The sequence below is a fragment of the Zosterops lateralis genome, assembly GCF_965231275.1.
Source record: "Zosterops lateralis genome assembly, chromosome: 29".
Lineage (NCBI taxonomy): Eukaryota > Metazoa > Chordata > Aves > Passeriformes > Zosteropidae > Zosterops > Zosterops lateralis.
In genome coordinates, this window is record NC_139789.1 from 4,103,576 (window position 1) to 4,173,606 (window position 70,031).

General features: G+C 50.8%; 4 protein-coding genes and 1 long non-coding RNA gene across 7 annotated transcripts in view; all 5 read right to left on the minus strand.

Annotated features, from left to right (window-relative positions):
- Positions 1-4,252: 4,252 nt before the first annotated feature.
- On the minus strand, positions 4,253-20,516 carry CILP2 (cartilage intermediate layer protein 2; the record flags this gene model as incomplete). The annotated part of the gene is made up of 9 exons (XM_083880195.1): positions 4,253-6,812; positions 8,113-8,261; positions 9,804-9,912; positions 12,021-12,284; positions 14,511-14,672; positions 16,136-16,312; positions 18,297-18,560; positions 19,278-19,361; positions 20,444-20,516. The coding sequence occupies 9 exons, from the start codon at positions 20,514-20,516 to the stop codon at positions 4,447-4,449; spliced, it is 3,648 nt and encodes a 1,215-aa protein (XP_083736321.1). The 3' UTR covers positions 4,253-4,446.
- Positions 20,517-26,184: 5,668 nt separating this feature from the next.
- On the minus strand, positions 26,185-38,007 carry YJEFN3 (YjeF N-terminal domain containing 3; the record flags this gene model as incomplete). The annotated part of the gene is made up of 6 exons (XM_083880196.1): positions 26,185-26,384; positions 28,160-28,325; positions 31,164-31,277; positions 32,285-32,395; positions 35,233-35,341; positions 37,961-38,007. 6 exons carry the CDS (start codon positions 38,005-38,007, stop codon positions 26,185-26,187), a joined length of 747 nt encoding a protein of 248 aa, XP_083736322.1.
- Positions 38,008-39,922: 1,915 nt separating this feature from the next.
- NDUFA13 (NADH:ubiquinone oxidoreductase subunit A13) lies at positions 39,923-42,808 on the minus strand. 2 transcript variants are annotated; one of them, XM_083879803.1, is made up of 5 exons: positions 42,699-42,808; positions 42,507-42,585; positions 41,821-41,892; positions 41,133-41,202; positions 39,923-40,198 (listed from the first exon to the last, which is right to left on the minus strand). In XM_083879803.1, the coding sequence occupies exons 1-5, from the start codon at positions 42,790-42,792 to the stop codon at positions 40,079-40,081; spliced, it is 435 nt and encodes a 144-aa protein (XP_083735929.1). In that variant the 5' UTR covers positions 42,793-42,808; the 3' UTR covers positions 39,923-40,078. The 2 variants fall into 2 exon arrangements, with proteins under 2 accessions (XP_083735929.1, XP_083735928.1); XM_083879802.1 differs by lacking the exon at positions 39,923-40,198 and adding an exon at positions 40,526-40,892.
- Positions 42,809-49,433: 6,625 nt separating this feature from the next.
- GATAD2A (GATA zinc finger domain containing 2A) overlaps positions 49,434-70,031 on the minus strand; it is a 58,322-nt gene continuing 37,724 nt past the window's right edge. The window contains exons 6-11 of one of the 2 annotated variants that reach the window (XM_083879852.1): positions 64,110-64,241; positions 62,920-63,087; positions 61,354-61,754; positions 60,235-60,524; positions 57,886-58,069; positions 49,434-52,936 (exon numbers count right to left, since the gene is read on the minus strand). In XM_083879852.1, the coding sequence (XP_083735978.1) occupies positions 52,675-52,936; positions 57,886-58,069; positions 60,235-60,524; positions 61,354-61,754; positions 62,920-63,087; positions 64,110-64,241 (1,437 nt within the window). In that variant the 3' untranslated portion in view covers positions 49,434-52,674. The remainder of the gene's footprint in view (positions 52,937-57,885; positions 58,070-60,234; positions 60,525-61,353; positions 61,755-62,919; positions 63,088-64,109; positions 64,242-70,031) is intronic. The other variant, XM_083879853.1, reaches the window with a different exon arrangement.
- Positions 58,165-60,221, minus strand: LOC310920110. Its single transcript, XR_014591914.1, has 2 exons — positions 59,970-60,221; positions 58,165-59,620 (listed from the first exon to the last, which is right to left on the minus strand). It is a non-coding gene; the product is annotated as an uncharacterized lncRNA (long non-coding RNA).

Here is a 70,031-nt window from a genome sequence, read left to right on the forward strand (position 1 = left end):
GGATAGGGAGCACCCAGGATAAAGAGAATCCAGGGAAAAACAACACCAGGATAGGGAGAATCCAGGACAAGGATCACCCAGGTAAAAACAACACCAGGGGAGGGAGAATCCAGTGTAAAAACAACACTCAGGATAAGGAAAATCCAGGGTAAAAACAACACCCAGGATAGGGAAAATCCAGGAGAGGGAACACCCAGGATAGTGAGAACCCAGGAAAAAAATAACACCCAGGATAAGGGAAAATCCAGGGAAAAATAAAACCCAGGATAGGGAGAATCTAGGGAAAAACAACACTCAGGAAAAGGAGCACCCAGGATGAGGAAAATCCAGGGAAAAATAACACCCAGGATAGGGAAAATCCAGATAAAAATAATACCCAGGATAGGGAGAATTCAGGACAGGGATCACCCAGGTAAAAACAACACCAGGGGAGGGAGAATCCAGGAAAAAGAGAATTCAGGGGAAAAACAACACCCAGGATAAGGAAAATCCAGGGAAAAATAACACCCAGGATAGGGAGAACCCAGGGAAAAATGACACCCAGGATAGGGAAAATCCATGAAAAGGAGAATCCAGGGAAAAACAACACCTGGGATAGGGAAAATCCAGGTAAAAACAACACCAGGAGAGGGAGAATCCAGGTAAAAACAACACTCAGGATAAGGAAAATCCAGGGAGAAATAACACCCAGGATAAAGAGAATCCAGGAAAAGGAGAATCCAGGGAAAAACAACACCTGAGATAGGGAGAACCCAGGAAAAAATAACACCCAGGACAGGGAGAATTCAGGACAGGGAGCACCCAGGTAAAAACAACACCAGGAGAGGGAGAATCCAGGAAAAAATAACACTAGGAGAGGGAAAATCCAGGATAGGGAGCATCCAGGATAAAGAGAATCCAGGGAAAAACAACACCAGGATAGGGAGAATCCAGGACAAGGATCACCCAGGTAAAAACAACACCAGGGGAGGGAGAATCCAGTGTAAAAACAACACTCAGGATAAGGAAAATCCAGGGTAAAAACAACACCCAGGATAGGGAAAATCCAGGAGAGGGAACACCCAGGATAGTGAGAACCCAGGAAAAAAATAACACCCAGGATAAGGGAAAATCCAGGGGAAAATAAAACCCAGGATAGGGAGAATCTAGGGAAAAACAACACTCAGGAAAAGGAGCACCCAGGATGAGGAAAAGGAGCACCCAGGATGAGGAAAATCCAGGGAAAAATAACACCCAGGATAGGGAAAATCCAGGGAGAAACAATACCCAGGATAGGGAGAATTCAGGACAGGGAGCACCCAGGGAAAAACAACACCCAGGATAGGGAGAACCCAGGAAAAAAATAACACCCAGGATAAGGGAAAATCCAGGAAAAGGAGAATCCAGGGAAAAACAACACCTGGGATAGGGAGAACCCAGGAAAAAACAACACCCAGGACAGGGAGAATTCAGGACAGGGAGCACCCAGGTAAAAACAACACCAGGATAGGGAGAATCCAGGAAAAGGAGAATCCAGGAAAAACAACACTCAGGATAAGGAAAATCCAGGGAGAAATAACACCCAGGATAGGGAAAATCCAGGATAGGGAGCACCCAGGATAAAGAGAATCCAGGAAAAAATAACACCCAGGACAGGCAGAATCCAGGACAGGGAACACCCAGGGCAAAATAAAACCCAGGATAGGGAGAATCCAGGACAGGGAACACCCAGGGCAAAATAAAACCCAGGATAGGGAGAATCCAGGGAAAAACAACACTCAGGAAAAGGAGCACCCAGGATGAGGAAAATCCAGATAAAAATAACACACAGGATAGGGAAAATCCAGGATAGGGAAAATCCAGGATAGGGAAAATCCAGGGAAAAGCAGGACCCAGGATAAAGAGAATCCAGGGAAAAACAACATCAGGATAGGGAGAATGCAGGAAAAGGAGAATCTGGGGAAAAACAACACTCAGGATAAGGAAAATCCAGGGAGAAACAACACCCAGGATAGAGAGAACCCAGGGAAAAATAACACCCAGGATAGGGAAAATCCAAGAAAAGGAGAATCCAGGGAAAAACAACACCTGGGATAGGGAGAACCCAGGAAAAAACAACACCCAGGACAGGGAGAATGCAGGACAGGGAGCACCCAGGTAAAAACAACACCAGGAGAGGGAGAATCCAGGAAAAAACAACACTCAGGATAAGGAAAATCCAGGAAAAAGAGAATTCAGGGGAAAAACAACACCCAGGATAAGAAAAATCCAGGGAAAAATAACACCCAGAATAGGGAGAACCCAGGGAAAAATAACACCCAGGATAGAGAAAATCCAGGATAGGGAGCACCCAGGATAAAGAGAATCCAGGGAAAAACAACATCAGGATAGGGAGAATGCAGGAAAAGGAGAATCCAGGAAAAACAACACTCAGGATAAGGAAAATCCAGGTAAAAACAACACCCAGGATAGGGAGAATTCAGGACAAGGATCACCCAGGTGAAAACAACACCAGGGGAGGGAGAATCCAGGAAAAAACAACACTCAGGATAAGGAAAATCCAGTACAAAAACAACACTCAGGACAGGAAAAAAAAAAAAAAAAAAAAAAAAAAACCAACACCCAGGCCGGGGAGAATCCAGGCCAAGGAGCAGCCAGCCACAGGCAGCAGCACCCAGACTTTTTGGGAAGGAGCGGCTGGAATGCCACCTCGCCACGGAATAAATGGAATTTCAACATTCCAGGTGCCTCCTCCCTCCTCTCCCCACCCGCGGGGGGATCAGATCCCGGAGGGACCGGGCAGGGACCAGGATTTGGCCAAGGAATTCCAACCCCCCCCCTGAGCTTTTCTTTGATCCCGAATCCAGAGAGGAAAAAAAGGGTGGAAAAAATATTAAAAATAATAACAACAACAACGAAAAAAAAAAAAAAAAAAAAAAAAAAAAAAAAAAAAAAAAAAAAAAAAAGAGGTGGAAAAATGCCGCTCCTGGGCCAGGGGCGGCTTTGGAGAAGGGAAATGTTGTCCCGGGTTTGGCCCCATAAAACGCCGCCTGTTCCATTACAGCATCCGCGGCTGCGACGGCGGCGAGGGAGGGGTGGCGGGTACCCAAAAAAAACCCAAAAAAAATTCCCTCTGGGGACACCCAGGTGGCAGCAGGACGGAGCCAGCCCGTCCTTGGAGTCACGCAGGGGGTGGGTTTGGCACACGGAGGTGATAAAAGGGAATTTTTTTGGGTTTTTCCTCCCCCGTCCCGTCTGCCACGTCCGCGGGGAGTTGGCACTGACACCCCCCGAGCGCTGCCAGCCCCGCTGAGCCCGGCCCAAAGCAAATAACACGGGCCGGGATGGGGCTACCGGCCTGGGACAGGGCTGGGGACAGCGGGGACACCGGGGACACCGGGGGACACCGGGGGACACCCAGGGGACACCAGGGGACACTCAGGGGACACCCAGAGATGAGTCCCCCCCAGGGGACACCCAGGGGACACCCAGAGGACACCCAGGGGACACCCAGGGGACACCCAAGGATGGTTCACCCCCAGGAGACACCCAGGGGACACCCAGGGATGGGTCCCCCCCAAGGGGACACCCAGGGATGAGTCCCCCCCCAGGGGACACCCAGGGGACACCCAGGGATGGGTCCCCCAAGGGACACTCAGGGGACACCCAGGGATGGGTCACCCCCCAGGGGACACCCAGGGGACACCCAGGGATGGATCCCCCCCAAGGGGACACCCAGGGGACACCCAGAGGACACCCAGGGGACACCCAGGGGACACCCAGGGATGGGTCCCCCAAGGGACACTCAGGGGACACCCAGGGATGGGTCACCCCCCAGGGGACACCCAGGGGACACCCAGGGATGGATCCCCCCCAAGGGGACACCCAGGGGACACCCAGAGGACACCCAGGGGACACCCAGGGATGTTTCCTCCCCAGGGGACACCCAGGGATGGCTCCCCCCAAGTCCCCGATAAGCCCAGCAGGCAGGAAGGTGTATAAGAACTGTATATTTTTGTAATAAATAATGTACAAATCCGCCCCAAATGTGGATTTAGCACCCCGAGGTGACGCAGGCGGTGACACCAACCCCCAAGTTGGGGGTGGCATGGCAGGGAGGGAGTTTTAACCCCAAAAAATCCGGTTTTTTTGGTGGGATGAAAGGAACGCCCCCCGCTCCTTCCCTGCTTTGCTCCCGCCGCCTCTTTTATTCCTTTTTATTATTATTATTATTATTATTTTCCATCCCCTCCGCGGGGCCTGAGCACCAAGAGGAGGCAGCGGCAGCACCCAAGGGGGGAATAGCGGGACCCCCTCCCCACTTTTCCCCACCGTCCCCCGCTCCGCCTCGTCCCCCCAAATTCTTTGGGCGTTATAAATGAGCGCGGCCAAAAAAAAAAGCAAAAAATATTAAAATAAAATAAAAAGGGAGAAGGGTGACAAAGCAGGAGGGGACACAGAGGGGACTCAGGGTTGTTGTCCCCGCTGTCTGCTGGGGCTCCGGCGGGTCGGACCAGGAGCTCCGGAGGCGAAATCCATCACTTCGGGAGGAGCTCGGCGTAGCTCGGATCTCCCCATCTCCCTTCGGATCTCATCCAACGCCTCGGCCGGAGCGTTGAGCAAACGCTGGAAGAAACTCTCCCTGCCCGGTGGCCTCTCCTGGCAGCTGAAGGTGACGGCGGTGCCTTCCCCTGCCCTCATCTCCCTGGAGAAACCATCCGAGGTGCCGGCGAAGCAGCGGCCGATGGCGATTTCCTTGGCCAACCGCGGGTTCTGGTCGGTGACGGTGTAAATGCCGTAATTGTGGCCCAGAGGGTCGAGCGGGGCCAGCATGGAGAAAGCCCCGGTGTGGTTGTTGTCGGCCAGGGGAGGGTGTCGGCTCAGGTAATCCCTGAGCAGGGTGTTGATGGCCGTGCGGCGGCAGCTGCCCTGGGGGATGATGGTGACCAGAGTTCTGTCCGCCAGGCTCTGGTCGAAGAGCATCCCACCACATTTGAACTCCACGCAGGCCCCCGAGGTGTCGCCCAGCTGAGGGTCCCGCACGCTCCGGCTGTCCCGCAGCCCGTAGAGCTGCCCCCGAGTCCTGGGGTGAGTCCCTCCCACGTTCCTCGACCTCACCATGTACTCCTGAGGCCCTTCCAGCTGCACCTTGATGAAACACGCCCGGAACTCCTGCGGGTTGGGCCACCACGACAGGTAGTCGCCGGTCCAGGTGGTGACGTCGCTCTCCTTGAAGGGCACCACGTTGTACTCGTACCTGTCCACCTCCACTCGGTAAAAACGCAGGTGGTTGGCGCTGACGGGCGCCTCCTCACACTCCCTCAAGCTCCTGTAGGAGTAGACGGGCCCGTTGTTCTCATCCACGTTGTTGGGGTCGGGTTTGGCCACGTTGATCTGGAACGCCGTCTTCTTCAGCGCCGCGTCCTCGTGGTCCGAGCGCCGGTAGCCCAGCTTGCCCAGGTAAGGCTGGGACACCCCGACGGCGTTGGGGTTCAGCTTGGGGCTGGAGGCCACGGCTTCCAGCTCCTCCCCGCCCAGCGTGGCCGTCACCAGCGCCGTGTAGGCGTCGGGGCGCCGCGCGTCGCAGAAGGCGGGCAGGCAGGCGCCGTTGGGGCCGGTGACCACGCTGTCGAAGCGGCCCCAAGCCCGGGGGTTGCTGGGGAAGCCGGGCTGAGGCTCCAGGTTGATGAGGTTGATGACCACCCCTTCCAGCTGCTCGTAAGGGTTGAACTTCTCGTTGCTGTAGGCCCTGACCTTGACGAAGCAGCGGCGATCCTCGGGCACGTCCAGGTTGAAGAGGCGGCGCTCGCGGATCTCCAGGTTGCCCACCAGGAAGGTCCTCTCCTCCCTCCTCTTCCTCTTCCTCCCGGCCGGCCTCAGCACTCCTTCCTCCTCCCACAGGCCGCTCTCGGGGTTCAAGGACCACAACTTCATCTTGCTCAGGTGCTCGGGCATCCACACCTGCCCGGCGTCCATCCTCACCTGCAGGGGCCCGGCCTGCAGCTCGCGGCCGCTGTCGCCCTCGCGGAAATCCACAGCGAACATCCCGTAGGTGCGCAGGGGCACGATCTCCCCGCGGGTGTCGGCGAAGCTCAGGTCGCTGGAGGCGGCGCTGGCCGTGCCCACATCCCTGGGGTCCACGAAGGTGACGCTGGCCTTGACGGTGCCGTTAAAAACCTCCCCGGATGGGCGCAGGAAAACTCCAGCCGGCAACACCAACTCGCCGACGGGTTCCCTGCCATCAGATTCTCCCAGAAGGATGGAGTTGTTCCGACCACCATCCAGCTCCACGGGCTCCTTCTTCCTCATCATCTTCACCTCCTGGTACACGGCCCCACCTCGCCGGTCAAAGGGCAGCACCTTGACGGCGTCCACCAAGCGCCGCTGGCCGTCCACGAATCGAGCGACCAAGCGCCGCGTGTCCGGCGGCACCTCGATGGTGAAGGAGCCCTGGTAGCTGGTAAAACCCACCTTCTTACCCCCGAGGAAGATGAGGCCGAAGCGCAGCGGCTCCCCCGTGTCCGCAGCCGTCACCCTGCCCTGCACCAACACCCGGGGCCGGGCGCAGGGCCCGCAGCCGCACTCGGCCACCACCATGACGGGCAGCGTGGAGTCGGCGCACGGCACCTGGCGCAGCTCCATCCTCTTCACCCCGCAGCAGGTCCCCGATTCTTCCCCGCAGCCCGAGGGTTGTGGGGAGCCCCCCGGGCACGGCGAGGCCGGGCAGCGACCCACGTCGTAGTAACGGGAGCCGGAGGAGTCCGGGGGGCAATCGCTGGGCAGCTCCACCAGGCTGGGCTCGGGCTGGGCCCGGCAGCTGGGCTGGCCCCGGGCTGGGGGGACAGAGTGGGGGGCATTAGAGGGGGTGGCATTAGAGGGGGTGGCGTTAGAGGGGGTGACATTAGACGGGATGGCATTAGAGGAGTGGCATTAGATGGGGTGGCATTCAACGGGTTGACGTTAGAGGGGGTGGCATTAAAAGGGGGCAGCATTAGCGGGGTTGACATTAAAAGGGGGTGGCATTAGAGGGGGTGACATTAGAGGGGGTGACATTAAAAGAGGGCGATATTAAAAGGGGGTGGCATTAGAGGGGGTGGCATTAAAAGGGGGGGCATTGGAGAGCGTTGCATTGGAGGGGGTGGCATTAGAGGGGTGACATTAGAGGGGTGACATTAGAGGGGGTGGCATTAGAAGGGTGGCATTAAAAGGGGATGGCGTTAGAGGGGGTGACATTAGAGTGGTTGGCATTAAAGGGAGTGACATTAGAGGGGGTGGCATTAAAGGGGAGTGGCATTAAAGGGGATGGCATTAAAGGGGATGGCATTAGAGGGGATGGCATTAGAGGGGGTGACATTAAAGGGGGTGGCATTAAAAAGGGCGGCATTAAAAGGGGGTGACATTAGAGGGAGTGACATTAGAGAGGGGTTACATTAGACAAGGTGGCATTAGAAGGGGTGGCATTAAAGGGAATGACATTAGAGGGGGTGGCATTAGAAGGGTCAGTGGGGGTCTGGTCAACCTGGATGAGTCCCCAGTTGTAGCAATGTATGTGTATAACATAATATATGCAATGTTTCTGTATAACATAATATAATATAATATGATATAATATGATATAATATAATATAATATAATATAATATAATATAATATAATATAAGTATTTTATGTATTTTATGTATTTTATGTATTTTATCTATTACATATAATAGATATTAAATATAATATAATATAATATAACATATAATATTATATATATTTATATATTCTATATATAATATAGGATATATAATAATGATGATAATATTATTATTATATATAATATATAATAATATATTATACATAATTATAATTATAATATATATTATATATATAACGTGTCTGTATAAAATAAACACATAATGTGTCTGAATAACATAAACACATAATGTGTCTGTATAACATAATCCCATCGGTTCAGTTATTCCCATTTCCCCCCATGAAGAAGCAGCTCAGCCAACCCAAGACCCCTACAAGGACAGCAAACCTAAAATCTCCATCTCCCACATAACATAACCAACAAACACCTTCTGCTGGAGCCACACCAATCCAATTATTCCCATTTCCCCCCTTTGCATCCCCCATTTCCTCTCACCCAGCACGGTGAGCTCCGCGGGCTCCGAGAGGATGGCCCCGGCCTCAGAGGTGGCTTTGCAGTGGTAGGTGCCAGCCTGCTCCTGTGCCACCCCCCTCAGCTCCAGGTGACTCTGGGCTGTCCCCTCCAGCAGTGTCCCGTTGTGGTACCTGCAGGGACAGGTGACAGGTGATCAGCTCAGTGAGGACACTCCTTCCGAGCTTGTTTTCCTGCCCAGCTCTGCTTTTCAGATACCACATAAAGTTTTTCCTTTGGGTCCAGATTTCAGACAGAGAAGTGACTTTGCTTGGAACAAGGAGCAGATTCACACCTGGTGTTACTTAGGAAGGTGTTTATTCAGGGCAAAGCCCAGGTGGTCGAAGAGTGAGAGTGTGAGTGAGTATTTTGGGTCTCCCCTGCTCTTATGAACTGATGGAAATGAGGGGGAGTGACAAAGGTAGAGGGGGCATTGACAAAAAAGGTGTGGAGATACCTGAAGCCTTGGCTGAGCTCTTATGAATTGATAGAAATGAGAGGGAGTGACAAAGGTAGAGGGGGGTTTGACATGGTCATTTTGGGGCAAAAGGGGTGTGGAGATACCTGAAACCTTGGCTGAACCACCTGGCTCAACCAGAGCCATCAAGCACCAGGGAATGTCTATGATAAGATACAACAGACTGGGACAGGGCTATTAAAGAAATAAAAAGGAGAGAGCCAGGCCGATTATATGAGTTAGTGACAGTGATTAAGGAAATCGGGGTGGGGGATAGGAATGAACTGTAGTAACATCCATGGACAGCTGGGACAAGGATCTTTGCAGAGCTGAGATATTCTAGAAACATGGCAGAGACAAGGAACTCTGCAGAGCTGAGATGTTCTAGAAAAACACAGCAGGGACAGGGAGCTCTGCAGAGCTGAGATATTCTAGAAAAACATGGCTTTGTTACAAGGGTTGTGGGTAAAGAGGGCTTTGCCTTCAGCCACCAGCCTGGGCTGGAGGGAAGCCCTAAAAAAGAGAGAAAGGGGAGAGAGAGTAGAAGAGAACTAAGGGGTAGAAACGGGGTAAGAGCAGGGGGAAGAGAGCAAGCAAGAGAGTCAGGGAAAAGAGGGTGGAAAAAGCACAGGGGGAAAAGCAGGAGCAAGAGAGAGCAAGCGAGGGCAGAAGGGAAAAGAGGGCAAGAGACAGAGGAGAAGCAAGAGAGCCATCACCTTGTTCCAATCCATTAAATCTCTTTTTGTGTTGAATATTCTAATTTACAGTGACCAACCCCTGCAAGATACAAAACCTACAAACTTTGCCTGCAGCCTATGAGAACTGCTATATCACCATGTCATTTTATATTCTAAACTCTAAAGACTGCTTTTCTTATCTGTTTTCTCCCTGATGCCTTTGGCAGGGTGGAAAGGCGACATTCCTGACTCCTTTTGTTTTCCTGTCCTTCAACCCATCTCCAGCTCATCACCATTTTCCTGCCTCCCATGATCACATCTCAAAGCTCAGCTTTCATTTCTATTTCACTCACAGCTTTTACACCTCCAGTATTTCTTACCATACAATCACATCCATAAATCCTTCCTGTCCCATCTTTTCCCAACAATGAACCATTAGAGAAACTTTAAAAAAATCATACAGAACTTTAGAAAACTCAAAAAATGCACACAGGAACGGGACATCACCACCACCACCACCCTGCCCAGCAGTGCCACCTCACCAGGAATAATTTCGGGGCTCGGGCACGCCCGAGGCTCGGCAGCAGAAGGTGACGTCCTGTCCAGCCTCCCTCACCTTGGCCACGGGGTGCAGCACCATGTAGGGCTTCTCTGCCAAGAGAGGGAGAAAAAAAACCCACAAATTTTCAGCCTTCTGATGTTGTTGTTTTTTTTTTTGTTTTTTTTTTTTTTTTTTTTTTTTTCACATTTCTACCAAAGAGAAATTTGTCCAATTTCTCACAGATTGTAAGATAGAGTGATGATTTGTGAAGAGATTCCATTCCAGGGGGGATGGACAAATTGATGTTGGGTTTGACCAGTGGGGTCTGAGAGGTGTCAACCTCATCCCTCCCAATCAAAGTCTGTCACTCTGAATTTATTTTGCTTTTGAGTCTTTGAGTCTTCATATCAAGGTTCTCACTCATCTTCATGAAAAAAAATGTATTTTTAGAATTTATCCCTCACCTTGGCCGTGGGGTGCAGAACCATGTAGGGCTTCTCTGCCAAGAGAGGGAGAAAAAAAACCCACAATTTTTCAGCCTTCTGATGTTTTATTTTTACATTTCTATCAAAGAGAAATTTGTCCAATTTCTCATGGATTGTAAGATAAAGAGTGATAATTTGTGAATAGATTCCATTCCAAAGGCGATGGACAAATTGATGTTGGGTTTGACCAGTGGGGTCTGGGAGGTGTCAACCTCATCCCTCCCAATCAAAGTCTGTCCCCCTGAATTTATTTTGCTTTTGAGTCTTTGAGTCTTCATATCAAGGTTCTCACTCATCTTCATGAAAAAAAATGTATTTTTAGAATTTATCCCTCACCTTGGCCACGGGGTGCAGCACCATGTAGGGCTTCTCTGCCAAGAGAGGGAGAAAAAAACACAAAATGGGGCAGCAAACCCTGATTTTTCAGCCTTCTGATCATTGTTTACATATTTTCTACTGGAGTTTCTCACCCATTTAACACAAACAAAAGTAGATTGTTTTTTCATCCTTCTCTGACAGACTTGGCTGGTTTGACCGTGGGGTCAGAGGGGTGTTCCCCTCGTCCACTTCTTTTTTCTTTTCTTTTTTATTTTTTCTTTTTTTCTTTTTTTTTTTTTCTTTTTTTTCTTTTTTCTTTTTTTCTTTTTTCTTTTTTTCTTTTTTCTTTTTTCTTTTCTCTTTTTTTTTTTCTTTTCTTTTTCCTCTTTTTTTTTTTTTTCTTTTCTCTTTTTCCTTTTTCCTTTTTTTCTTTTGTCTCCAATGCAAAACGGGTGAGACGTCACCCTGACTTTGAGCCTTCTGATGATCATTCACATATTTCCTACTGGAGTTTCTCACCCATTTAACATAAACAAAAGTAGATTTTTAAAAGTTGTTGTTTTCATCCCTCTCTATGACAGACTTGGCTGGTTTCACCACCAGGATCAGATGGACATTCCTCTCATCCCCTTCTTTTTTCTTTCTTTTATCTTTTTTTTTTTTTTCTTTTTTCATTTTTTTTCTTTTTTCTTCTTTTTCCTTTTCCCTTTTTTTCTTTTTTCATTTTTCTTTTTTTTTTCTTTTTCCTTTTTTTCTTTTCTTTCTTTTTTTTTTTTTTCTTTTTTCTTTTTTTTATTCTTTTTTCATTTTTCCTTTTTCTTTTAAAAAGGATGAGATGTCACTCTGATTTTCAGCCTTCTGATCACTGTTCACATATTTCCTACTGGAGTTTCTCACCCATTATCACACAAACAAAAGTAGATTGTTTTGATTTTTCTCTATGACAGACTTGGCTGGTTTCACCACCGGGATCAGACGGACATTCCCCTCATCCCCTTCTTTTTTCTTTCTTTTATCTCTTTTTTTTTTCTTCTTTTATTTCTTTTTTCTTTTTTTTTTTTTTTCTTTTTCCTTTTTTCTTTTTTTTTTTTTTCTTTTTTTTTTTCATTTTTCATTTTTCTTTTTTCATTTTTCTTTTAAAAAGGGTGAGATGTCACTCTGATTTTCAGTGTTCTGATTATCATTTATATATTGTCTACTGGCGTTTCTCACCCATTATAACACAAACAAAAGTAGATTGTTTTCATTTCTCTCTATGACGGACTTGGCTGGTTTCACCACCGGGATCAGACGGACATTCCTCTCACCCCCCAAACCCAATTTAACCCCCAAACCCAATTTAACCCCCAAACCACACTAAACTCTCCCTTTTTCCCTCCTCCCTCCACCCCGCCCCGAGCATCCTTCATCCTCACCGAGCCTCCTCAGCCTCAGGTGCGCCAGGGCCACCCCTGAGCCGTTGGTGACAATTGGTGACATCTCCGTGGCGAAGCCGTCGCGGTGGGCGCTGACGTTGGTGGCGGGGTCAGGACACAACCCCAAGGCCGTGAATCGTCCCTGGGCGTCACTTTGGGCCACCAGGACACGCCCAAGGTGACCCTCCAGGTAGACCCGGGCACCTGGCAGGGCCACCCCGCTGGTTGTCACCACGGTGCCCTGCAGGGTGTGGGTGGGACAGGCTGGGGGGAAAAGGAAATGGGGTTTGTGGGGGGATTTCTAAAGTTGGGCAGAAAAGTCGCGTCGAATGGATCCCAAAGATTACCCACAATTCTGGTAGAAAAGTCACGTCAAATGGATCCCAAAATTCCCCAAAATTCTGGCAGAAAAGTCATGTCAAATGGATCCGAAAAGTTGCCAAACCTGACAGAAAACTCACATCAAATGGATCCCAAAAATTCCCAAAAAACCTGACAGAAAACTGACATCAAATGGATCCCAAAACCTGGCAGGAAACTCACATCAAATGGATCCCAAAAATTCCCAAAATCCTGATAGAAAAGTTGCATCAAATGGATCCCAACAATTCCCCCCAAAAATGACAAAAAACTCAAGTCAAATGGATCTCAAAAATTCCCAAATCCTGACAAAATATGTCAAATAGAACGCAGAAATTCCCCAAAAAACCTGACAGAAAACTCACATCAAATGGATCCAAAAAAATCCCAAAGTCCTGACAGAAAAGTCACATCAAATGGATCCCAAAAGTTCCAAAATCCTGACAAAATACATCAAATCAAACCCAAAAATTCCCCCAAAAAACCTGAGAGAAAACCCGCATCAAATGGATCCCAAAAATTCCCCAAAAATCCTGACGGAAAACTCACGTCAAATGGATCCCAAAAATTCCCAAAAAATCCTGACAGAAAACTCACATCAAATGGATCCCAAAAATCCCCCAAAATATAAAAATATATTTATATACAAATATATAAATATATAAATATATACGTGTATAAATATATAAATATATAAATATGAAAATAGAACTATGAAAGGTGAATATATGGAAAATACAAATATGAAAACAGAGCTGTGAAAGGTGAATGTATGGAATATTAATTTATATTAATTTTATTTTATTATAATTTTAGATGATTGGCTTTAAGGCATCGACAGGATTGTGTGGCAAAAACTGACGGGCCAAAAATCACTTATAATGGATTGTAATTAAGAAATAATTTGGTTTCTGGTTGTGATGGTGAGAATTATAACACCTGGATTGTCTCACCCTTCACATGAGAGTGAAAATGGAATAAAATTCTTTAAAAAACCTCTGAGTTTCCCCATCTCTGGGTCAGAAAAGGGATAATTAATCCATCTCTGGCTCAGAAAAGGATATTTAACCCATCTCTGGGTCAGAAAAAGAGAATAATCCCACAGGTGACAACCCCATCACCCAGGCACCATCTCACCTTTCACACAAGACCAAAAATGGAATAAAATTCTTTTAAAACCCCTCTGAGTTGCCCCATCTCTGGGTCAGAAAAGGGACAATCCCACAGGTGACAACCCCATCACCCAGGGTAACACCTGTATTGTCTGACCTTTCACACCAGATCAAAAATGGAATAAAATTCTTTATAAACACCCCTGAGTTGCCCCATCTCTGGGTCAGAAATGGGATAATTAACCCATCTCTGGCTCAGAAAAAGAGAATAATCCCACAGGTGACAACCCCATCACCCAGAGTAACACCTGCACCATCTCACCCTTGACACAAGACTAAAAATGGAATAAAATTCTTTTAAAACCCTTCTGAATTGCCCCATCTCTGGCTCAGAAAATGATTAGATAATCTTTAACCCATCCCTGGGTCAGAAAAAGGGAACAATCCCACAGGTGACAACCCCAACACCCAGGGTAACACCTGTATTGTCTGACCCTTCACATGAGACTAAAAATTGAATAAAATTATTTAAAAACACCTCTCAGGAGCCCCATCTCTGGGTCAGAAAAGGATTAAATAATCTTTAACCCATGTCTGGGTAAGAAATGGGATATTTAACCCATCTCTGGGTCAGAAAAAGGGGATAATCCCACACCTGCCAACCCCATCACCCAGGGTAACACCTGCACCATCTCACCCTTCACACCAGACCAAAACAGAATAAAAATCTTTTAAAACACCTCTGAGCTTCCCCATCTCTGGGTCAGAAAAGGGACAGTTATCCCATCTCTGGGTCAGAAAAGGATTAGACATTTTTTAACCCATCTCTGGGTCAGAAAAGGGACAACTACCCCATCTCTGGGTCAGAAAAGGATTAGATATTTTTTAACCCATCTCTGGGTCAGAAATGGATAATTAACCCATCTCTGGGTCAGCAATGGATAACCCCACCCAGGAGGCGACACAGCTCAGGGGTGACACCGCACAGGGAACACCCAGGGGTGGGGATGTCCCTTACCTGGACAAGGTGCGCGGTGACATCTCTGCCCCTCGCTGGCCCGGCCGGGGCACGGCGGGTTCCCCCGGGCGGGTTGGCAGCTCCGCCGCCGGACGCGGGTCCCGGAGCCGCCGCAGCTGCGGGAACAGGGACCCCAAGCGCCCCATTCCGTCCAGGTGGGCTCTGAGGGGACATTCCCGGTGGGAATCATCGGGTCCCCCCATCCCTGAACCCTCAGATTGGGGTGGCGCTGTGAGGTCACCTCCCTCCCCAGGTCACAGCCTTGGCACTGGGTGGCATCAGGTGGCCCCAGGTGGCACCAGGTGGCTTTTCCCTCTTCTGGAGGGACTGGGATGGGGATTCAGGTACCTGGAGAGACCCCTGTGGCCTTTGTCACCTGCTGGTGACACCCCTGACCACCCTGTGGCCACCTCCGGGCAGAGCAGCCAGAGGTGGGTGGCACTGAGTGGCACCAGGTGGCACCAGGTGGCTTTCCCCTCTTGCTGGAGGGACTGAGATGGGGATTCAGGTCCCTGCCCTTGGCACCAGGTGGCACCAGGTGGCTTTTCCCTCTTCTGGAGGGACTGAGATGAGGATTCAGGACCCTGCCCTTGTCACCCGCTGGTGACACCCCAGTGACACCCCAGTGCCACCTCTGACCACCCCATGGTCACCCCCAAGCAGAGGAGTGGGTGGGTGGCCCCAGGTGGCACCAGGTGGCTTTTCCCTCTTGCTGGAGGGACTGAGATGGGAATTCAGGTCCCTGGAGAGACCCCTGTGGTCTTTGTCACCTGCTGGTGACACCCCTGACCACCCTGTGGCCACCTCCGGGCAGAGCAGCCAGAGGTGGGTGGCACTGGGTGGCACCTGGTGGCTTTTCCCACCTGGTCCTGCTGGAGGGACTGAGATGGGGATTCAGGTCCCTGCCCTTGGCACCAGGTGGCACCAGGTGGCTCTGCCCATCCTCATGTAGGGACTGAAATGAGGGTTCAGGGTCCCTGGAGAGACCCCTGTCCTTGTCACCGTGTGTGACCCCAGTGTGACCCCAGTGGCCCCAGTGTGACCCCAGTGTGACCCCAGTGTGACCCCAGTGCCACCACAGGGCCACCCCATGGGCACCTCCAGTGGCCACCCCGTGTCCCCTTCCCATGTCCCCTTCCCAGGGCCCAGGTGGGTGACACCCCGGGTTCAGGGTGCCATCCCCTCCCCATGTCACCTCCCCAGGGCACAAATGGGTGACACTGCAGGTTCAGGGTGCCACCCCCCTCCCCATGTCCCCTCCCCATGTCCCAGGTGTGTCGCGGCCTGTACCTGGCAGGGCCCAGGTGGGTGACACTGCAGGTTCAGGGTGTCACCCCCTCCCCATGTCCCCCCCACCAGGGCCCAGGTGGGTGACACTGCAGGTTCAGGGTGTCACCCCTTCCCCATGTCCCCTCCCCATGTCCCAGGTGTGCGGCCTGTACCTGGGCAGGTCCCAGGGCCCAGGTGGGTGACACTGCAGGTACAGGGTGCCACCCCCTCCCCATGTCCCAGGTGTGCGGCCTGTACCTGGGCAGGTCCCAGGGCCCAGGTGGGTGACACTGCAGGTTCAGGGTCCCACCCCCTCCCCGTGTCCCCTCCCCATGTCCCAGGTGTGCAGTCCGTACCTGGGCAGGGCCCGGCGCTGCAGGGCCGTCGCTCGGTGTCCTTGCCCCGGCAGCGCAGCCCCTTGTGCGGCCCGCGGGCGCTGCGGCAGCGCCGGGAGCGGCTCTGGGAGCCGCGGGTGCCGCAGGCGCTGCGGGAACACGGGCTCCAGGCCGACCAGTGAGACCAGTACACGTGCTCTGCGGGGACACCGGGGTCACTGGGGTCACTGGGGGTCACTGGGAGTCATTGGGAGTCATTGGGAGACACTGGGAGTCACTGGGAGACACTGGGGTCACTGGGGGCACTGGGGGCACTGGGAGGGCTGGTGGGTGTGACACAGGTGTGAGCAGGGGCTCCAGGCCGAGCAGTGGGACCAGTACACGTGCTCTGCGGGGACACCGGGGTCACTGGGGTCACTGGGGGTCACTGGGAGTTACTGGGAGTCATTGGAAGTCATTGGGAGCTACTGGGAAGGCTGGAAGGTAAAGGGTTAAAGGGGGAATAACACCCCCCGCAGCACAGGTGGGATATGGGTGGGGCACAGGTGTGACACAGGTGTGACACAGGTGTGAGCACAGGTGTGAGCAGGGGCTCCAGGCCGAGCAGTGGGACCAGTACACGTGCTCTGCGGGGACACTGGGGTCACTGGGGGTCACTGGGGTCACTGGGAGTCACTGGGGGTCACTGGGAGTCATTGGGAATCAATAGGAGTCACTGTGAGTCATTGGGAGACACTGGGGATCACCGGAAGTTACTGGGAGTTACTGGGAGACACTGGGGGTCACTGAGAGTCACTTGGGGTCCCTGGGAGCCATTGGGAGTCACTGGGAGTCATTGGGAGACACTGGGAGACACTGGGAGTTACTGGGAATCATTGGGAGTCACTGGGGGTCACTGGGAGTAACTGGGAGTCACTGGGAGCAGGGCAGGGCGTCATTGGGAGTCATTGGGAGACACTGTGAGTCACTGGGAATCACTGGGAGCCATTGGGAGGGCCGGCAGGTAGGGGGTTAAAGGAGGAAGAACGCCCCCCACAGCACAGGTGTGACACAGGTGTGACACAGGTGTGAGCAGGGGCTCCAGGCCGACCAGTGGGACCAGTACACGTGCTCTGCGGGGACACTGCGGTCACTGGGAGACACTGGGAGTCACTGGGAGTCATTGGGAGCAGGGCAGGGAGCTGGCAGGCAAGGGGTTAAAGGGGGAACAACACCACTGGCAGCACAGGTGGGACACAGGTGGGACACAGGTGTGACACAGGTGGGACACAGCTGGAGCACAGGTGGGGCACAGGTGTGACACAGGTGGGACACAGCTGGAGCACAGGTGGGGCACAGGTGGGGCACAGGTAGGGCACAGGTGGAACACAGGTGGGGCACAGGTGGGACACAGGTGTGACACAGGTAGGGCACAGGTGTGACACAGGTGGGGCACAGGTGGGGCACAGGTGTGACACAGGTGGGGCACAGGTGGGACACAGGTGGAACACAGGTGGGGCACAGGTGGGACACGGGATATGGGTGAGACACAGGTGGAGTGTGTGTGGGGTACAGGTGTGATACTGGTAAGACACAGGTGTGACACAGGTGGGGCACAGGTGTGACACAGCTGGAGCACAGGTGGGACACAGGTAGGGCACAGGTGGAACACAGGTGGGGCACAGGTATGACACAGGTGGGGCACAGGTAGGGCACAGGTGGGATATGGGTGAGACACAGGTGGGGTGTGGGTGGGGTACAGGTGTGATACAGGTAAGACACAGGTGGGACACAGGTGGGGTTAAGTGGAGATACAGGTGTGCCCCAGCTATTTCAGAGGTGGAATACAGGTGTGACAGGTGAGACACAGGTGAGATAGAGGTGCCCAGCTGGAACCCTGGTGGCCCAGGTGTCTCACCCAGAGGACACAGGAAATGCATGTGGTAGTTGGTGCAGGCTGTGCCCGCCGGCTGCTCACGGTGCAGGCAGCGGATACAGGTGTTACAGAGGTGAGATAGAGGTGGAACATAGGTGTTACAGAGGTGAGATAGAGGTGGAATACAGGTGTGACACAGGCGAGACAGAGATGTTACAAAGGTGGAACACAGGTGACACAGGTGAGACACAGGTGTGACAGGTGACACAGGTGAGACACAGGTGTGACACAGGTGACATACAGGTATGACAGGTACATGAGGCTCACCCAGGGGACACAGGAACCGCACGTGGTAGTTGGCACAGGCCGTCCCCGCCGGCTGCTCGCGGTGCAGGCAGCGCAGGCCGCGCTCGGGGCTGGCGTGCACCACCTGGCCCAGGTGTGCCTGCCCGGGGCTCCGCGCCTCCAGCGCCAGCGGCCGGGCGCACACCAGGTCCCCGAAGCGCCGCCGGATCTCCGCCAGGCTCTCGTGGTCGCCGTCACCGCCAGGGTGGTCGATGTTGAACCACGACGTCCACGCCGCGCCTTTGCCTGGCGGGGACCCGGGAGGGAGGGTGACACGGGGGGTGGGGATGGTTTGGGGACGGTTTGGGGACGGTTTGGGGACAGTTTGGGGTTGGGGACAGCTCGGGATTGGTTTGGGGACGGTTTGGGGTTGGTTTGGGGACAATTTGGGGTTAGTTTGGGTTTGGGGATGGTTTGATGATGGTTTGGGGTTGGAGACAACTCAGGGAGTTGGTTTGGGGACAGTTTGGGGTTGGTTTGGGGATGGTTTGATGATGGTTTGGGGTTGGGGACAACTCAGGGAGTTGGTTTGGGGACAGTTTGGGGTTGGTTTGGGGTTGGGGATGGCTTGGAGACAGTTTGGGATTCGTTCGTGGATGTTTTGGGGTCATTTTGGGGTTGGTTTGGGGACAGCTCAGGGATGGTTTGGGGTTGGTTTGGGGCCAGTTTAGGATTGGTTTGGGGACAGCTCAGGGATGGTTTGGGGATGGTTTGGGGACAGCTTGGGGACATTGAGGGAAGAGGGTGTGGGGACGGAGGGTCACCACTGAGGGTCTCGTGGGGTGGGGATGGCCAGTGGAGCAGTGGGAGGGACACGGGGTGGGAATGCCAGTGGTTACCATGGAGGTGACACAGGGTGGGAATTGTCCCTGGATTTATGGGAATGTCACAGTGCCACTACCGAGGGCCCATGGAGGTGACACTGCCTTGGGGACACCAGAGGGGACATCAGGGCGGCCATACCTGCCGTGGCCAGGTCCAGCTCCTCCAGGTTGCCTTTCCAGGGTTTCCCAGCCTTGCCCGGCTCCGAGTCGTTCTCCAGCGGCTCTGGGGACATAGAGGTGGCACTGCCACATGGGGGACACAGAGGTGGCACTGCCACACCCCCGGGGTCCCTCCCCAGCCCTGTCCCCATGCCCTGAGCCCCCCAGTCCCGGGGGACAGGATTGGTTGTGTCCCCAAGGCCAGGCTGGACGTGTCACCAAGGGTGGGTCGTGGTGTCCTGGTAACCAGGGGTGACCCAAGGGGTGACCAAAGGGGTGGACAAAGGGGTCTCTGTCCCCTGTCCCCTGTCCCCATCCCCGTCCCTGTCCCCATCCCTGTCCCTGTCCCCTGTCCCCTGTCCCTGTCCCTATCTCTGTCCCATCCCTGTCCCATCCCTGTCCTTGCAGTTTCCTGATCCCCGTCCACAGGTCCCCTTTGGCAGGTGCCAGCGGTCACAGCCCACCCCGTGCCACCACCCAGTGCCACCATCCCAAAGCCCGAAATCCTGATGGGAAAAAAACCCCAAACCCCCACAACCCCAAGGCCCAAACCCCAAAAACCCTAAAGCCCAAATTCAATCCCAGTGGGACAAAATCCCCAAAAGCCCCCAAAAAATCCAAAAACCCCAAATAAACCCCCTTTTACCCGCCGCCCTGGCCGCTGCCATCACCATCGCCAGCTGTGCCAGCTGTGCCAGCTGTGCCATGGCCGCTGCTCACCCTCACCCTGAATGTGCCCACAACTGGAACCCCAAAACCCAAAACCCCCAAACCCCCAAACTCAACCCCAAAAACCACCAATCCCCAAAACCCCAAACCCCAAAACCTCAAAACCCCCAAACTCAACCCCAAAAGCCCCAACCCCAAAAACCACCAATCCCAAACTCCCAATTCCCAAAACTCCAAAACCCCCAAAACTCCAAAATCCCCCAAACCCCCAAATCTAAACCCAAAGCCCCTAAAGCCGCAAACCCCAAAAACCTCAAACCACCAATTCCCCCAAACCACAAAAACCCAAATCCTCCGAATCCCAACACTCAAACCCCAAAACCCCCAAAACCCCAAAACCTCAAAACCCCAAAACCCCAAAACCCCAAAACTCAACCTCAAAACCCCCAAACCCCAAAAAACCCCAAATAAACCCACTTTTACCCGCCGCCCTGGCCGCTGCCATCACCATCGCCATCGCCAGCTGTGCCAGCTGTGCCAGCTGTGCCATGGCCGCTGCTCACCCTCACCCCGAATGTGCCCACAACTGGAACCCCAAAACCCAAACCTCTAAAACCCCAAACCCCCAAACTCAACCCCAAAAACCCCAAACCACCAATTCCCCCAAATCCCAACACTCAAACCCCCAAACCCCCAAAACCGCAAACCCCCAAATCCAAACCATCAAGCCTCAAAACCCCAAATCCCCAAAACTCCAAACCCCAAACCCCCAAACTCAACCCGAAAAAACCCAAAACCACAACCCTAAAAACCACCAATGCCAAAACCCCAAACCCCCAAAACCCCAAATCCAAACTCTCAGACCCCAAAACCCCCAAATAAATCCCCTTTTACCCGCCGCCCTGGCCGCTGCCATCACCACCACCAGCTGTGCCAGCTGTGCCAGCTGTGCCAGCTGTGCCATGGCCGCTGCTCACCCTCACCCGACTGTTCCCGCAGCTGGAACCGCTCGGGGTTTTTATAGGGCGGCGATTTCCCTCCTCTCTCCCTCCCCGTGTGTGTGTTTGGGTTTTTTTTTTTTTATTTTTTTAGGATTCCTGGAGCCGGTTCAGGGCCCGGGAGCGCGGCCCGAGGCTGCGGCCGCCGCGAGTTTTTTTGGGATTTTTTTGGGTTTTTTTTTTGTTGTTGCTAAAATTGGATGGAGCTCGGGGAATGCGGAGAGGAGGGAGGGAAAAACAAGTGAAAAAATTGGAAGTGTTGGAGAGAAAATAAAAAAAAAAGAGATGTGGGAAAAGGGAGGAGGGGGTGACGTCAGGCTGGAGGGAAAAATGAAAATAAAAGGGAAAAAAAAAGGAAAAGGGGAAAGGGAAAAGGGAAAAAAGGGAAAAGGGAAAAGGGGAAAAAAGGGGGAAGTGGAAAAAAAAAGGGGAAAGGGAAAAGGGAAAGGGGAAAAAAGGGGAAAGGGAAAAAAAGGGGAAAGGGGAAAAAAGGGGAAGGGGAAAAGGGAAAAGGGAAAAGGGGAAAGGGAAAAGGGAAAAGGGGAAAAAAGGGGAAAGGGGAAAGGGAAAAGGGAAAGGGGAAAAAAGGGGAAAGGGGAAAAGGGAAAAGGGAAAGGGGAAAGGGGAAAAAGGGGTAAGGGAAAAAGGGAAAAAGGGGGAAGTGGAAAAAAAAGAGGGAAAGGGAAAAAAAGGAAAGGGGAAAAAGAGGGAAAGGGAAAAAAAGGGGAAAGGGGAAAAGGGAAAAGGGAAAGGGAAAAGGGGAAAGGGGAAAGAGAAAAGGAAAAGGGAAAAGGGAAAAGGGAAAGAGAAAAGGAAAAGGGAAAAGGGAAAAGGGAAAAAGGAAAAGGAAAAGGGAAAAGGGAAAAAGGAAAAGGAAAAGGGAAAAGGGAAAAGGGAAAGAGAAAAGGAAAAAGGCAAAAGGGAAAAGGGAAAGAGAAAAGGAAAAGGGAAAAGGGAAAAGGGAAAAGGGAAAAAGGAAAAGGAAAAGGGAAAAGGGGAAAGGGAAAAAGGAAAAGGAAAAGGGAAAAGGGGAAAGGGAAAAGAGAGAAGGACTTGATGTTGTGCTGGAGGGAAAAATAAATAAATAAATTAAATAAAATAAATGAGGGAAAAGGGAAAAGGAGTTGGTGTCGTGCTGGAGGGAAAATTAATAATATTAATAATAATAATAATAATAATAATAATAATAATTTTAAAACGTGGGAAAAGGGAGAAGGAGTTGACGTCATGCTGGAGGGAAAAATAAAAAGTATATGGGAAAAGAGGAAAAGGGAAAAGGGAAAAGGAATTTATGGCTGCTGGAGGGGAAAAAATAAAAGTAAAATAAAAAATTAAATAAAAAGAAAAAAAACATGGGAAAAGGGAAAAGGAGTTGGTGCTGTGCTGGAGGGAAAAATAATAATTAGAATAATAAATACATGGGAAAAGGGAAAAGGAGTTGGTGTCATGCCAGAGGGAAAATAAAAATAATAATTAAAAAAATGTGGGGAAAAAGGAAAAGGAGTTGATGTCGTGCTGGAGGGAAAATAATAATAATAATAATAATAATAATAATAATAATAATAATAATAATAGTAGTGTTGTGAGAAAAGAGAAAAGGAGCTGCTGTCATTCTGGAGGGAAAATAAAAACAAAAATAAAAATTAAAATAAAAATAGTAATAATATGGGAAAAGGGAAAGGAGGAGTTGGTGGCCTCGGGGACATCACCGTGACCTGGGTTTGGTCACCGAGGTGACAAAGTGAGGGAAGTTTGGGAATGTCCCGAATTCTCCCAAATCCACCTCAAATTATTCCTGCCTCAAATCCCCCTTTTTTTTTGACCCAAATCCGGGGCTGGAACCTGGGAGTTCCCCCAGCTGGGGGCACTGGGGGCACTGGGAGGGGCTGGAGCAGATTTGGGATAAATGAGGAACCCCCGACACACAGCCAAGCCCCAAACAACCCAAAATCTCCCAAATTCATCCCAAAATTCCCTCTTGTCCCAATTCTATCACCAAAATCTGGGAATTCGCTCTGATTTGGAGGCACTGGGGGCACTGGGAAGGGCCGGAGCAGATTTGGGATGGATGAGGAAATCCTTACCCACAGCCAAATCCCCAAACAACCCAAACCCTCCCAAATTTGTCCCAAAATTCCCTCTCGTCCCAAATCCATCCTCAAAATCTGGGAATTTGCCCATGGGAAGGGGCACTGGGAGGGAGTGGGAGGGACTGGGAAGAACTGGAGGAGCTTTGGCATGAACGAGGAATCCCCGACCCACAGCCAAACCCCAAAGACACCCCCAAATTCCCCCTCACCCCCTTTTAATCCCAAATCCAGCCCAAAATCCGGGAATTGGCTCTGATTTGGGGGCACTGGGAGGGACTGGGGGCACTGGGAAGGGCCGGAGGAGCTTTGGGATGAACCAGGAACCCCAGACCCACAGCCAAACCCCAAATCTGCTCCCAAAATCCCTCTCATCCCCTTTTAACCCCAAATCCATCCCTGAAATCTGGGAATTGGCCCTCGGAAATGGGCACTGGGAGTGACTGGAAGGGACTGGGAAGAACTGGAGGAGCTTTGGCATGAACGAGGAATCCCCGACCCACAGCCAAACCCCGAAACAACCCCCAAATTCCCCCTCACCCCCTTTTAATCCCAAATCCAGCCCAAAATCCGGGAATTCTCTCTGATTCGGGGGCACTGGGAGGGACTGGGATGGACTGGGAGGCACTGGGGGCACTGGGAAGGGCTGGAGGAGCTTTGGGATGAACCAAGAGCCCCCAACCTGTGTCTAAATCCCAAATCTGCCCCCAAATTCCCTCTCATCCCCTTTTAATCCCAAATCCAGCCTGATATCAGGAAATTTGCCCTGATTTGGAAGAAACTGGGGGGCACTGGGGGGCTCTGGGGGGCACTGGGAGGCTCTGGGGGGCTCTGGGAGGCTCTGGGGGGCACTGGGGGGCTCTGGGGGGCTCTGGGGGGCACTGGGAGGCTCTGGGGGCACAGGGAAGGGCGCTGGGAGCAGCTCTGGGATGCACCAGGAGGAGTTTCGGGCGGAAATCCCGGCGCATTCCCGGCATTCCGGCAGCTCCCGAGGCCCCAGGCCGGGATTGGGGTCACGGCCACCGCTGCTTCATTTCGGGGTCACCGCGGGGTCATTTGGGGTCACCGGGGGCTCATTTGGGGTCCTGGGGCTGCCAGAGGTTCATTTCGGGTCACCAGGGGGGTCATTTGAGGTCACCAAGGGTCCATTTGGGGTCACAGGGATACCAGAGGTTCATTTGGGGTCACAGGGACACCAGGGGTTCATTTGGGGTCACCAGGGGTTCATTTGGGGTCCCAAGGCCACCAACACTTTGTTTTGGGGTCACCGGGGACACCAGAGGTTCATTTGGGGTCACCACCACTACATTTGGGGTCCCGGGGCCACCAACGCTTTCTTTGGGGTGTCACAGGGCTCCCAGCATGTTTTTGGGGGTCACAGGACCACCAGGGGTTCATTTGGAGTCCCAGGGTCACCAACACTTTATTTTGGTGTCCCAGTGTCACCACAGATTTATTTGGGGTCACAGGGCCACCAGGGACACATTTTGGGGTCACAGTGCCACCAGCACTTTATTTCGGGTGTCCCAGTGCCACCAGCACTACATTTGGGGTCACAGGGCCACCAACATTTTATTCTGTGGTCCCAGGGCCACCAGGGGTGTATTTTGGTGTCACAATGCCACCACCACTACATTTGGGGTCCCAATGCCACCACCGCTTTATTTGGGGGTTATAGGGCCACCACCACTTTATTTTGGGGTCACAGTGCCACCAGGGGTGTATTTTGTTGTCACAGGGCCATCGGGGTATATTTTGAGGTCCCAGTGTCACCAGCATTTTATTTCGGGTGTCCCAGTGCCACCAGGGGTGTATTTTGGGGTCACAGTGTCACTGGCAGTACATTTTGGTGTCCCAGTGCCACCAGCACTTTATTTCAGGAGTCACAGGGCCCCCACTGCTTTATTTTGGGTGTCCCAGTGCCACCAGCACTACATTTGGTGTCACAGTGCCACCAGGAGTGTATTTTGGGGTCCCAGTGTCACCAGCGGTACATTTTGGTGTCACAGGGCCACCAGGGATGTATTCTGTTATCCCAGGGCCACACTCTGTTGTCACAGGGCCACCAGGGACACATTTTGGGGTCACAGGTCCATCAGCATTTTATTTCGGGTGTCCCAGTGCCACCAGGAGTGTATTTTGGGGTCACAGTGTCACTGGCAGTACATTTTGGTGTCCCAGTGCCACCAGCACTTTATTTAGGGGTGTCCCAGTGCCCCCAGGGCCACATTTTGGTGTCTCAGTGCCACCAGCACTTTATTTCAGGAGTCACAGTGCCACCACTGCTTTATTTAGGGTGTCCCAGGGCCACCAGGGACACATTTTGGTGTCCCAGTGCCACTACGGCTTTATTTTGGGGTCACAGGGCCACCAGGGGTTCATTTAGGGTCACAGTGCTACCACTGCTATATCTGGGGTGTCCCAGTGCCACCAGGACACATTTTGAGGTCCCAGTGCCACCAGAGCTACATTTCGGGTGTCCCAGTGTCATCAGCACTTTATTTCGGGAGGTCACAGGGCCACCACCATTTTATTTAGGGTGTCCCAGTGCCACCAGGGGTGTATTTTGGTGTCCCGGTGCCACCAGGGCTTTATTTTGAGGTCACAGGGTCACCAGGGACAGATTTTGGGGGTCACAGGACCACCACCACTGCTATATTTTGGGTGTAATAGGGCCACCACCACTTTATTTCGGATGTCCCAGTGCCACCAGCACTACATTTGGTGTCACAGTGCCACCACCACTTTATTTTGGTGTGCCAGTGCCACCAGGACTGTATTTTGTTGTCCATCCCAGGGCCACCAGGGGTTGTCCCAGGGCCACCAGGGACACATTTTGGGGTTCCAGGGCCCCCAGGGATACATTCTGTTGTCACAGGGCCACCAGGGACACATTTTGGGGTCCCAGGGCCACCAGGGACACACTCTGTTGTCCCAGGGCCACCAGGGACACATTTAGGGGTTCCAGGGCCACCAGGGACACATTCTGTTGTCACAGGGCCACCAGGGGTTGTCTCAGGGCCACCAGGGACACGTTCTGTTGTCACAGGGCCACCAGGGACACACTCTGTTGTCCCAGGGCCACCAGGGACACATTTAGGGGTCCCAGGGCCACCAGGGACACATTGTGTTGTCACAGGGCCACCAGGCAGTCGCTGCCCGCGTAGGGGGGGCCACAGATCCCGAATTTCCTGCGCAGCTCCTCGGGCAGGAACCGCCCGGCCAGGAAATGCCACCGGCCCTGGAAACGCCGCGACACCTCCTTGGGGGCCGCCAGGGACACCAGCACGGCCGGGCGGATGTCACCCGTGTCACCCGGGCCCGAGCGCCACCCTGGGGGGGGGACACCGTCAGTGACAGCGGGGGCAGGGACGGGGACACAGCGACAGTGGGGACAGGGACAGTGGGGACAGGGACAGGGACACAGTGACAGTGGGGACAGGGATGGGGACAGCGGGGACAGGGATAGTGGGAACATGGGGACAGCGACAGGGGGGACATGGAGACAGAGTCAGGGACCGGGACAGGGGACAGAGACAGGGGACAGAGACAGGGACAGAGACAGGGACAGAAGGGACATGGAGACAGGGACGGGGACAGGGACAGGGACAGTGGGGACACGGTCAGCGACAGCGGGGACAGGGACAGCGGGGACATGGGGACAGAGGCAAAGACAGGGGACAGGGACAGGGGACAGACAGGGACAGCGGGGACATGGGGACAGGGAGGACATGGGGACAGGGGGACATGGGACAGGGACAGCAGGGACACAGGACAGGCTGTGGGGACAGGAAAAGGGGACAAGGGGGACACGGGACAGGGACACCAGGGACAGGCTGTGGCGACAGGGAGAGGGACAGTGGGGACACGGGACAGGCTGTGGGGACAGGGACAAGGAACATGTGGGACACCCGGGGATGGGGGGACCCTAAGGGACACATCACACCCTGTGGGGACAGGGACAGGGGACAGTGGGGACAGGGGACATCATATGGGGACAGGGACAGCAGGGACAGGCTGTGGGGACAGGGCACACAGGGGACATGGAGAAGGACAGGGGTGACCCCAGGGGACATTGAACAGCCACACAGAGTGGCTCGGGGGTGACCCACAGGTCCCGCTGATGCCGTGGAGGGGACAGGGAGGGGACAGAGGGGACAGGGAGGGGACAGAGGGGACAGCGAGGGCACAAGGAGGACACACAGAGGTGGCACCGGGCGCTGTTTGTCCCCGCGGGATCCAGGCCGGGGGAGGTGACACTGCCAGGCCGGGGGAGGTGACAAGGCGGGGTCACAACAAACCCAGGCCAGGGGTGGGGACACTGCCAGCCCTGGGGTGGGGACACAGGGGGCGGTGACATTGCCAGGCCAGGGGTGAGGACACGGGCACGGGGTGATGACAATCCCAGCCCCGGGGTGGGGACACTGCCAGGCCAGGGGAGGTGACACTGGCAGGGGAGGGAGGTGACAGTGACAACCCCGGGGTGGGGACACGGGGGGTGATGACAATCCCAGGCCCGGCCAGGAGACACGCGCGTGGCGGTCCGGGAATGACACATCTGGCGGTGACACATCTGGCAGTGGCACATCTGGCGGTGACACATCTGGCAGTGGCAGCTGGCGGTGACGTCATGTCTCGGGCCGGGCACTTTGTTATTTCCCGCGGATCCTCGCGGGGGGGCGGGACTGTCCCCACCCCTGGCGGGGATGTCCCCAAAGGGCCGGGGATGTCCCCAAAAGGCCGGGGTCACCCTGGGGATGTCCCCAACCGGCCGGGGATGTCCCCAGCCTGCCAGGAGGGTCACAGAGGGGTCCCCAGGGATGTCCCCAACCAGCCGGGGACACCGAGGGGACACGGGAACACTCGAGGGGACACGGGGGGACACGGGGGGACACTGGGAGCATCTAAGGGGACACCGGGGGGACATGAGGGGACACAGGGGACACTGGGAGCACCCGAGGGGACACTGGGGCCACCTGAGAGGACACAAGGGGACACGGAGGGACACTGGGAGCACCCAAGGGGACACCGGGGTAACCCGAGGGGACACCAGAGGACACGAGGGGACACAGGGGACACAGGGGACACTGGGGGGACACAGGTGTCACCTGAGGGCACATCCAGGCTGACGATGGGGATGCGGAGGAGGCGGAGCGTGGTCAGGATGGCGGCGTAGGGCTCTGTCCCCTCTGCTGTCCCCTCTGTCCCCTCGGTCCCCTCTGTCCCCAGCACCGCGTCCACCACCGCGTTATAGGCGTCATTGATCAGCTGCACCTGCCGCAGTGACACCGTGTCACCCCGCAGGGGACAGTGTCACCCCCCAGGGACAGGGACAGTGTCACCGTGTCACCTCCAGGGACAGTGTCACCCCCAGGGACAGTGTCACCCCCAGGGACAGGGACAGTGTCACCGTGTCACCCCCAGGGACAGTGTCACCCCCAGGGACAGGGACAGTGTCACCGTGTCACCCCCAGGGACAGTGTCACCCCCCAGGGACAGTGTCACCGTGTCACCCCCCCCCAGGGACAGGGACAGTGTCACCGTGTCACCCCCCGGGACAGTGTCACCCCCAGGGACAGGGACAGTGTCACCCCCCCAGGGACAGGGACAGTGTCACCGTGTCACCTCCAGGGACAGGGACAGTGTCACCCCCAGGGACAGGGACAGTGTCACCCCCCGGGACAGGGACAGTGTCACCGTGTCACCCCCAGGGACAGGGACAGTGTCACCCCCCGGGACAGGGACAGTGTCACCCCCAGGGACAGGGACAGTGTCACCCCCGGGGACAGTGTCACCGTGTCACCCCCCGGGGACAGGGTCACCGTGTCACCCCCAGGGACACGGACAGTGTCACTGTGGGGAGGGGGTTTTTCCTGATGGGGTGACAAAAAAAAAAGGGGAAAAAAGGGGGGAAAAGGGGGAAAAAGGGAAAAAGGCAGGGGAGGGAAAAAAGGAAAAAAAGGAGGGGGGGAAAGGAAAAAAACAGGGGGAAAAAGGGGAGAAAAAAGGGGGGGAAAAGGGGAGGGGGGAAGGGAAAAAAAGGGGGAAAAAAAGCCAAAAAAAAAAAAGCCAAAAAAAAAAAAAAAAAAAGGAAAAAAGGGGAGGAAGGGAGAAAAAGGAAAAAAAATAGTAAAAGGAGCAAAAATAAATCAAAGAAGCAAAAGAAAAGCAAAAAAAGAGGAAAAAAAAAAAGAGCAAAAATAAGGCCCCAAAAAAAAACAAAACAAAACAAAAAAAAACCAAAGAAAGACAAAAAAGGCAAAAAAGGAAAAAAGAAGCAAAAATAAAGGAAAAAAAAAAGCCAAAAAACAGCTAAAGAAAAGGAAAGAAAAAAAAAAAACAAACGCGAAAAAGGGGAAAAAAGAGAAAAAAGGGAAAAAGAACAAAAAGGCCAAAAAAAAAAAGAAAAAAAAGGACCAAAAAAAGCCAAAAAGCAAATTTTAAAAAAGCAAAAAAAAAAGTCCAAAAAAGCCCCAAAAAAGCGAAGCAAAAAAAAAAAAAAAATTCCAAAAAAAGTAAAAAAAAAAAAAAAAAAAAAAAAAAAAAAAAAAAAAAAGGCAAAAAAAAAAAAAAAAAAATCCCCCAAAAAGGCCGAAAAAAAAGCCGAAAAAAAGCTTTAAAAAAAGCAAAAAAAAAGGCCAAAAAACCCAAAATAAAAAATCAAAAAGAAGCAAGAAACTCCCCCGGAGCCGAGCCCGGCACGCCGAGAATTTTTTTGGGTCAAATTCCTCCATTCCCAGCGCCGGGAGAGGCCAAAAATAACAAAAAATAATAAAAAAATAACAGAAAATAACAGAAAATACCAAAGTCGGTGGCTGGAGGCGGCGGCCGCCGGAGCCCCTGGAATCCCCGGGATAACGGGACGGGGAAAAAAGGGGAAAAATCGGATTTTTTGGGGGATTTTGGGGGGTTTTGTGGGGATTTGGGGGTTCGGGGAGGGGAAAAAAGGGATAAAATCTGATTTTTTGGGAGGTTTTGGGGGAGGTTTTGGGGATTTGGGGGTTCGGGGAGGGGAAAAAGGGGAGAAAATCGGATTTTGGGGGTTTTTGGGGGGTTTGGAGTTCAGGGAGGGGAAAAAGGGAGGGAAAAAAGGTATAAAATCTGATTTTTGGGGGATTTTAGGGGGATTTGGGGTTCGGGGAGGGGAAAAAAGGGAGGGAAAGGGGGAAAAATCGGATTTTTGGGGGGATTTGGGGTTCAGGGAAGGGAAAAAAGGAATAAAATCTGATTTTTTGGGGGGATTTGGGGGGGATTTGGGGTGAGAGGAGGGGAAAAAGGGAGAGAAAGGGGGAAAATTGGATTTTTGGGGGGGATTTGAGGGGTTTTGGGGAGTTTTGGGGTTCAGGGAGGGAAAAAAGGGAGAGAAAGGGGGAAAAATCGGATTTTTGGGGGGTTTGGGGCATTTGGGAGAGTAAAAAAAAAGGGAAAGGAGGGAAATCTGATTTTGGGGGGTTTTGGGGGTTCAGGGGGGGTAAAAAAGGGAAGGAAAATAGGGGTAAAGAGGAGATTTGGGGGTAAAAAAAGGGAAGGGAAAGGGATAAATGGGGATTTTGGGGTTCAGGAGAGTAAAAAGGGGGACAAATGGGGGATTTGGGGTTCGGGAAGGGTAAAAAGGGAAGGAAAAATGGGACAAACGGGGGGATTTGGGGGATTTTGGGATTTCAGGGTTCAGGGAAGGTAAAAAAGGAAGGAAAAGGGGGGCAAATGGGGGATTTGGGGTTCAGGAGGGTAAAAAGGGACAAACAGGTGATTTTGGGTTTGGAATTTCAGGATTTTGGGGTTCAGGGAGAGTAAAAAGGGGAACAAATGGGGGATTTGGGATTATGGGGATTTTGGGGAGGGAAAACAGGGAAGGAAAAGGGGGACAAATGGGGGATTTGGGTGTTCGGGAAGGGTAAAAAGGGAAGGGAAAATGGGACAAATGGGATTTTGGGTTTGGGATTTCAGGATTTTGGGGGTTCAGGAGGGTTAAAAGGGGGACAAATGGGGATTTGGGGTTCAGGGAGGGTAAAAAGGGGAACAAACAGGTGATTTTGGGTTTGGGATTTCAGGATTTTGGGGTTCAGGAGACTAAAAAAGGGGACAAACAGGGGGTTTGGGTTTTGGGGTCACCTCTGCGGGCAGGTAGGACAGGAAGGGGATGTCCATCTTCTCACACTGGGTGGTGAAGTCGCGGTGCAGCGAGTCCGGGGAGCGCCGCGGGTAGAAAATGGTGGGTTCGTAATCCTGCAGAGAGAGGGGAATGGGGATCGGGGAGGAGGAGGAGGAGGAGGATGGAGGAGTTGAGGAGGATGAGGAGGATGAAGGAGGGCTTGGAGGGTGAGGAGGATGAGGAGGAAGAGGATGGAGGAGGATGGAGGAGTTGAGGAGGATGAAGAGGATGAAGAGGATGAAGAGGATGAGGATGAGGAGGAAGGTGAGGAGGGTGAGGAGGAGGACAGTGAGGAGGAGGATGAAGAGGATGAAGAGGATGAGGATGAGGAGGGTGAGGAGGCCTCTGAGGGCTCAGAGGGTGAGGAGGATGAGGAGGGTGAGGAAGGAGAGGAGGATGAGGAGGGCTCAGAGGTCTCAGAGGTGAGGAGGATGAAGAGGATGAAGAGGATGAAGAGGATGAGGAGGGTGCAGAAGATGAAGATGAGGAAGATGAGGAGGGCGAGGAGGATGAGGAGGAAGAGGAGGATGAGGAGGGCTCAGGGGTCTCAGAGGATGAGGATGATGATGATGATGATGATGAGGAGGAGGAGGAGGAGGAGGATGATGATGAGGATGATGATGATGAGGATGATGAGGATGATGAGGATGATGAGGAGGAGGATGATGATGATGATGAGGAGGAGGAGGAGGATGATGATGATGAGGAGGAGGATGATGAGGAGGGCTCAGGGGTCTCAGAGGATGATGATGAGGATGATGATGATGAGGGCTCAGGGGTCTCAGAGGATGAGGATGATGATGATGATGATGATGAGGAGGAGGAGGAGGAGGATGATGATGATGATGATGATGATGAGGGTGAGGATGAGGATGATGAGGATGATGAGGATGATGATGAGGATGATGATGAGGATGAGGATGAGGAGGATGAGGATGATGAGGGCTCAGGGGTCTCAGAGGATGAGGAAGAGGAGGATGAGGATGATGATGATGAAGATGATGATGAGGATGATGATGATGATGATGATGAGGATGATGATGAGGATGATGATGAGGATGAGGAGGGCTCGGGTACCCACGAAGCAGCGCAGGTGACGGGCACACACCAGCCCCACGGCCCCGATCTGCTCCGGCCCGCACAGAACCAGCACCGTGGGCTGACGGCGGGGCAGCGACACCAGCGGGAACGCCTGGGGACAGGGACAGCCGTGTCACACCCGGGGGTGGCACTGTCACACACAGAGGGACAGTCGTGTCACATCCAGGGGTGGCACTGTCACACATGGGGACACGCAGAGGGAATGCCTGCGGGACACAAGGGACAGCAGTGTCACACTCGGGGACAACCGACGGCAGTGTCACACACGGGGATGGTATTGTCACACCCAGGGGTGGCAGTGTCACACCCGGGGACACAGTGGGTGTGGCAGTGTCACACTAAGAGGTGGCATTGTCACACTCAGGGGTGTCAGTGTCACACCCAGGGGTGGCATTGTCACATCCAGGGGTGGCAGTGTCATACACAGGGGTGGCACTGTCACACCTGGGGACATACAGGTGGCATTGTCACACACATGGCATGGCAGTGTCACATACAGGGGTGGCAGTGTCACACCTGGGGACACGGCAGGAGTGGCACTGTTATACCCAGGGACATGGCAGGGACAAGGACACGCAGTGGGGTGGCATTGTCACATCCAGGGGTGGCACTGTCACACACGGGGACATGGCAGGGGTGGCATTGTTACACCCAGGGACATGGCAGGGACAGGGCAAGGACAGGGGGACACAGTTGGGTGGCAGTGTCACACTAAGAGGTGGCATTGTCACACCCAGGGACACGCTCAGGGACAGGGGGACACGGTGGTGGTGGCACTGTCACACCCGGGGAGACAGCAGTGGTGGCACTGTCACACGGCTCCCAGGGTGGGATGGGATCCATGGGATGGGATTTATGGGATCCATGGGATGGGATCCATGGGATTTATGGGATTTATGGGATCCACAGCAGGACTCGTGTGGCCCCCAGCGTGGGATGGAACAGGGGCCAGGCTGGGATCAGGATGGTGCCAGTGCTGGGATGAGGACCATCCCTGTGCTGGAATTCCAAGGTGGGATCAGGGACATGCCTCAGGTGGGCTCAGGACGATATCCCAGGTGGGATCAGGATCATGTCTTGGGTGGGATCAGGATCCTGCCCATCCCAGCACCAGGGAGATGTCCTGGGTGGGACCAGAATAATACCCCAGGTGGGATCAGGATGATGTCCCAAATGGGCTCAGGATGAAGCCCCAGGTGGGATCGGGGTTCTGCCCACCCCGGGACCAGGGAGAAGGCCCGGGTAGGATCAGGACGATGTCCTGGGTTGGATGGGGAAGATGTCCCGGGTGGGCTCAGGGATTTGCCCCAGGTGGGCTCAGGATGATGTCCCGAATGGGATCAGGATGATGTCCTGGGTGAGATTGGGATCCTGCCCACTCCAGCACCAGGGAGATGTCCCAGGGTGGGGCCAGAATAATGCCCCAGGTGGGATCAGGATCCTGCCCACCCCAGGACCAGGGAGATGTCCTGGGTAAGATCAGGATGAAGCCCCAGGTGGGATCAGGATCCTGCCCACCCCAGGACCAGGGAGATGTCCTGGGTGGGATCAGGATGATGTCCTGGGTGGGATGGGGATCCTGCCCACCCCGGGACCAGGGAGATGCCCCAGGGTGGGACCAGAATAATGCCCCAGGTAGGATCAGGATGATGTCCTGGGTAGGATCAGGATGAAGCCCCAGGTGGGATCAGGATCCTGCCCACCCCGGGACCAGGGAGATCCCCTGGGTAGGATCAGGATGATGCCCCTAATGGGATTGGGATCCTGCCCACCCCAGCACCAGGGAGATGTCCTGGGTAGGATCAGGATGATGCCCTGGGTGGGATGGGGATCCTGCCCACCCCGGGACCAGGGAGATGTCCCGGCCCCCCCATCCCGCGGGGAGGCGGCGGCACATTCCGGGATCCCGCTCGGGGAGGGAGGAATGGAGTGAACGGAGTGAACGGAGCCTCTGTTTATCCTCTGACGGGATTTTTCCTGCTCACGGCTCCTGCCTGGCCCCGGGACACGGCCCCGCTCACCCGGGCCTGGCCCTGGGGGAGGAGGAGGAGGAGGAGCAGCCCCAGGTGGGCCCGGGGATGGTGCAGCAGCTCCAGCCCAGGAATGTTGCGGCTCCCCGGGCAGGGAAGGGCCGATGGAAAAGCTGAGACGGGCCCGAGGCACAAAGATGCCCTTGATGCTGCTGCTGCTCCTCCTCCTGCTCCTCCTGCTCCTCCTGCTCCTCCTGCTCCTCCTCTGGGGACACCCCGGGAGGGGCCGGGAATCCCCCCCCCCACCGTGGGGACCCCAACCCCGGTGCGGTGTCCCCAAAACTGCCGTGGTGTCCCCAACCCCTGTGAGATGTCCCCAGTCCTGTCCCCAGCCCCAGTGCAGTGTCCCCAGCCCTGATGGGATGTCCCCAACCCCTCTTAGGTGTCTCCAACCCCTCTGGGATGTCCCCAGTCCCCATGAGGTGTCCCCAGCCCTCTGGAGTGTCCCCAGGCTCACCTTGGTGACAGCCACGGCACAGGCATGTCCCCAGCCCCTCTGGGATGTCCCCAGCCCTTCTCAGGTGTCCCCCAACCCCTCTGGGGTGTCCCCAGCCCCTCTGGGGTGTCCCCAGGCTGACCTTGGTGACAGCCACGGCACAGGCGTGTCCCCAGCCCCTTTGGGATGTCCCCAGCCCCTCTGGGATGTCCCCAATCCCTCCCAGGTGTCCCCAGCCCTCTGGGATGTCCCCAACCTCTCTCAGGTGTCCTCAACCCCTCCGAGGTGTCCCCCAGCCCCTCTCAGATGTCCCCAGCCCCAGTGCAGTGTCCCCAACCCTGACAGGATGTCCCCAGCCCCTCTGGGGTGTCCCCAATCCCTCCCAGGTGTCCCCAGCCCCTCTGGGGTGTCCCCAATCCCTCCCAGGTGTCCCCAGCCCCCCTGGGGTGTCCCCAGGCTGACCTTGGTGACAGCCACGGCACAGGCGTGTCCCCAGATCTCGATGAGCTGCTGCCGCCCGAACCGATAATCCTCGAGCAGCTCCCGCTCCATGGCCGCGGCCTCCGCCCGGCTGGGGACAGGACAGGGGACAGGGGACAGGGGACAGGGGACAGGGGACAGGGGTGTCTCCAAATCCCAGACAGGACAGGGGACAGGACAGGGTCAGGACAGGGGACAGCGGTGTCACCAAACCCCAGACAGGACCAAACTCAGGACGGGGCCATCCCAAAATCTCATTCCAATCCCATGGATCCCATCCCAATCCCTATTCCCAAATCTTTTGGTGCCCTCTAGTGAATCCCATCCCAAAATCCACCCCAAAATCTCATCCCATCCCATCATCCCATCCCATTATCCCATATTCCCATCCCATCCCATCCCATGGATCCCATCCCAAAATCCCTGTCCCCCAATCCCTCTAGTGAATCCCATCCCAAAATCCACCCCAAAATCTCATCCCATCTCATTATCCCATCCCATTATCCCATTATCCCATCCCATGGATCCCATGCCAATCCTTGTCCCCCATCCTTTGGTGCCTCTAGTGAATCCCATCCCAAAATCCATCCAAAAATCCCATCCCATGGATCCCATTCCACCCCTTATTCCCATCCCAATCCCTGTCCCCAACCCTTTAGTGCCCTCTAGTGAATCCCATCCCATATTCCCATCCCACCCCATCCCATCCAATATTCCCACCCCATCCCATCCCATCCCACCCCATCCCATCCCATCCCATCCCACCCCATCCCATGGATCCCACCTCAATCCCTGTCCCCCATCCTTTGGTGCCCTCTAGTGAATCCCATCCCAAAATCCATCCAAAAATCCCATCCCATGGATCCCATTCCACCCTTTATTCCCATGCCATCCCAATATGCCATCCCAATCCCATGGATCCCATCCCAATCCCTGTCCCCAAGCCTTTGGTGCCCTCCAGTGAATCCCATTACATCCTATCCCAAAATCCCATCCCATTATCCCATCCCTTCCCATATTCCCATCCCATCCCAATCCCTGTCCCCAATCCTTTGATGTCTTCTAGTGAATCCCATATTCCCATCCCAATCCCATGGATCCCATCCCAGTCCCTGTCCCCAAGCCTTTGGTGCCCTCTAGTGAATCCCATCCCATTATCCCATATTCCCATCCCATATTCCCATTCCAACCCATCCCAATCCCATCCCATCCCCACGGGGACACCCCGGGGTAAAACCCTCTGGGAAAGGGCCCGGGAGGGGAGGGGGCGGTTCCCGGAGCCCCTCCCGAGCCCAGCGGGGGCGGCCGGGCCCAGCTGTGTTGTCCCTGTCCCCAGAGCCAGGATTGTGTTCCCGGAGCGCTTTGTCCCCAGGGCTGCTGGCGGGGACAGCCCTGGCAGGGACATTGGCAGGGACATTGGCAGGGACATTGGCAGGGACATTGGCAGGGACACTCCTGGCAGGGAAATCTCTGGCAGGGACATTCCTGGCAGCGGCCCTGGGGAGGGGACATGGCCCGGGGGGGTCTCCGAGAGCTGAGGGACATCCCAGACTTGGGACATCCCACCCCGGACACATCCCGGCCCTGGGGACACATCCCACCCCTGGGGACACATCCCACCCTGGGGACACATCCCACCCTGGGGACACATCCCAGCCACCCCTGGGGACACATCCCACCCTTGGGGACACATCCCGCCCTTGGGGACACATCTCACCCCTGGGGACACATCTCACCCCTGGGGACACATCCCACCCCTGGGGACACATCCCAGCCACCCCTGGGGACACATCCCACCCCTGGGGACACATCCCGCCCTTGGGGACACATCTCACCCCTGGGGACACATCTCACCCCTGGGGACACATCCCACCCCTGGGGACACATCCCACCCCCGGACACACCGTGGGGCTGCTGAGCGGCCCCACAGCCTCGATCCGTCCCAGTCCCTCGTCCCAGTCCCACAGCCTCGATCCCAGTCCCACATACACGAGCCACATCCCAGTTTCACATCCCAGCTCCACATCCCAGTTCTATTTCCAAGTTCCACGATCCACATCCCAGCCCCACATCCCAGCCCCACATCCCAGCCCCACATCCTGGTCCCGTATCCCAGTTCCCCATCCCAGTTCCCAGTTCCCGACACTTTATCCCGGCTCCGTGTCCCTTTTCCTCATCCCAGTTTCACATCCCGGTCCCGTTCCCTGTTCCCGTTCTGCCGCTCTCTCCAGGCACAGCCCGGCCGCTGTCCCCCTGTCCCCCTGTCCCCAGTGTCCCCTCTGTCCCCTTTCTGTCCCTTTTCTGTCCCGGTGTCCCCATCCCGGCTCCTCTCCCGCCCCACCAATGGAGTCCCCGGGCTGCGGTTGCTCCGGCAACGGCGGTTCCCGGGTACCGAACCCGGGGGATCCCGCGGGGACCGGGACTGGACCGAACCCCTCCGGCCCTGGGGGAGCCCCGAGGGTACCGAACCCCCCCAGGCAGCCCCAGGAGCCCCGCGGGTACCGGACCCCCCCAGGCAGCCCCAGGAGCCCCGCGGGTACCGGACCCCCCCAGGCAGCCCCAGGAGCCCCGCGGGTACCGGACCCCCCCAGGCAGCCCCAGGAGCCCCGCGGGTACCGGACCCGACCCGGGCAGGTCCCGTTCCCCCCCCGCGGGGTCCCGGTACCGGAGAACGGGCCCCGCCCGGAGCTGCCGGTTCTGCCGGGCTCACCTGAGGTACCGGGGCGGCTCCCGGGACGGGCAGGGCGGGGAGCTCATGGCGGGGCCGGAACCGAACCCTCGGCTGGAGCGGGTCCCGTGGGGAGAGCGGGGATGCTCCGGTGGGAGCGGATCCCTGGAAATGCCGAGGATGCTCCAACCAGACCGGATCCCTGGGAATGCCGGGGATGCTCCGGCAGGAGCGGATCCTCTGGAATGCCGGGGATGCTCCAACCAGACCGGATTCCTTGGAATGCCGAGGATGCTCCGGCAGGAGCGGATCCTCTGGAATGCCGAGGATCCGAACCGGGACCGGCTCCCCCGGGAATGCCGAGGATCCGAACCGGGACCGGCTCCCCCGGGAATGCCGGGGATGCTCCGGCGGGACCGGCTCCCCCGGGAATGCCGGGGATGCTCCGGCGGGACCGGCTCCCCCGGGAATGCCGAGGATCCGAACCGAGGCGGCTCCGGTGCCCCCGCCCCGCCCCCGGCAATTCCCGCCCCCCGGGAATTCCAAACCCCGCAGGAATTCTGGGGTTGACCCGCCCCAAACCGGGGCTTTTCCAGCGGGATCCGCACCCCGGGATGGGGGACAAGGACACGGCCCCGCCCTCCAGCCCGGAACACCCCAATTCCCGGGAAATCCCCGGGAAATCCCCGGGAAACCCCCGGGAAATCCCCGGGAACCGCAGAATTCCCAGGGAGAGAGAGGGGGGTGAGCAGGAGCTCAAAGGGGGATCCCAATCCCAAAGGGGGACCCCAAATTCCTGAAGGGGGGATCCCCAATGCCAAAGGGGGGATCCCAATCCCAAAGGTGGGGCTCCCAATTCCAAAGGGGAACCCAAATTCCCAAAAGGGGATCCCCAATCCCAAAGTGGGGGGGTTTCCCAATTCCTAAAGAGGATCCCAGTCCCAAGAGGGAACCCCAATTCCCAAAGAGAGGATCCCAAATTCCCAAAGGGGGGGATCTCAATCCCAAAGGGAGAATCCCAATCCCAAAGAGGGAATCCCAAATTCCCAAAGAGGGGATCCTAATCTCCAAAGGAAGATCCCAAATTCCCGAAGGGGGGATCCCCAATTCACAGAGGGGAGTTCCCAATCCTAAAGGAGAGAAATCCCTATTCCCAAAAAGGGACCCAAATTCTCAAAGTGGGGGATCCCAATCCCAAAGGGGGATCCCAATCCCAGCGGGGAACCCCAATTCCCAGAGGGTTCTCAATCCCAAAGGGGATCCCTATTCCCAAAGAGGGAACCCCAATTCCCAAAAGCGAATCCCAATCCCAAGGGGGATCCCCAATCCCAAAGGAGGATCCCAAATTCCTGAAGTGGGGGCCCCCAATCTCAAAGAGAGATCCCAATTCCAAAGGGGAATCTCAGTCCCAAACGGGAATCCCAGAGGGGATCCCAGTTCCAAAGAGGAATCCCAATTCCCAAACAGGGAATTCCCAATCCCGAAGGGGGATCCCAAATTCCTGAAGGGGGGATCCCCAATGCCAAAGAAGGATCCCAATTCCCCAAAGGGGAGTTCCCAAATTCCCAGAGGGGGGATCCCAAAGAGAGATCCCATTCCCAAAGGAGGGAACCCCAATTCCCAAAGAGGGGAATCCCAATCCCCAAAGGAGAGATCCCAATACCAAAGAGGGATCCCAAATTCCCAAAGGGGGATCCCAATCCCAGCAGGGAACCCCAATTCCCAGAGGGAGATCCCAATTCCCAAAGGGGGGGATCCCCAATCCCAAAGGGGGATCCCAATTCCTGAAAGTGAATTCCAATCCCAAGGGGGAATCTCAATTCCCAAAGGGGGATCCCAGATTCCCAAAGGGCGATCCCCAATCCAAAAGAAGGGGATCCCAATCCCAAAGGGAGATCCCAAATTCCCCAATCCCAAAGGGGGAACCCCAATTCCCACAGAGAGGAATCCCAATCCCCAAAGGGAAATCCCAATTCCCAGGTGCGACTCCCAATCGCAAACAAATTTATTTAATTTCTTAATCACATATTTATTAATCATTAATGACCGAGGGCCGGAACAAGCTCGGGGTGGGGGGAACACCCCAGGAAACGCCAGGAAAAGGGGGGAAAATTTGGGAAAAAGCCGGAAAAAGTCGGGATTTGGGGTATTTTTGGGGTTTCAGACGTAGTTCTGCAGCCCAAACTTCTCTCGGTCCAGCTCGGCCGGGGGGCGCAGGAAATAGAGCTCCTCGGGAGTGGGGGGCACCCAGCGGTCCGTGTGGAATCGGGACTCCCCCACCTGGAAACCGGAATACTGGGATTAAACTGGGAATACTGGGATTAAACTGGGAATACTGGGAGCAATGGGAATGGGGCACCCAGCGGTGTGTGTGGAATCGGGACTCCCCCACCTGGAAAAATGGGAATACTGGGATTAAACTGGAAATACTGGGAATGGGGCACCCAGTGATCCGTGTGGAAACGAGACGCCCCCACCTGGAAACGGGAATGGACTGGGAATGCTGGGAATGTGGCACACAGTGATCCAAGTGGAAATGGGATTTTCCCACCTGGAAAAATGGGATTAAACTGGGAACACTGGGGATGGGGCACCCAGTGGTCTGTGTGGAAACGGGACTCTCCCCCATCTGGAAATGGGAATAAACTGGGAATACTGGGAGCACTGGAAATACTGGGAATACTGCAAATGGACACTGGGGGAACTGGGAATCGTAACTGGGGGAACTGGGAATGGGAACTGGGAATACTGGGAATGGACATTGGGGGAACTGGGAATGGGGACTGGGGGAACTGGGAATGGACTGGGAACACTGGGAATGGGGCACTCAGTGATCCACGTGGAAATGGGACTCCCCCACCTGGAAACGGGAATAAACTGGGAATACTGGAAGCACTGGGAATACTGAGATTGGGAACTGGGGGAACTGGGAATGGGGCACCCAGAGATCTGTGTGGAAACGGGACTCCCCCACCTGGAAATAGGAATAAACTGGGAATACTGGGAATGGGAACTGGGAATATTGGGAATGGGGCACCCAGCAATATGAGCGCAAACAGGACTCCCCCACCTGGAAATGGGAACTGGGAATAGACACTGGGGGAACTGGGAATGGACACTGGGAATGGAAACTGGGAACACTGGAAATACTGGGAATGGACACTGGGGGAAGTGGGAATGGGGCACCCAGTGATTCGTGTGGAAATTCCAAAACCTTCCAGCCGGGGACGCCCCGCATGATCTTGGCCTCCTCCTCCAGGTTCTCCCGCAGCATCCGCAGAGTTCTGTGGGATGGGGGGCTGGAGAGGGGACCCCACCCCAAAAAGGGGATCCCAACCCCAAAGGGGATTCCCAGTCCCACAGGGCAGTTCCCAGTCCCAAAGGACAATCCCAATTCCAAAGGGAAGTTCCCAATCCCAAACAGGGATCCCAGTCCCAAAGAAGGATCCCAAACCGAAAGAGAAATTCCCAATTCCAAGAGAAGTTCCTAATCCCAACAGGAAATTCGCAGTCCCAAGGAATGTTCCCAATCCCAAGGAAATTCCTGATCCCAAAAAGGGCAATTCCCAATCCCAAACAAGTTCCCAATTCCCAATGGATGTTCCAAATCCCAAGGGAATTCCCAATCCCAAGGAAATTCCTAATCTCAAGGGCAGTTACTGATCCCAAGGGAATTCCCAATTCCAATTGAAATTCCTAATCTCAAGGACATTCCCAATCCCATAAAGGACAGTCCCAATCCCATAAAGGGCAGTTCCCAATCCCATAAAGGACAATCCCAATCCCATACAGGCCAATCGCAATCCCATAAAAGCCAATCCCAATCCTATAAAGGACAATCCCATAAAGGCCAATCCCAATCCCATAAAGCCAATCCCAATCCCACAGGGCCAGCCCCACACCTCCTGTCAGACTCGGCCTGCAGCAGCGGCATCAGCGCGATCCGAGCCTCCAACTCCTCGATCAGCAACCGCCTGAGGAGAGGGACACTGGGGATAATGGGGGGACTGGGGGGACTGGGGGGACACTGGGGGGACTGAGAAGGACTGAGGATACTGGGAATGGGGGAACTGGGAATGGGCACAGGGGAAATTGGGAATGGGAGATGAGTGTGGGGCACCCGGTGATCTGTGTGGAAAATGGGATTGGACTGGGCAAACTGGGAATGGACACTGGGGGGACTGGGAATGGGCACTGAGAATAGGGACTGGGGAACTGGGAATGGGGCATCCATTCCACCCTGTGGAAACAGGATTCCCTCACCTGGAAAACGGGATTGGACTGGGAGTAGGAATGGGAACTGGGAATGGGGACTGGGAATGGGAACTGGGGGAACTGGGAAGGGACGGGAAAGGTCCTGGAAGGATTTGGGATCACTGAGGGGTCCTGAGGGCACTGAGGGGTCACTGAGGGGTCTGGGGGGGCACTGAGGGGTCGTGAGGTCACTAAGGGGTGATGAGGGCCCCTGACGAGTCCCGGGGGTCACTGAGGGGTCTGGGGGGGGGACGACACTGAGGGGTCCTGAGGGCACTGAGAAGCCCCGGAACCCCTGCAGACCCCCGGCACTGTGGGCTGCCCGGAGCATCACCTGCGCTCACGGTTCCACTTGACCAGGGTGTAGTAGCCCACCAGGAGGCTCCCGATGCCGAGCGCGAACAGGCTGTACCCTGAGGGCGGCCAGGGCGGCGGTGAGCGGAGCGGGGCGGGCGGCGCTCGGGGACAGCCCCGCTCCTTCCCCCGCCGCTCCTTCCCCCGCCGCTCCTTTCCCCGCCGCGCTCACCCGAGAGGCCGCGGCGCGGGAGGTGCCGCTTGTAGTCGATGGGGCCGTACCCGCCCGGCGGGGCCATGTCCTGCTTCACCTTCGGCGGCGCCATCGCGGCGCGGAGTGGTGACGTCACAGCGCCGCGCCTCCCCTCCCGACCAGTTCCCGCGCGCGGGAAACTCACGTGGCGCAGTGACGTAAGCGGTGAGACCGCCGCTTAAAGGGGCAACGCGCGCTTAAAAGGACAACGATTTGGTGGGCCCGCTCTTTAAAGGGGCAACGCACTTTTAAAGGGCAATGGCACAGGTGCGGTCCTCACTTAAAGGGGCAACAGGCCCTTAAAAGGGCAATGTCACACGTGGGGACACCGTTTAATGGGGTAATGCGCTCTTAAAGGGGCAATGCGCCTTCTTAAAAGGGCAATGCCACAGGTGATGCTGCAGTTTGGGGAGTCATTGGGGTCACCTGAGCCCTCCAGGTGCCCCCGAGCTCATCTGGGGGGGCTCAGAGAGCCCTGGGACCCCTCCCAAGGAATCAGAGCCTCCCATGGCTAATGGGGATTTTGGGGAGGTGAAGGGTGGGGGGACCTCAGTGTGACCCCCATTCCCATCCCAATCCTTGGCTGGGTTGATTCCCAATCCCAGGAATTCCCAGGAATCCTGACAGCTCCTCCCTCAAGCCTGAGGATCCCAGCAGGAGCAGGAAAAGGATCCCCAGGAACATTCCCAACCCTCCCATCCCATCCCTTCCCCCAGGAATGTTTTCCAGATCGAGGTCGCAGTGTCCCAGCTCTGATCCCGCCCTAATCCAGCGGCTCTGCCGGGATTTAGGGATTTTAATGGATGGGGAGATTTCCAACACCAAACCAGAGTTATTCCCTGTCTTTGGGGATTTTGGGAATTCTCAGAGGGATGGATCAACAGCTGGGAGTCAGGTGGGATCCATCAATTCCTTGGGATCTTCCTCATGACCAACAGGATCCATCATTTTTCTGGGATCATCCTCATCCATTGGGATCCATCAATTCCTTGGGATCTTCCTTCCAGCCAATGGGATCCATCAATTCCTCGGGATCATCTTCCCACCCAGCAGGATCTACCACTTTTCTGGGATCATCCTCATCCAATGGGATCCATCATTTCCTTGGGATCACCTCCCGGCCAATAGGATCCATCAATTCCTCGGGATCATCTTCAAACCCAAGAGGATCCATCATTTTCTGGGCTCATCCTCCCATCTGAAATGATCCATCACTTCCTTGGGATCTTCCCAACTTCACAGGGTCCCTTAATTCCTTGGGATCATCATCTCGCCCCAAAGGATCCAGAAAATTTCTTCAGGATCATCCTCCCACCCAACGGGATCTCTGAATTCTTTGGGATCATCTTCCCATCCAACAGGATCCATCGATTCCTTGGGGTCATCATCCCATCCACTGGGATCCATCATTTTGTGGGATCATCTTCCCACCCAAGGTGATCCTTTAATTCCTTGGGATAATCCTCTGATCCAAAAGGATCCATCACTTTTCTGGGATCATCCTCTGCTCCAAGGAGATCCTTTAATTCCTTGGGATCATCTTCCCACCCAATGGGATCCTCTGATTCCTTGGGATCACCTTCCCCTCAGATAAAATCCATCAATTCCTTGAGATCATCTTCCAATCCAAAAGGGATCCATCATTTTTCTGGGATCATCCTCTGATCCAAAGGGATCCTTTGATTCCTTGGGATCATCTTCCCATCCAACGAGATCCAGCTTTTCTTTGGGATCTTCTTCCCATCCAATGGGATCCATCAATTCCTTGGGGTCATCTTCAAACCCAACCAGGTCCATCAATTCCTTGGGATCATCTTCCAACAGGATCCATTAATTCCTTGGAATTTTCTTCCAATCCAATGGGATCCATCACTTTTCTGGGATCCTCTTCAAACCCAACCAGATCCATCAAATCTTTGGGATCATCTCCCTTCCAACGGGATCCATTCCCAAGATTTCCCATAATCCCACAGGAGCCACACATGGAAAAGAGGCTGGAAAACACGGAATATCCTGGATTTTCCCATTCCCTCCAAGCTGAGCTTCACCTGGAGCAGGATCCATTCCCTGATTCCTTCTTTTCCCAATCCCACGGCTCCGGTGACTGGGAATTCCAGACAATTCCAGTCCAGAGAATCCCAAGGGAATTCCAGACAATTCCATGGGAATTCCACATAATTCTGTGGGAATTCCACATCATTCTATGGGAATTCCAGACAACTCCATGGGAATTCCAGTCGAGACAATCCCAAGGGAATTCCAGACAATTTCATGAGAATTCTAAATAATTCCATGGGAATTCTGGATAATTCCATGGGAATTCCAAACAATTCAATGGGAATTCCAGTCCAGACAATTCCATGAGAATTCCGCATAATTTCATGGGAATTCCAGACAATTCCATGGGAATTCTGGATATTTCCATGCGAATTCTGGATAATTCCATGGGAATTCCAGTCCAGACAATTCCATAGAAATTCCAGACAATTCCACAGGAACTCCAAATAACTCTGTGAGAATTCCAGATAATTTCATGGGAATTCCAGACAATTCCATGGGAATTCCGGATAATTCCATGGAAATTTTGGTCATGGCTCTTCCCAGGCTGCTGAAGATGCTCCAAGAACTCGGGTTTTATCTGGAATTGCAGGAAAAATAATCCTGGGAATGTCCTTGGCCTGTTTCCTCCCGGAGGGAAATGATCCAACGGCTCCGGGAGTTTTCCCGGAATGTTCAGGTGAAATCCAAAGGTGGTGGAGCAGCAATTCCAGGTGGGAATGAAGGAAAGTCTGGATTGATGGATTTGCTCTCTCTGAATCCCAGGATTTGCCTCTGGAGATGCTCCATCCATGAAATTCCATGGAAAATCCACAAAATTCCCGGATTTTTGTCGCCTTTTTTTTCATCTTCCCGTTTTTTTTTTTTTGGGATAAACCTCAGCAGAGGAAGGAGCAGATCCAGCTTTGTCTGGGTGATCCATGAGATGAATCCTGATCCCCAAAATCCTGGGAATATGAGGCAGATCCAGGAATTTCTCAGTTTATTGTCATTTCAATTCCAACCTCCCAATTAATTATTGATTAATTATTAATTATTGGTTAATTATCAATTCTGGATCTTTCCACTGGCAGGATTAGCAGGAATTATTAAATTTGAGATTTATTTCAGAATATTTTGAGTCACAATAAATCCAAGGAAAAAAAAAAAAAAATCCCACCCCGTTCTCTCTCATTCCCAAAGGAAAGGGGAAAACGAACCAAATTTGGAGATTTTTCCCCAAAATTTCCTCCATTTCTCCCCCTTCTGCAGCCTAAATTCCCAATTTTCCATCTGGGATTGAAATTTGGGAATTCAATTCCAATTCTCTCTAAAAAAAAATTGGGATAATTGGCTGGGAGAATCCAGAGGTAAAGGAATAATTCCTGAATTAAGGATAGAAATAAAACTCAATCCTGAATCCGCTGGAATTTTGGTTTTCCAAAGTTTTCCTCAGGAATGGCAGGTGCAGGAATCCCTGGAATATAAAAAATTTGGGGAAATCACATTTTTTTTTTTATTTCAAGCTGGGAACGCTGAAGAAGAAAAACCTTGGACAGAAAAAAAATAATTCCAACCCCTTTTTCTTTTTTCCCATCGACAAAAATCCAAGGGAAAAAAAAAAAAAACACCACGAGGCTCCCGAATTCCACCACAGGAATTTTTTTCCCCTGAAAATCCGTGAATATATATATATATTTTTCTTTTTATTATTATTAATTTTAATTATTATTATTATTTTTCACAAGTTGCTAAAATCTAAAGTACGACGGCGCTTCCTCCGTTTATCCGCGGTGTGTCCTAAATTAAAAAAAAAAAAAATCCCAAAATTTTATGGCTTTAGGGACCCCCCCCTGAACAGCTCGTGCAGCAAAGCTCGGGAAGAGCAGGAAAAGGGATCCCGGGATCCCGAGGGATTTGTGGGAATTGAAGGGTTGGGTTGGTTTTCCCACTGATCCAAGAGATCTTTTGGGATTTGGGAATGTCAAAGGGGCTTCGGGGATTCTGGAATTCCAAAAGTCTCAAGGATTTGGGAAGGCCTAAGGGGGATCCAAGAGATCTCAGGGATTTGGGAATCCCAAAGATTTCGGAATTCAGAAACCCCAAAGTGTGGAATCCCAAAAAGGATCCAAGAGATCTTTGGGATTTGGGAATATCCCAAATCTTTGGGATTTGGGAATGTAAAATTCAGGGGTTTCGGGGATTCTGGAATTCCAAAAGTCTCAAGGATTTGGGAAGGCCTAAGGTGGATCCAAGAGATCTCAGGGATTTTTTTAAAAGATTTCGGAATTCAGAAACCCCAAAGGGTTTGGGAATCCCAAAATGGATCCAAGAGATTTTTGGGATCTGGGAATATCCCAAATCTTTGGGATATCCCATATCTTTGGGATATGGGAATGTCAAATTCAGGGGTTTCGGGGATTCTGGAATTCCAAAAGTCTCAAGGATTTGCGAAGGCCTGAGGGGGATCCAAGAGATCTCAGGGATTTGGGAATCCCAAAGGGGATCCAAGAGATCTCAGGCATTTTTTCAATGATTTTGGAATTCAGAAACCCCAAAGTGTGGAATCCCAAAAAGGATCCAAGAGATCTTTGGGATTTGGGAATACCCCAAATCTTTGGGATATGGGAATGTCAAATTCAGGGGTTTCGGGGATTCTGGAATTCCAAAAGTCTCAAGGATTTGGGAAGGCCTGAGGGGGATCCAAGAGATCTCAGGGATTTGGGAATCCCAAAGGGGATCCAAGAGATCTCAGGGATTCCAGAATTCCAAAAGCCTCAAGGAATGGGTTTGGAAATCCCAAAAAGGATCCAAGAGATCCCTGGGATTTGGGAATCCCAAAGGGGATTCAAGAGACCTCAGGGATTTTTTCAAAGATTTTGGAATTTGGAAACCCCAAAGGGTTTGGGAATCCCAAAATGGATCCAAGAGATCTTTGGGATTTGGGAATATCCCAAATCTTTGGGATACGGGAATGTCAAATTCAGGGGCCTCAGGGATTCTGGAATTCCAAAAGTCTCAAGGATTTGGGAATTCCAAAGGGGATCCAAGAGATCTCAGGGATTCCAGAATTCCAAAAGCCTCAAGGAATGGGTTTGGAAATCCCGAAAAGGATCCAAGAGATCTCTGGGATTTGGGAATCCCAAAGGGGATTCAAGAGACCTCAGGAATTTGGGAATCTCAAAGATTTTGGAATTCAGAAACCCTAAAGGTTTTAGGAATCTCAAAAAAGGATCCAAGAGATCTTTGGGATGTGGGAATGTCAAAGGGGATTCAGGGGCCTTGGGGATTCCGGAATTCCAATAAGCCCCAAGGATTTGGGAATCCCAAAGATTTTGGGATTTGGGAATCCCTATGGAGATTCAAGGATTTGGGAACTCCAAAGATTTTGGGATTCAGGAGCTCCAAAGGGTTTGGGAATCCCAATCCAAGAGATCTCGGAGGTTCAGGAATCCTAAAAGGGATTCAAAGGGATTCCAGAAATCCAGAAGGCCTCAGGAATTTGGGAATCCCAAAGGGGATCCAACAGCCTCAAGGAATTCGGGAATCCCAAAGATCTCAGGACTCGGGAATCCCAAAGAGGATCCAGCAGCCTCAAGGAATTCGGGAATCCCAAAGATCTCAGGACTCAGGAATCCCAAAATTGATCCAGCAGATCTCAGGGATTCCAGAATCCCAAAGATTTCAGGAATTCAGGAATCCCAAAATGGATCTCAGGGATTTGGGAATCCCAAAGGGAAAAGCCCTCAGGGAATCCTGAATTCCAAAAGGGGTCCAAAAGCCCTCAGGAATCCCAAAGATCTCTGGGATTCCAGAATCCCAAAAGGGACCCAACAGATCTCAGGGATTTGGGAAATCCCAAAGGGAAAAGTCCTCAAGGAATCCCAAATTCCAAAGGGGATCCAAAAGCCCTCAGGAATTCAGGAATCCCAAAGATCTCAGGAATGTGGGAATCCCGAAAGGGACCAAACAGATCTCAGGGAATCTCAAATTCCAAGGGGAAAAGTCCTCAGAGAATCCTGAATTCCAAAGGGGATCCAAAAGCCCTCAGGAATTTGGGAATCCCAAAGACCTCAGGAATTTGGGAATCCCCAAAACAGATCCAACAAATCCCAGGGATTCCAGAATCCCAAAGATCTCAGGACTCAGGAATCCCAAAATGGATCTCAGGAATTTGGGAATCCCGAAAGGGACCAAACAGATCTCAGGGATTCAGGAATCCCAATGGGAAAAGCCCTGAGGGAATCCCAAATTCCAAAGAGGATCCAAAAGCCCTCAGGAATTCAGGGATCCCAAAGATCTCAGGAATCTGGGAATCCCCAAAACGGATCCAACAAATCCCAAGGATTACACAATCCCAAAGATCTCAGGAATTTGGGAATCCCAAAATGGACCAAACAGATCTCAGGGATTCGGGAATCCCAAAGGGAAAAGTCCTCAGAGAATCCCAAATTCCAAAGGGGATCCAGCAGCAGGAATGAACCCCAAGATTTGTTCCCAAATTCCTCCCTCCTCCACCATTCCCAAACATTTCCCTTCCAGGGCACGATTCCACCACGGGAATTTTCCATTTCCTTGAGATTTTTTTCCCTTTTTATTTTTTGGTGGGTTTTATTTTTTTTTTCCTGGAAAAAGGAGACCGGGAAGAGGTTTGGAAAATCTGTATTGAAGAGTTGGAACAATTTTGAACCTGAACCATCCCAAATCCCAAAAAAAAAAAAAAAAAAAAAAAACCAACCAAAAAACAAAACCAAAAACCAAAAACCAAAACCCAAAACCCTCCCACGGGAACACGGAATTGGGAATTCCAAAGGAAAAACCGTTCCGGCCTTTCCAACATGGAATTTTTTCCCATGTTGATCCCAAATTTTTGGCAGAAATGGAATAAAACAAATCCTCCAAATTTCCAAAAAAAAAAAAAAAAAATTCCAGGAGAAAAAAACCACGTCAGAACGAGGCTGGATCCCAGGAGTCGCATTCCAGGTGGGAATTTGGAGTTTCAGCCCCATCTCATAAAATATTTTGGATTTTCAGCCTCATTCCAGGCTGGATTTGGATTTTTCCAGCCTCATTCCAGGTGGGATTTTGGAGTTTCAGCCCCATCCTATAAAATATTTTGAATTTTCAGCCCCATTCCGTAAAATATTTTGAATTTTCAGCCTCATTCCAGGTGGGATTTTGGAGTTTCAGCCCCATCCCATAAAAAATTTTGGATTTTCAGCCCCATTCCATAAAATATTTTGAATTTTCAGCCTCATTCCAGGTGGGATTTTGGAGTTTCAGCCCCATACTATAAAATATTTTGAATTTTCAGCCCCATTTTGTAAAATATTTTGAATTTCCAGCCTCATTCCAAGTGGGAATTTGAGGTTTCCAATCTCATTCCATGTTGGATTTCCCCTCATTCCCTAAATAATTTTTTTTTAAAAAATATTCTGAATTATCCATCCAAAAAAATAAATCAGGATGGACCATTTTGAAGAGATTTGTTTGGATTTTTATTTCCAAATCCTTCCATTTCAATATTCCCGATTATTTTAAGGATCCAGAGTTGGCTGAAATTCCAATTTCCAAGGGAATTCTGCTGGGATCCAAAAAAGTTTTGACGTAATTTTTATCCCGTCAAATTTTGTCAGGAATCATCCAAATATTTGGAATAAAACAAATTTCCTCCTCCTCCCAAAAAATTGGGTTTTATTTAAAAATTTAAGGAATTTTGTTGGGATTTTTTTTTTTTTTGGGGGGGAGGGAAAATAAATGAATTTTTTTTTTTTTTTTCAAATATTGGAATCCACGAGGGAAAAGAAAACACCAGGAGAGGAAAATCGGAAAATCCTCCTAAATCAACCCCCAAAAAAATTCCACGTGGGAAAGGAACTGCAATTTTTCCATTTAAAAAAAATGGAATTTTGAAGGAATTCCAATGTCATCTCTCCTGATCCAATCTTGGAATGAAAAACTCCAAAAAAAATTCCAAAATTCCAACCCGATTCCCACATTTGAGCTTTTCTATGGAATAAATAAAAAAAAAAAAACCCAAAAATCCATATCCAGGTGGGAATTCTGGGGCTTTTTTTATCCAATAAATCCCAGTTTGGAAAATGGGAATTTTGGGGTTTTTTTTCTTCCTAAACTAAATTATTATATATTGAAATATTGGGAAAAATGGGAAAAAAATAGAATTTTTGTCATTTGGATTTGATGATCCCAAATTAATTCTTGGTTTCAGCGATTCTTAAGAAAATAAATCTGATTTTTCCTGAATTTTTTTATCTCCCCTCCTATTTTTTTAAAATATCTAGATCTCTAGATTATATATATTTATAATTTCTCCCAAATTTTCCCCAAAGAATTGTTATCACTGGAATAAAGGCTTGAAATTTTCCTCTTTGGATTCATCTGGAATTCGGGAAGAAGCTCAAAGGGAAAAAAAAAAGAGGATGAAAATTCAAAATGAAACCAAACTGGCCCAAGGATGGATTTTGAGTTGAAACCTCTGGAATTCCCAAAAAAAAAATATGGAAAATTTCATCCCAAAATGGATTCAGGAGGATTTTTGGGATGCCTGGAAGAATTTGAATTATTGAGGGAAGGATTGGGAATATCCAAAATTCCCAAAATGGGAATCAGGAATTGCTCCCAACCCTCCCTTGTCTTCTGGAATTCCTATAATTTTTATTTTTTTTGGAATAACATCCCTCAAAATAACAACAGAAAAGGAAAAAAAAAAAAAAACAACAAAATAAATCAAACTCAACCAACCCTCCCCAAAAGGAAAAAAAAAATTAAAATTCCCAAAAAAAAAAAAAATAATAAAAGTTTTGCTTTGGAGTCTCTGGGAACGTCAGGAAAGGCCCAAAATTCACGGGATGAGAAAGAACCAAGGTGGGGTTTTTTTTTTGTTTTATGGGGTTTTTTTTTCTGTGTCTTTCAGGAATTGCAAAAGTTTGGAAAACTACCAACGAGGTTCCGAAGTCTATTTATTCCACCCAAAATCCAAGGAGAAGAAGAAGAAGAAGAAGAAGAAGAAGGAGGAAAAAAAAAAAAAAATAATAATAAATGGGAATTATCCCGCAGCAATTCCCATTTCCCAGCCAAGTTTTGGGCGGCGGCCGATCCCTAAAAGGAAAAAAAAAAAATCAAAATAAAAACCCAACCAAAACCATCCTCAACCAGAAAATGGTGGATTTTTGCACTTTTTTTTCTTTCTTTTTTTTTTTTTGTCGTTTGTGGAAAAAGGAAAATAAAACCAACCAAAACCATACTCGACCAGAATGGTGGAATTTCCACTTTTTTTTTTTTTCTTCTGTTGTTTGTGGTTTTTTTTCCAAGGAATCGTCGGAATTTTGGGAATCTCGGGATGTTGCCCGGCTGGAAGAGGAGGAGGAGCAGGGGAGAAAGGAGCAGCCATTGAAGTCGGGCTCACTAAAATGCAGGAATGGGGTCGGAAATTTGGAAATTTGGAAATTCCTCTCTCTCTCTCCCCCACAAAAAAAAATTCCAGAAATTCTGGAATATTCCCGACGAAAACGTTCGGCGGCGAAGGCAGAGAGGAGTCGCTGAGTCTTTTCTTCTCTTTTTGTTTTTTTGTTTTCTCTGTGTGTGTGTTGTTGTCTGCTGGTGCCAAAAAAATTTCCAAAACTAAATACAGGAAAAAAAAAAAAAAAAGCCAAAAAAAAAAAATTAATTTTTTTTTTTTTTTTAAAAAAAGGAATTCTTTTCCCCCTTTTTTCGGCCACCCCAACGAGGTCACTTCTCCCGGCAGGGACGGATGAGAGGAGTGATGATGATGACGATGATGATGATGAAGAAGATGATGAAGTCGTCGTTGCATCCTATTAGAAAAAAGCCTCAGGTTTGTTTATTTATTTTTTTTTTTTTTAAATCCAGCTGGGGTTTTTTTGTTTGTTTTTTTTTTTTAAAGCAGATTCCACGGAGTTGTGGTAGAAAAAAAAAAAAAAAAAAATAAAACAAAAAAACAAGGAAAAAATAAACCAAAAAAATAAAAGGATGGCAGAGAGCCTGGCAAATTGTCCCTTGTGGGGGGAATTATTTCCACGTGGCCGACTGTGGGATGGAGCGGGGCGGGATCATATCCAGGAGATACTCGCGCTGCCGGTCCACGGCCGAGGACGATTTGTGCACGGCCAGAGAGGGGCTGACGAAGGGCAGGGCCCCACCTGCAAGAAAAAGAGAATTTTTGAGTCATGGAATGGCTCAGGAATGAGAGAAAATAATGAAAAATCCCATGGAAAAGCAGGATTTAAATGTGGATTATCTCAGCGGGACATGGCGCCTTCAGGTTCCAAATTCATTCCAACAAACGAAAAGGTTTTGGGTCAAAAATCAGGATCTGAGCTCTCTGGAATTATGGAATAGGTCAGGAATTAGGGGAAAATGATGTTAAAACATGTGGAAAAAAGTAGGATTTAAATGTGGATTATGCTGTGGGATCTGGTTCCAAACTCAATAAACACAAAGATTTTGGGTCAAAAATCAGGATTTGAGCTCTCTGGAATTATGGAATGGCTCAGGAATGAGGGAAAAGAATGAAAAATCCCATGGAAAAGTAGGATTTAAATGTGGATTATCTCAGCGGGACATGGCGCCTTCAGGTTCCAAATTCATTCCAATAAACGAAACGGTTTTGGATCAAAAATCTGGATTTGAGCCCCCTGGAGTTATGGAATGGTTCAGGAATGAGAGAAAATTATGTTTAAACACGTGAAAAAGCAGGATTTAAATGTGGATTATCCTGGTGGGTTACGGCACCTTCAAGTTCCAAACTCATCCCAATAAAGACAAAGATTTTGGGTCAAAAATCAGGATTTGAGCTCTCTGGAATTCTGGAATCATGGAATGGGTCAGGAATGAGAGAAAATTATGTTAAAACATGTGAAAAGGTAGGATTTAAATGTGGATTATCCTGGCAGGATCTGGTGCCCTCTGGTGCCAAACTCATCCCGATAAACGCGAAGGTTTTGGGTCAAAAATCAAGATTTGAGCTCTCTGGAATTATGGAATAGGTCAGGAATTGGAGAAAAATGATGTTAAAACACATAGAAAAGTAGGATTTAAATGTGGATTATTGAGGCCGATTTGTGCACGGCCAGAGAGGGGCTGACGAAGGGCAGGGCCCCACCTGCAGGGGAAAAAAGAGAATTTTTGAGTCATGGAACGGGTCAGGAATTAGGAAAAAAGGATGTTCAAGCACGTGGAAAAGAGGGATTTAAATGTGGATTATCCTGGTGGGATATGGTGCCCTCTGGTGCCAAACTCATCCCAATAAAGACAAAGATTTTGGGTCAAAAATCAGGATTTGAGCTCTCTGGAATTACGGAACAGTTCAAGAACGAGGAAAATATTATGTTAAAACATGTGGAAAAGTAGGATTTAAATGTGGATTATCCTGGCGGGATCTGGTGCCAAACTCATCCCAATAAACGTAAAGATTTTGGATCAAAAATCAAGATTTGAGCTCTCTGGAATCATGGAATGGTTCAGGAATGAGGGAAAAGAATGAAAAATCCCATGGAAAAGTAGGATTTAAATGGGAACTATTGAGGCCGATTTGTGCACGGCCAGAGAGGGGCTGACGAAGGGCAGGGCCCCACCTGCAGGGGAAAAAAGAGAATTTTTGAGTCATGGAACAGCTCAGGAATTAGGGGAAAAGGATGTTCAAGCACGTGGAAAAGAGGGATTTAAATGTGGATTATCCTGGTGGGATCTGGTGCCCTCTGGTGCCAAACTCATCCCGATAAACGCAAAGATTTTGGGTCAAAAATCTGGATTTAAGCCCCCCGGAGTTATGGAATGGTTCAGGAATGAGAGAAAATTATGTTTAAACACGTGAAAAAGCAGGATTTAAATGTGGATTATCCTGGTGGGTTACGGCGCCTTCAAGTTCCAAACTCATCCCAATAAAGACAAAGATTTTGGGTCAAAAATCAGGATTTGAGCTCTCTGGAATTCTGGAATCATGGAATGGGTCAGGAATGAGGGAAAATTATGTTAAAACATGTGAAAAAGTAGGATTTAAATGTGGATTATCCTGGCGGGATCTGGTGCCTTCAAGTTCCAAACTCATCCCGATAAACACAGAGATTTTGGATCAAAAATCAAGATTTGAGCCCTCTGGAATTCTGGAATTATGGAATGGGTCAGGAATGAGGGAAAATTATGTTAAAACATGTGAAAAAGTAGGATTTAAATGTGGATTATCCTGGCGGGATCTGGTGCCTTCAAGTTCCAAACTCATCCCGATAAACACAGAGATTTTGGATCAAAAATCAAGATTTGAGCCCTCTGGAATTCTGGAATTATGGAATGGTTCAGGAATGAGGGAAAAGAATGAAAAATCCCATGGAAAAGCAGGATTTAAATGTGGATTATTGAGGCCGATTTGTGCACGGCCAGAGAGGGGCTGACGAAGGGCAGGGCCCCACCTGCAAGAAAAAGAGAATTTTTGAGTCATGGAATGGTTCAGGAATCAGAAAAAAATGATGTTCAAGCACGTGGAAAAGCAGGATTTAAGTGTGGATTATCCTGGCGGGATCTGGTGCCAAACTCATCCCAATAAATGCAAAGGTTTTCAGTCAAAAATCAGGATTTGAGCTCTCTGGAATTATGGAATCATGGAATAGGTCAGGAATTAGGAAAAAAACTATTAAAACCCATGGAAAAGAAGAATTTAAACATGGATTATTGAGGCTGACTAGTGCATGGCCACAGAGGGGCTGACGAAGGGCAGGGCCCCACCTGCAGGGGAAAAAGAGAATTTTTGAGTCATTGGATGGCTCAGGAATGAGAGAAAATAATGAAAAATCCCATGGAAAAGTAGGATTTAAATGTGGATTATCTCAGCGGGACATGGCGCCTTCAGGTTCCAAATTCATTCCAATAAACGAAACGGTTTTGGATCAAAAATCTGGATTTGAGCCCCCTGGAGTTATGGAATGGTTCAGGAATGAGAGAAAATTATGTTTAAACACGTGAAAAAGCAGGATTTAAATGTGGATTATCCTGGTGGGATCTGGTGCCTTCAATTTCCAAACTCATCCTGATAAACGCAAAGATTTTGGGTCAAAAATCAGGATTTGAGCTCTCTGGAATTATGGAATAGGTCAGGAATTAGGGAAAAATGATGTTAAAACACATAGAAAAGTAGGATTTAAATGTGGATTATTGAGGCCAATTTGTGCACGGCCATAGAGGGGCTGACGAAGGGCAGGGCCCCACCTGCAGGGGAAAAAAGAGAATTTTTGAGTCATGGAACAGCTCAGGAATTAGGGGAAAATGATGTTCAAGCACATGGAAAAAAGAGATTTAAACATGGGATCTGGTGCCAAATTCATCCCGGTAAACACAAAGGTTTTGGATCAAAATGAAGCTGTTGGGAATAAAAGAATCCCAGAAAATCCATCAGGAAAATTCCCAAAAGATCCAACACCAAGTGGTGACAAATTTAGGAGCAAATCCTTGATATTATTGAGATTTCCCACAGGGAACGAGATCCCAAGTTTAAGTCCATGAATTTTAACTCCAAATGGATGAACTGGATTTTTAAAATTTATTTCATCCCCTGGTTGAACTTTTTGATGAGGCCAAACCTCACCAACACCAACTGGTGATAATGATTTTACGAGAAAGACCTTGATGTTTTTGGATTTCAATGCAAGCAGGGATAAAACTCCAATTTTGAAACCACTAATTATAACTCCAAATGGATAAATCTGGAATTTTTAATTGATTTCATCTCCTGGTTGAATTTTCTGATGAGGCCAAACCCCACCAACACCAAGTGGTGACAATGATTTTTAAGACCTTGATGTTCTTGGATTTCAATGCAAACAGGGAATAAAACCCACAACTTTCAATCCACTAATTTTAACTCCAGATGGATAAATCTGGAATTTTTAATTGATTTGAGTCTCTAGTTAGTTTTTTGATGAGGTCAAATCCAACAAAGCAGTGACAACGATTTTTAAGATCTTGATGTTCTTGGATTTCTATGCAAATAGGGAATAAAACTCCAACTTTCAATCCATTAATTTTCATTCCAAATGGATAAATCTGAAATTTTAAATTGATTTTGTCTCCTGGTTGAACTTTTTGATGAGGCCAAACCCCACCAACACCAACTGGTCATAATGATTTTACAAGAAAGACCTTGATGTTTTTGGATTTCCACACAAACAGGGAATGAAATCCCGACTTCCAATCCATTAATTTTAACACCAAACGGATGAACGAGATTTTTCTGTTGATTCCATTCCCTGGTTGAACTTTTTGATGAGGCCAAACTCCACCAACACCAAGTGGTGACAACGATTTTTAAGACCTTGACGTTCTTGGATTTCAATGCAAACAGGAAATAAAACCCCAACCTTCAATTCACTAATTTTAACTCCAAATGGACAAATCTGGAATTTTTAATTGATTTGAGTCTCTAGTTAGTTTTTTGATGAGGTCAAATCCAACAAAGCAGTGACAACAATTTTTAAGATCTTGATGTTCTTGGATTTCTATGCAAGCAGGGAATAAAACTCCAACTTTCAATCCATTAATTTTCATTCCAAATGGATAAATCTGAAATTTTTAATTGATTTTGTCTCCTGGTTGAATTTTCTGATGAGGCCAAACCCCATAAACACCAACTGGTCATAATGATTTTACAAGAAAGACCTTGATGTTTTTGGATTTCCATGCAAACAGGGAATGAAATCCCGACTTCCAATCCATTAATTTTAACACCAAACGGATGAACGAGATTTTTCTGTTGATTCCATTCCCTGATTGAACTGTTTTGATGAGGCCAAACCCCATAAACACCAAGTGGTGACAATGATTTTTAAGACCTTGACGTCCTTGGATTTCAATGCAAACAGGGAACGAAATCCCAACTTTCAATCCACTAATTTCAACTCCGAATGGATCGATCAGGAATTTTTGATTGATTTTACCCCCTGAAGGCACCATTTGACCAGCACCAACCCCTCCAACACCGACCGACGACAACAAACCCTCGGCATCACCCCCACCCCAAGATTCCCACCCCCAAAAAACCAATAAAAATTACAATTTTGGGGAGGTGATCCCAAGGCAAAGCAGCAGCCCACTGTGCCCATACCTGTGCTGATGGGGTTTTTCTTCCAGGCCGCCGTGCTGCCCTTGCTGCCGGATCTCTCGGCGTGTTTCCCGCTCCGGCTGCCCAGGGCGGCGCTGCCCGAGGAGCTCTGCAGCTTCGGGGAGGGGCTGAACGAGTGCAGGACCCCTCGGGAGGCACCCGCACCTCGGGACATCTGGCTGGAGCTCTGGGGAAGAGAAAAAAAAAAAAAAAAAACCAAAATGTAGGATGTCTGGATGAAAAAATTCCCAAGTGATTTGGGTTTTTTAGGTTTTTTTAATATTTTTCAGATTTCTTTTTGTGGGGTTTTTTTTGGAGGTTTTTTTTTGGTTGTTGTTGTTATTTTTGAAGTTCTTTTGGAATTTTTTTTTATTATTTTTTGGGGGTTTTTTTTGGAATTTTCTTTGAGGTTTTTTTTGATTTTTTTTTTATTTTTGGGGGTTTTAAATTTTTTTTTGGGGGGGGGTTTCTTATGTTTTCTTTGATTTTTTTGGAGTTTTTTTTTGTTGGATTTTTTTTAGGTTGTTTTTTTTTTCTTTTTTTTTAGTTTTTTTGGAATTTTTTTATTTTGGGGTTTTTTTTTTATTTTTTTTTTTTAATTTTTTTTGGATTTTGGTTTTTTTGGGGGGGAGGTTCTTTTGATATTATTATTATTATTACTATTATTTGGAGGTTTTTTTGTTTTTTTGGGATGGGATAACGTTGTTTTACACCACAATGACACAAAGACTCCGAGATTCCGAAGGCTGAAAATTACTTCCTCTATTTTTGGGATGTGTCTCCCCTTTTATACAATTCCACACACACCAATTTAATTGGTGACAACAAAGGCAAAACCTCTTCACTCACATTGGTCAGACCAGAGGGAAATCAAAAAGAAATCCCTCCTAGAAAAAGGAATTAATAACAAACTTCCAGTTTACAAAAACATTTCTCCTGTTTACAGAAAATTCCCTGGGGAAAAGAATTTCAAAATAAACCAAAACACCTCAGGGGCTACAATGGGACGAGTTTGGAGGTTCTGTCAAATCTAAATCGAGTTGGGATTTTTGGGTTTGTACTTGTGGGATGAGGGACTGTAAATGCAGCAAAAAAAAAAAGGGATTGAATTTAGGACAATTTGATGTTTTAGTGGTGTTGGAGCTGCTCTTCCCGTTTGGAATGAGTCCAGAGGAGGCCTTGGAATGGATCAGGGAGCTGGGAAAGGTGGGAATGTTCACCTGGAGAAGCTCCAAGGAGCTTCCGGAGCCTCAAGGGGCTCCAGGAGAGCTGCAGAGGGGTTTGGGATCAGGGATGGAGGGACAGGATACAGGGAATGGATTTAAAATGGGAAAAGGGAGATTTGGGTGGGATTTTGGGAAGGAATTCCTGGCTGGGATGGAATTCCCAGAGAAGCTGTGGCTGCCCCTGGATCCCTGGGAGTGTCCAAGGAAAGGCTGGACGGGGCTTGGAGAACCTGGAAGGTGGAAATGGAGGATCTTTGGGACTGGAGGATCTTTGGGACTGGAGGATCTTTGAGGAGTAGACTGGAGAATATTTGGGGGCTGGAACTGAATGATCTTTGTGGGATGGGATTGGAGGATGTTTTGGGAGTGGACTGGATGATCTTTGGAATTGGATTGGATGATTTTTTGGGAGTGGAATGGAGGATCTTTGGTGGCTGGACTGGAGGATCTTTGGGGGGTAGAACTGGATTATATTTAGGACTGGATGATCCTTGGGGGTTGAACTGGGTGATCTTTGGGACTGGATGATCTTTTGGGGGCTGAATTGGATGATCTTTGGGATTAGATGATCTTTGGGGGGTAGAACTGGATTATATTTAGGACTGGATGATCTTTGCGGGCTGAACTGGAAGATCTTTGGGATTGGATAACATTTAGGACTGGATGATCTCTAAGGGCTGAAGTGGATGATCTTTGGGATTGGATGATCTTTGGGACTGGATGATCTTTTGGACTGGATGACATTTAGGATTGGACAATCCTTGGGATTGTATGACATTTGGGACTGGATGACATTTAGGATTGGAGGATCCTTGGGACTGGATGATCTTTGGGATTGGATGACATTTGGGAATGGATGACATTTGGGACTGGATGACATTTGGGACTGGATGATCCTTGGGACTGGATAACATTTGGGACTGGATGATCCCTAAGGGCTGAACTGGACGACATTTAGGATTGGAAGATCTCTGGGACTGGATGAGTTTTAGCTCTGTATGACCTTTAGAACACCTCCAATCCACCCCACCCTAAACCCAACCCTGAGACAACACAAACCCCAACCCAACCCTTGGGACAGACAACTCCCATCCATTTTCCCCCTGTGGACCATCCGAGCCCTGACCTGCTTGAGCGCGTGGTGCTGCCCCACGGGCTCGGCCTTGGGCTGCCCGGGAGGAGCCGTTTGCTGCAGGATCCTCTGCTCGATCTCCTGTTCCTGCTGCAGGGCCTTGACGAAGGCGGCCTTGAGCCGGTTCGTGTGCTCGGCCTTCAGCGCCTTCTTCTGGTTGGAGGCCATGCAGGTCTCGCACATGATGGTGCCGTTCTTCTCCTCCCGCCAGCGGCACGTGAAGTCCGTGTGGCACTGGGCACACAGGTAGGGCTCCCGGCAGGACACGGCCACCGCCACCTTCCCTGTGGGGACAAATGTGGTGGGTCAGCCCCAGTGTGGCCCCAGCCATCTTCCCTCCCAGTCATGTTTAAACAATCCCAGTCAGGTTTAAATGGTTCTTGTCATGTTTTAACTCTGCATTTCTGGAGGTTTAAACAACCCTAGTCAGATTTAAACACTACCAGTCAGGTTTAAACCATCCCAGTCAGGTTTAAACCATCCCAGTCAGGTTTAAACAACCCCAGTCAGGTTTAAACAACCCCAGTCAGGTTTAAATCCTGCATTTCTTGGAGGTTTCAATGATTCCAGTCAGGTTTAAACCCTCCCAGCCAGGTTTAAACAACCCCAGTCAGGTTTAAACCCTCCCAGCCAGGTTTAAACAACCCCAGTCAGGTTTAAACCCTCCCAGTCAGGTTTAAACCATCCCAGCCAGGTTTAAACCATCCCAGCCAGGTTTAAACCATCCCAGTCAGGTTTAAACCATCCCAGTCAGGTTTAAACCCTCCCAGTCAGGTTTAAACCCTCCCAGTCAGGTTTAAACCATCCCAGTCAGGTTTAAACCCTCCCAGTCAGGTTTAAACCATCCCAGTCAGGTTTAAACAACCCCAGTCAGATTTAAACAATCCCAGTCAGGTTTAAACAACCCCAGTCAGGTTTAAACAACCCCAGTCAGGTTTAAACAACCCCAGTCAGGTTTAAATCCTGCATTTCTTTGAGGTTTCAATGATTCCAGTCAGGTTTAAACCCTCCCAGCCAGGTTTAAACCATCCCAGTCAGGTTTAAACCACCCCAGCCAGATTTAAACTCTCCCAGCCAGGTTTAAACCCCAGATTTACCATTCCCTGGTCTCACCTTGAGTCTCGAGCAGGTTCTGCACCACCTCCTCCAGCCCCACCAGGTAAATGAACTCGTTGTTGGCGGCGCTGGGCAGGAAGTTCATCTCCGGGGCGGGCGGTTTGGGCGGGGGGATCTCCAGCAGAGTCTTCTCCAGCTGCTTCCTCAGCGCCAGCTTGGCCGCGGCCTGCCGGCTGCCAGGGGCTTCTCCAGAGCCACCCAGGGCCGAGCCGCCCGAGGGGACACTGCCAGCCTGGCCCGAGGACACCGCCGAGCCCTTCAGGGACGTGGGGGACGCCTGTGGGGAGAGGAATGGGGTCAGAGGAGTCCCCAGTGCCACCCAGGGATGTGCCACCCGAGGGGACACTGCCAGCCTGGCCCGAGGACACCGCCGAGCCCTTCAGGGACGTGGGGGATGCCTGGAGAGAGACAGGGATGGATGGGATCAGGGGAGTCCCCAGTGCCACCCGAGGGGACACTGCCAGCCTGGCCCGAGGGCATTGCTGAGCCCTTCAGGGACGTGGGGGACGCCTGGAGAGAGACAGGGATGGATTCCATGAGAGATTCAATAGAACGGGATCAGGGGGTTCCATATGGGATCAGTGGGAGTCAGGGAACTCCCTGGTGTCACCCTGAGCCCTTCAGGGACGTGGGGGACGCCTGTGGGGAGAGGAATGGGGTCAGAGGAGTCCCCAGTGCCACCCGAGGGGACACTGCCAGCCTGGCCTGAGGACACTGCCGAGCCCTTCAGGGATGTGGGGGATGCCTGGAGAAACACAGGGATGGATGGGGTCAGAGGAGTCCCCAGTGCCACCCGAGGGGACACTGCCAGCCTGGCCTGAGGACACCGCTGAGCCCTTCAGGGATGTGGGGGATGCCCAGAGAGATGGGAATGGGATCCATGTGGGATCTCTGGGAGTCAGGGAACTCCTCAGTGCCACCCAGGATATGGCACCAGTGGGGATGGCACCAGCCTGGCCCGAGAGCACCGATGAGCCCTTCAGGGACTCAGAATGACCAGGAATTCCCATCTGTGGGATGTTGACACTGGGAATTCCCACCCCTCCCACCCCATTCCCAATGGGAAAATCCCAAAAAATCCCAGGAAACCCCAGGAATCCCCTCCTACCTGCGGGATGTTGACCAGCAGGCTGGTATTGGGGATTCTCATCCTTCCCACTCCATTCCCAATGGGAAAACCCCAGAAAACCCCAGGAAACCCCAGAAAACCCAAGAAAACCCCAGGAAACCCCAGAAAACACCAGGAATTGTCTCTCATCTGTGAGATGTTGGCAAGCAAGCCAACGTTGGGCTGGCATTGGGCATTCCCACCCCATTCCCAATGGGAAAAACCCCCAGAAAACCCTGGGAATTCTCAGGAATTCCCGTCCCACCTGCAGAATGTTGACATTGGGACATTCCCACCCCATTCCCAATGGGAAAACCCCATAAACCCCCAGGAATGTGTCCCACCTGCGGGATGTTGACATTGGGACATTCCCACCCCATTCCCAATGGAAAAAACACCAGAAAATCCCAGAAAACCCCAGAAAATCCCAGAAAATCTTGTGAGTGGTGTCCCACCTGCGGGATGTTGACGAGCAGGCTGGCGTTGGGCACGTTGGCCACGCGGATCAGGCCCTGCTGGATGATCCTCTGGCCCTGGATCTGCACCGAGGGCACGGAGGCGCGCGGGGCCAGCAGCAGGGGAGGGGGGCCCGTGCTCGAGTGCTGCCGGATCGTGTGGATTTGCTGCGGGAAAACGTGGGAAAAGGGATTGGGAATCCATGGAAAAGGGATTGGGAAGCCATGGAAAAGGGGATTGGGAATCCATGGAAAAGGGATTGGGAGTCCATGGAAAAGGGATTGGGAGTCCATGGAAAAGGGATTGGGAATCCATGGAAAAGGGATTGGGAGTCCATGGAAAAGGGATTGGGAATCCATGGAAAAGGGATTGGGAGTCCATGGAAAAGGGATTGGGAATCCATGGAAAAGGGGATTGGGAGTCCATGGAAAAATGGGAATCGACAAAGCACAAAGTCAAAGAAACCCAGGAATGTTTTTCCCTTTTCAAAATCACAGACATAAGACCCAGAGGCCACCACATTCCAGCCCTGAATTCCCAAATTTTTGAATGGATTTGGTGGGAATCCATGGAAAAGGAGGGTGGGAGTCTATGGAAAAGCTGACTGGGAATCCATGGAAAAGGAGGAATCAACAAGGCAGGATGAAAAACAAACCCAGGAATGTTTTTCCCTTTCCCTCCAAAACCACGGGACAAGAAATGCTCTGAGCATTCCCAACTTTCTGACTGGATTTGCTGGGAATCCATGGAAAAGGGGATTGGGAATCCATGGAAAAGTTGGAATCAAAAAAGCACAAAGTCAAAGAACCCCAGGGATGTTTTCCCCTTTCCCTCCAAAACAATGGGACAAGAGGTGCTTGGAACATTCCAGCCCCAAATTCCCAAATTCCTGACTGGATTTGCTGGGAAAACATGGAAAAGGAGGTTTGGAATCCATGGAAAAGTGGGAATCAACAAGGCACAAAGGAAATTAATGGGATACAAAGGCTAATTCCAGGAAAAAAAACATGGAAAAAAGCAGGAATTTCCTCCCATTACCTCAAAAAAACCCAAAAAAACACCAAAAAATCCCCAAAATTTCATTTTTTTCGGGAGCCACACAAAAAAACCCTTGAATTTTAGAATCAAATAAAGGTAGAAATCCATTTTTTTAATGGAATGGGAATAAAAAAAAGTGGAAAAAACTCACCTGGGCCCCTCTGACCAAGGGGGGCATCACAATCTGGGGGCTCTGCTGAGATCCCAGTTTGGATGAGGCTGTTTGGCCTCCCCTGAGCAGAGGAGGAGGAATTCCAGAGCCTGGAATGCGGCTGGAGGAGGGCTGGAAAACAGGGAAAAACACTCAGCTGGGGGTTTGGGGATGGGGGAGTGATGGGATGGTGGAAAAATGGGGAAAATGTGGTGGAAATGGTGGAAAAATGGGGATAAAAGTGCTGGGAATAGGGGGAAATGGGGATAAAGGGGATGGGAATGGGAGAAAATGGGGAAAAATGAGATGAGGAGAAGGGAAAAATGGGAATAAAGGGAGTGGGATGGGGGAAAAAGGGGGGAAATGGGGATAAAAGTGGTGGGAATGGGAGAAAAATGGGGAAAAGAGGGTGGGATGGGAGAAAAATGGGAATAAAAGCAGTGGGAGTGGTGGGGATGGGGGAAAATGAGGATAAAGGGGGTGGGATGGGAGAAAAATGGGGAAAATGAGGTGGGAATGAGAGAAAAATGGGGAAAAGGGGTTGGGAATGGGAGAAAAATGGGAATAAAAGTGGTGGGAATGGGGGAAAAAGGGAAAATGGGGATAAAGGTGATGGGAGTGGAAGAAAAATGGGAAAAAAGGGGGTGGGATGGGGGGAAAATGGGAATAAACGGTTTAGAGTGACGGAAAATGGAGAAAAATGTGGTGGGAATGGGATAAAAATGGGAATAAAGGGGTTGGGAATAGTGGGAGTGGGGGAAATTGGGAGAAGTGTGTTGGGAATGAGAAAAATGGGGGAAAAGGGGTTGGGAATGGGAGAAAATGGGAATAAAAGTGGTGGGAGTGGTGGGGATGGGGAAAATGGGGATAAAGGGGGTGGAATGGGGGGAAAATGGGAAAAATGGGGATAAAAGTGGTGGGAATGGGAGAAAAATGGGAAAAGGGGATGGGAGAAAAATGGGAATAAAAGCAGTGGGAGTGGTGGGGATGGGGGAAAATGAGGATAAAGGGGGTGGGATGGGAGAAAAATGGGGATAAAGGTGGTGGGAATGAGAGAAAAATGGGGAAAATGAGGTGGGAATGAGAGAAAAATGGGGGAAAAGGGGTTGGGAATGGGAGAAAAATGGGAATAAAGGGGGTGGGAGTGGTGGGGATGGGGGAAAATGGGAATAAAGGTGATGGGAGTGGCAGAAAATGGGGAAAAATGAGATGAGGATGGGGAAAATGGGAATAAAAGTGGTAGGAGTGGTGGGGATGGGGGAAAATGGGGAATAAAGGTGATGGAAGTGGCAGAAAATGGGGAAAAATAAGGTGAGGATGGAGGAAAAATGGGGAAAATGTGGGAATTGAAGAAAAATGGGAAAAGGGGGTTGGGAATGGGAGAAAAATGGGATAAAGGGGGTGGGAATGGTGGGGATGGGGGAAAATGGGGAAAAATGTGGTGGGAATGGAGGAGGGAAGAAAAACTTCTAGAAAAATCATGGAAGAGGGAAAGGAAGGAAGGGAAAAATGGGGGAAAAAAGTGTTGGGAAACCTGGAAATGGGAGAAAAATCGTTGGGAATTGTGAGAATGGGGAATGGAAGTGTTGGGATTCGTGGAGGGAAAGAAAAAGCAGGAAAAAAAAGAAAGAGGGAAGAAAAATTTCCAGAAAAATCATGGAAGAGGGAAAGGAAGGCAGGAAAAATGGGGAAAAAATGGGGGAAAATGGGAAAAAATGGAAAAAAAATGGGGGGAAAATGGGAAAAAATGGGGAAAATGGGAAAAAAAGGAGAAGAAATGGGGAAAATGGGGAAAAAAAGTGTCGGGAAACCTGGAAATGGGAGAAAAAAATGTTGGGAATTGTGAGAATGGGGAATGGAAGTGTTGAGGTTCGGGGAGGGAAAGAAAAAGCAGGAAAAAAAAGGAAGAGGGAAGAAAAAATTCCAGAAAAATCATGGAAGAGGGAAAGGAAGGCAGGAAAAATGGGGAAAAAATGGGGGAAAATGGGAAAAAATGGGGGGGAAATGGGAAAAAATGGGGAAAATGGGAAAAAAAGGAGAAGAAATGGGGAAAAAATGGGGAAAAAAAGTGTTTGGAATGAGGAATGGAAATGTTGGGAATTGTGGAGGGAAAAGAAAAGCAGAAAATAAAAGGAAAAGGGAAGAAAAATCTTGGGAAAAATCCTGGAAAAGGGAAAGGAAAATGAGGTGAAAAAAAAAGGGAAAAGGGAAGAAAAAATTCTGGAAAAATCCTGGAGAAGAGGGAGAGGAATGAGGAGAAAAGAGTTTGGAAAAGCTGCTGCCAGGGCTGGATATTCCCAAAATTCCAAAATTTCTCTGCATCCCAATCCTGGAATTTTATCCTTTTCCTCCTTCCCAACCTCTGGAATTTCCAGATTTGGGATTTTGGGAATTTTGATCCCATTCCCTCAACTCCTCCCTCTGGAATTCCTGTTTAATTCATTCCAAAATTCCAAATTTTCTACATATTCCAAAGATTTCTCTGCATCCCAATCCTGGAATTTTCCCTTTTCCTCCTTCTCAACTTCTGGAATTTCCGATTTTTCCCTCGGAATTTGGGATTTTGGGAATTCTGATCAGAATCCCTCTGGAATTCCTGTTTAATTCACCCCAAAATTCCAGAGGAATTATTGGGATAAATCAGATTTTTTGGGATAAACTCTGAGAGTCCCTGAAGGTTTTTTTTTTCCCAAGTTCCAGGAAAGTTCCATGGATTTCTCCCGAGTTTTTCCTGGCATTTCCCAGAATTTTTCCAGGGATTTTTCTTGGAATTTTTCCAGGAATTTCCCAGAATTTTTCCGGGATTTTTCCAGGGATTTTTCCAGGATTTTTTCCCAGAACTTTCCCTGACATTTCCCATATTTTTCCCAGGATTTTTTTCCAGGGATTTCCCTGAATTTTCCCCAGATTTTTCCTGGAATTTTTCCTGGCATTTCCCAGATTTTTCTCACTAATTTTTTCCAGGGATTTTTCCAGGTATTTTCCCCTGAATTTTTCCAGAAAATTTTCCTGGAATTTCTCAGATTTTTCCAGGGATTTTTCTTGGGATTTTTCCTGGAATTTTTCCAGTGATTTCCCAGAATTTTTCCTAGAAATTTTTCTGGATTTTTCCAGGATTTTCCTGGGATTTTCCCTGACATTTCCCATATTTTCCCAGAGATTTTTCCAGGATTTTTTCCTGGGATTTTTCCCTGACATTTCCCCGGGACTTTTCCAGGATTTTTCCCCAGAACTTTCCCTGACATTTCCTCTTTTCTTCCAGGATTCTTTCCTGGAATTTCTCATATTTTTCCAGGATTTTTTCCCTGCCATTTCCCCTATTTTCCCAGGGCACTTTCCCTAAATTTTTCCAGGGATTTCCCTGAATTTTCCCTGAATTTTTCTCAGAAATTTTTCCTAACATTTCCCCTATTTTCCCAGGGAATTTTCCCTAAATTTTTCCAGAACTTTCCCGGACATTTCCCCTATTTTCCCAGGGATTTTTCCCTGAATTTTTCCTGGGATTTTTCCCTGACATTTCCCCTATTTTCCTAGGGATTTTTCCCTGAATTTTTCCCAAATTTTTCAAAAAAATTTCCCTGACATTTCCCATATTTGTCCAGGAATTTTTCCTGAATTTTCCCAGATTTTTCCAGGATTTTTTCCTGAATTTTTCCAGGATTTTTTCCCTGCCATTTCCCATCTTTTTCCAGGATTTTTTCCCATCTTTTCCCCCTCTCCCCACTGACCTGGAGAGGAGGTTTCCCTGCAGGAACAGCCTGAGGGCCCCGGACCAAGGGCGGGGGAGTGGCCGCGGCACCTCCGGGGGGGCCCGAGGAGAGCTGGAAGAGAGGCCGGGAACAGGAGAGAGAGAGAGAAGGGGAAAATGGGAATAGAGCCCAGGGAAAATGGGGATAGAGCCCAGGGAATGGGGCTGGAAGAGAGGCCGGGAACAGGAGAGAGAGAGAGGGGGAAATGGGAATAGAGCCCAGGGAAAATATCTGGGAATAGAGCTGGGAATGGGGCTGGAAGAGAGGCCGGAAGTAGGAGAGAGAGAGAGAGAAGGGGGAAAATGGGGATAGAGCCCAGGGAAAATATCTGGGAATAGAACAGGAAAGGGGCTGGAAGAGAGGCCGGGAACAGGAGAGAGAGAGAGAGGGGGAAAATGGGAATAGAGCCCAGGGAATGGGGATAGAGCCCAGGGAAAATGGAAATAGAACAGGAAACGGGGCTGGAAGAGAGGCTGGGAATAGGAGAGAGAGAAAGGGGGAAAATGGGGATAGAGCAGGAAATCTGGGACTAGAGCAGGAATGGGGCTGGAAGAGAGGCCGGGAATAGGGGAGAGAGAGAGAGGGGGAAAAATGGGAATAGAGCCCAGGGAAAATGGGGATAGAGCCCAGGGAAAATGGGGATAGAGCCCAGGGAAAATGGGGATAGAGCCGGGAATGGGGCTGTAAGAGAGGCCGGGAACAGGAGAGAGAGAAAAGGGATGGGGAAAATGGGGATAGAGCTGGGAAATATCTGGGAATAGAGATGGGAAATGGGACTGGAAGAGAGGCCGGGAACAGGAGAGAGAGAGAGAGGGGGAAAATGGGAATAGAGCCCAGGGAAAATGGGAATAGAGCCCAGGGAAAATATCTGGGAATAGAACAGGAAACGGGGCTGGAAGAGAGGCCGGGAACAGGAGAGAGAGAGAAGGGGGAAAATGGGAATAGAGCCCAGGGAATGGGGATAGAGCCCAGGGAAAATGGGGATAGAGCCCGGGGAATGGGGCTGGAAGAGAGGCCGTGAGTAGGAGAGAGAGAAGGGGTGGGAAATGGGGATAGAGATGGGAAATCTGGGAATAGAGCCCAGGGAAAATGGAAATAGAACAGGAAATGGGGCTGGAAGAGAGGCCGGGAATAGGAGAGAGAGAAGGGGGGAAAATGGGAATAGAGCCTGGGGAAAATGGGGATAGAGCCCAGGGAAATCTGGGACTAGAGCAGGAATGGGGCTGGAAGAGAGGCCGGGAATAGGAGAGAGAGAAGGGGGGAAAATGGGAATAGAGCCCACGGAAATATCTGGGAATAGAGCAGGAATGGGGCTGGATGAGAGGCCGGGAATAGGGGAGAGAGAAGGGGGAAATCTGGGAATAGAGCCCAGGGAAAATGGGAATAGAGCTGGGAATGGGGCTGGAAGAGAGGCCGGGAGTAGGAGAGAGAGAGAGAAGGGGGAAAATGGGAATAGAGCCCAGGGAAAATGGGAATAGAGCCCAGGGAAAATGGGGATAGAGCTGGGAAATACGGGAATAGAGCTGGGAATGGGGCTGGAAGAGAGGCCAGGAGTAGGGAGAGAGAGAAGGGGGGAAATCTGGGAATAGAGCTGGGAAAGGGGCTGGAAAAGTGGGAATAGGGCAGGGACTGGGGTTGGAAAAGTGGGAATAGAGCTGGGAAATCCGGAAATAGAGCCCAGGGACAGGGAGAATAGAGCTGGGAAATCTGGGAATAGAGCAGGGAAAATGGGAATAGAGCTGGAATGCGACTGCAGTAGAGCCCAAAGGAACAGGGGAGAGAAACAGGATGGAAAAGGGAAATAGAGCTCGGAAAAGGCTGGAAAAGGGGACTAGAGCTGGGAAATCTGGGAACAGAGCCCAGGGAAATCTGGGAATAGAGCCCAGGGAATGGGGCTGGAAGAGAGGCCGGGAGTAGGAGAGAGAGAAGGGGTGGGAAATGGGGATAGAGCTGGGAAATATCTGGGAGTAGAGCAGGGAAATCTGGGAATAGAGCCCAAAGGAAGAGGGGGAGAAAAGGCTGGAAAAGGGGGAAGAGAGCCCAGGGAACAGGGGGAGAGAAACAGGATGGAAAATGGGAATAGAGCTGGGAAATCTGGGAATAGAGCCCAGGGAAATCTGGGAATAGAGCTGGGAATGGGGCTGGATGAGAGGCCGGGAATAGGGAGAGAGAG

Coding starts and splice junctions, on each gene's coding strand:
- NDUFA13 (XM_083879802.1), bottom strand. CDS start 42,792: ATGGCGCCGCCGAAGGTGAAGCAGGACATGGCCCCGCCGGGCGGGTAC. Junction 42,586..42,698: donor CCCGCGCCGCGGCCTCTCGG/GTGAGCGCGGCG, acceptor GGCCGCCCTCAG/GGTACAGCCTGTTCGCGCTC. Junction 41,203..41,820: donor CAGGCCGAGTCTGACAGGAG/GTGTGGGGCTGG, acceptor CCCATCCCACAG/AACTCTGCGGATGCTGCGGG.